We start from the raw sequence: 72,089 nt of genomic DNA on the forward strand, positions 1-72,089 counted from the left end.
TGTGACCGAATACATATTGTAAGCTCTTGTGATCGGTGAATATATCGACATGCACTCCATACAAGTAGTGGCGCCAAATTTTAAGCGCAAACACCACAGCTGCCAGCTCAAGGTCATGAGTTGGGTAATTTCTCTCATGAATCTTAAGCTGTCTTGAAGCATAGGCTATCACCTTCCCCCTTTGCATCAACACACAACCCAAACCAATCCTGGATGCATCACAGTAGACCACAAAGCCCTCTGTTCCATCAGGCAAGGTTAGAACAGGAGCAGTGGTTAGCTTGGCCTTTAGTTTCTGGAAACTCTCCTCACAAGTAGCGGACCATTGGAACTTAGCCTTCTTTTGGGTCAGCTTAGTCAATGGTGATGATATGGATGAGAATCCCTCTACAAACCTTCCATAATAGCCGGCCAAACCCAAGAAGCTCCTTATCTCTATCGGGGATGTAGGTCTGGGCCAATTTTTCAGAGCCTCAATCTTTTGAGCGTCAACCTGAATACCATCTCCAAATACAATGTGACCTAGAAAGGCCACCGATGCAAGCCAAAATTCATATTTGGAGAACTTTGCATACAGTACCTGCTCTCTCAAAGTTTGCAAGATGACTCTAAGATAATAGGCGTGCTCCTCTTCATTCTTGGAGTAGACCAGAATATCATCGATGAATACGATCACAAACATATCAAGATATGGTTTAAACACTCGGTTCATGAGATCCATAAAAGCTGCAGGGGCATTAGTCAACCCAAAGGACATGACCAAAAATTCAAAGTGTCCATAACGAGTCCGAAAAGCGGTCTTCAGAATATCACACTCCCTCACCTTCACCTGATGGTAGCCGGATCTCAAGTCTATCTTTGAGAAACACGTGGCACCCTGAAGTTGATCAAATAAATCATCTATTCTGGGGAGAGGGTATTTGTTCTTTATGGTGACCTTGTTCAGCTGCCTTTAATCAATGCACATCCTAAGGGACCCATCTTTCTTTAGCACAAATAGGACTGGAGCACCCCATGGTGAGACACTTGGCCTAATGAATCCCTTATCTAACAAGTCCTTCAACTGTTCCTTCAACTCCTTCAACTCAGCCAGAGCCATTCTATATGAAGGGATTTAGATAGGTTGGGTATCACGGAGAACACCAATCCCAAAGTCGATCTCTCTATCAAGAGGGACTCCAGGAAGTTCTTCAGGGAAGACTTCAGGAAACTCATTGACGATCGGAACTGACTCAAGGGATGGAGACTCAACATTGTCATCTTTCACTCAGACAAGGTGATAGATACACCCTTTTGAGATTAGCTTCCTGGCCCTAAGGTAAGAAATAAACTTACCCTTAGGCGTGACAGGACTCCCTTTCCACTCTATGACTGCCTCATTCGGGAATTTGAACTTGACAATCCGAGTCCTACAATCAATAGAGGCATGACAGACATAAAGCCAATCCATGCCAAGGATCACATAGTAATCGACCATGTACAATTCAATTAAGTCGGCCAAGGTGTCCCTGTGATGGATTGACACAGTGCAATCTCTATAGACCTTCTCAGCTAGAACAGAATCACTGATAGGAGTAGCTACGCAAAAAGGCTCACGAAGATATTCAAGAACTTTATTGAATTTACTAGCCACATAAGGAGTCACAAAAGATAGGGTGGCACCCGAATCTATCAATACATAACAATCAAGAGAAGAGACTCGTATCATACCCGTTACGATGTTTGGAAAGTTCTCCTGGTCTTGACGACTACCCATGGCATATAGGTGGTTTGTACTTCTACTCGTACCTAAAGTAGTGCCCCTCTGATTACCCCTAGCCGGCGGTGCGGTGGTAGAATGCTGGACTCTGTTTCCCCCTGTTGGACACTCCCTCTGAAAATGGTCTATTTTGCCGCATTTATAACAACCAACTTTTCCCGCTCTGCATTCTCCCAAGTGGAGCCTACCACACTTACCGCATAGTGGCTTCCCCCTCGAACCTTGACTTATACTGGCATGGGATTGAGAATCCTGGGGTCTAAAATTCTGGCGACTCTGTCCCTGCCGATCATACCTGCTCTGCGGCATAGGTGCGCTGGTGGTAGATGAGGCATAATTGGGAGGCCTCTTCTGGAAGAAGGACCTACTGCCCTTAGTTTGCCTCTGTTCATCCTCATGGCCCGCGGATTTTGCCTTTTTGCTCAGATGCTCCTCTCTGTCTTTCCTCTTCTCATCCTCTACCTGTTGAGAATACACCATCAATCTGGAAATATCCATATCCGAGATCAACAATGCTGCTTTGCATTCCTTCTTTACATGCCTCCCTAATCCGGAGATGAACTTCCTCATCTTTGACCTCATATCTGGGATCATTTCTGGAGCATACCTGGACAGTTGGATGAACTTCAGGCCATACTCCTTAACTGTCATACCTTCTTGTTTTAGATTTACAAACTCCTCCACCTTCGCTTCCCTCAATTCTCGGGGAAAGAAGTGGTCAAGAAAAGCTCCTTCAAATTCATCCCACATAGCAGGTTCAGCATCCTCACCTCTACCTTATTCCCATTGGTTGTACCAGATATTTGCCACATCCTTGAGTTGATAAGACACCAGCTCAACCCCCCTCAATTTCCGTAGCATACATGGCTTTCAGAATTTTCCACATCTCATCAATAAAGTTTTAGGGGTCTTCATCAACCTTGGAACCCGTGAACGCAAGCGGATTCATCCTCAAAAAGTCTCTAATTCTAGTGGCAGCAGATGGCTCTTGGGAACTAGAGCTAAGAGTCGGCGAACTCTAGTTACCATTTTGGGCAGCCATTAATTGCATGAGCATTGCAATCGCCCCTCGAAATTCTGCCTCTGATGTGGGTGCAGGCAGAGTAGCAGGCACTTGGGTTGCCTCCGCATACCTCGTTGGTCGACCTCTAGCCCTTTCTGGGTGTACCTCTGATTGGGGCATCTCCGCGTTGTCAACGTTTCTTAGGCTAGCCGTACGTTTAGGAGGCATTATCTGTGACGTACAAACATACGAATTAGAAAGGAGTTTTATAGAGTTTAACTCTATTGCACGAAGTCAGAGTATGAAAGAAGTGAAACAATTCCTAATGTCTTATAGCCTTCTGCTTATAAGTGTGGTGCACAATACACCCATAAGCAAGACTCTACTAGACACGGCTTCATAGACTCCCTAGGACACTTGAACTCTGGGCTCTAATACCATGTTTGTCATGCCCAGGGAGGGTACCCTAGACGTGACCGGCACTTGAAAGCCATTTATGACCTTCAAGCAAACCACCTAACTCAATCATTTCGTCATTCAGTCCTATACGCTCAACGGAAGGCTCAATTATAACATGCTATTTACAATATGGGGGCCGAAGGCCAAACATGTTTAACTCAACAAAATAAGTATAATAGGACTCCCCAAAATAACAGTCCAAACTCCCCACACTCTAGTCTATGAAACCTCTACCAAAGTCTAGAAGGTGTCAATGACAAGCCCATGGCTACCACAATCAAAATAAAGGAGACAACATGAAGCTATACAGGGAGCCAAGATCCTCCTGAAGCTAGGAGGACTCACCACGTAGATGGAAGTGCGTAGATAATCAACGGTGCACTGGTTGATGATCTCTGGTACCTGTCTCTGCATCATGAAACGATGCAGGCCTAATGACGTTAGTATGTGGAATGTACGAGTATGTAAAATGGCTGGATGAAACAATATCAAGAAAACATCAATATCAACTCAGGATCTCAACTCATGCATATATACATGACAACTCACTCAAATGTCCTAAGTCTAACAAGAATAGTTTAGACGGGACAACTCATAAGCCACTTAACTCAACTGACTCAGAGCACTATCAAGACCTAAATGGGAGTTTCTCTTATCCGACAACCATCACCTATGACCCGGTGATAATACATCAATCAGACATTGTTGCCACGTCCGTCCATACCTTGCCAGGGCATGAACGCCTCCCTAATCATGGATACCATCGATTAGTCAAGTCCTATCATTTCAGGAAAAATAAATAGAAAACATCTGACATTAACGGTTCGATCCCATGGGAAGCATCCGACTTTAACGGTTCCATCCCTACCTATGTTGGCGGCGTAGTTTCTAGAATTCGAGTATGGACTATACTCTTACCCTCTTCGGTGCTCGATACTCCTCCCATGACTCCATGCTCATAAGACTCCCTCCAATCATCTCAAACAAGCCCTCACGGCTAGTTTCATGTGGGTCATTGCCAACTCATCAACTCTATTCTTATTTCAACACAATTAAGTCATAATGGAAAGTTCCATTTAGGACCTCGTCCACTCGTCAATTCTATCCTCCAATTAAGTCAATCAAGCCTCATTTAGATAAGCATTTATGACATCTCCTCAAGACTTATCACAACTCTATGACTTTTGCTCAACGATTCAAGTAGGATAATACATTTAAGGAAATTGACTTAAGCAACATAATCACATGGTTAGAGAGATCAACAAAACATAACAACAAGTCATCTCTATCAACTCATACTAACATGAAGGTTTTAGGAACTTCTTAGTTCAACAACATCAACACATATAGCATTAATTAAATAGGGCACAAAACTCATTCAAACATAAACTATACCAAGAAACTCCATTTTCATGGACATCTAACCTCAAAGCAAGAGTAGGGCACATGGGTGGACTCAACCCATGTTTTGGATAGCCTTACATACCTTAGTGAAGACTTGAAGAAAACCTTGATGTTGGGTCTTCAATGGGGAACTCAAATCTTGAAGCTCTTGGAACTCTCCTTGTTGGAAATGGAGAAGAAGAAGAAGAGAGAGAGAGAGGAACTCCTAGGGCTTTTTAGAGAGAGAGTGAGGGATTGAAAATGATCCCAAAATATGCTAAGGCTGATACATATATAATTTAGGGGAATTCCCAAATTACCCCTTCTCAAAAGTTCTGAAAAATAGGCAAAAATGCTCCTAGCGCGATAGTGGCGCATCGCGCCATTGCAGTGCTAGGCAGATTACGCCTAAACACCTGCACATCTCGTAGTGGCGCGCCGCGCCAAAGACCAAACTACTGAGGCACATTCTTGGTGCGATAGTGGCGCGTCGCGCTCTTACAACGCCAAGGCCAATATTTCCTGGGTTCTGAAAATTGGGTTGAAAAACCCTGCACACCTTTTAGTGGCGCGCCGCGCCAGAGACCAAACTACTAAGGCATGTTTCTAGTGCGATAGTGGCGCGTTGCGCCACTGCGGCGCCAAGCCCAGTTTTCCAGCAATTGCAACCCAGGCCTAAAAATCTCTGTTGTGCTAGTTCATCTTAGGATCGTCATATCTTTTGACTCCAAACTCCAAAATGTACATTCTTCGTGGCGTTGGAAAGAAGACTCGACGACCATTAATTTAATAGATCGTGGGCCACCCAGATCGTCATATATCAATAGATAGGGTTGTTAGAAGTCAACCCCTCATGCGAACTCCTCCTCAAACTTAGCCGCAACGAATCTTTTGGATTGATTTGGTCCTAGGGGTCCTTCATGACCCCACATCACCTCTAACACTGCTCTGTTTCTCAGAGACTCACCTTACTCATGCAAATGCCCCACAATACTCGAGTTCGATCCTACCCGAACACAGGAAGGGTCCGAATCTTAGGGAAAAATTTTGAGGGGTGTGACATCCTCCTCCCCACGCCGTTTCAAAAATTGTTCACATATACCTTTTCCATTTTAAGAAAGTGAACAATTTTCTTTTTGATTTTTAATTTTTAAAACAATCATGTGTGGGATATTTTTTTTGAGAAAGTAAAAGAATAATAAATAATATATATACCCATACATGTGAATTATTTTAGGAAAGTTTAGGGGTATATATCATCTTTTTCACGAATGAATTTTTTTTTGACTTATTTAATTATCATTATTTGAGTTTCTAATTCTTATTTTATTTTTATTTTCGTTCTTTGGTGTAAATGTAAGAGAAATAAAAAAAATGTGAATGGAAAAAAGGGAAAAAATAAGAAAAAAAATTTAAACTATTTTTTCCAGCTATATTGTTATTTAAAACTAATTTTTTATTGCTATATTGTAATTTAGTTTTTGTATCTATAAAAAAATTTGGCGCATGTATAATAAATTTTACAATAAAAGTAGTGAGAAAAATAAATTTGGCCATCAAAATAATAAATTCAAATTAGTCGTTAAATTAGAAAATTCAAAAAAATAAATTATGTGTGGGAATGATCAAATATACCCTATATGTAATATTTTTTTAATAAAAAACTTTAAAAATTAATTTAAAATTAATTTTTTCACCTCCGTTACAAGAAAAGGGTATATGTGAGCCATTTGTGTTACAGTAGGAATATATATGAACCACTTTTATAACAAATGATATATCAGTTCTAAATGACAAAGTTAATGGGTATATCATACCCTTTTTCCTTAATAATAATATCACATATTTCGAGTTCACCTTCGCTAATTAGAGAAGAGTGCCTATAGAAACTAATATCAAAATTCACTATTTTAATCTACCTTCATTAATTTAGAAAAAATGATGCAAATATAACTACTCTTTCTGCCCATTTTACTTTTTCACTATATTAAAAAGTATATATTTTACTTATTCAGTTTGTAAAATTAAGAGATAATTTCATTATCATTTTATACTTATTTTACCCTAACTGTTAAGTACTATAATTATTTTCAATTCTTTTGCCAATATATAATAATTAGGGGTGTTATAGTAAAATTATCTTTGTTGTTGCTTAAGGAATATATCAAGTCAAGTATAAACAAGTAAATACAGACTAGACTAGGGAAGTGATATAAATAACTTTGTAACTAGTTTTTGGCCACAAATTTTCAAGTATTTTTGGCAAGTCATCTTTAGATGAAGTTTCGCCATGGTTTGACCATAGATTTTAGGAGAAATATTTGACTTTTAAGAAAATACGATTTATATCCATAAATTATAAAAATTACTAAAATTACCATAAGTTTATATTATCATTTTATAATGAACATGTTCGGTTAAAAAAATAACCTTACAACACAATTGATGACAATTACCAACGATAACAAACAACAATATTGGAAAGATCAGTACAATAATCACATACTCAAACTTGTCACTGATTCAGGATAAATTATAACCCATTAAAAATAAGTTATTCTTTTTAATGGAGTTGGTTGAAGATAGATATTAATTGAGATTAATAGATGATGGGTGTTTTTATAAAATATAAAATTTGGGATAATTTTTAAATTTTTAAATTTTTTTAAATAATAGAATTTGGCTCAAATTATAGTGTTGTGAATGCGCACAAAACTTTAGGGGGTGTTTGGTACTAGGGGTGTGCAAAAATTGAACCGATCCATAATTTGATCAGAAAAAAATATTATTGATTTATTGCTATTGGTTATTGGGCTAACCGTTATTTAACGATTTCATAAAAAATTTAATTGGTTCAATAATAATTTTTTAATATTAGGTTATTGGGTAAACCGATAACTCATTCAGACTATAATAATTTAATATTTTAATATATACTCATACACAAATATCAAACTGTAACGACTTGTCCAAATCGTTAGGAATAGGCCAATAGAGAAGAATTTTGGGCCAGAAAACTTCGGGTAGTAACTTCGAAAAAACTTAACCTAGGCTAAACTTGAACGAGTTCTGACTTAGGTGACGTCTAGGGTGATCATGTGAATGATGGAAGGTTAAACCTCTAATTTGATTGGATAGGATAATAGCCAAGTTGATACAGAATATTTACAGCTTCACGGAATCATATTCGGACGAGTAAAACTCCCGAAATCGAAGTTAGCGTGAAGGATATATTTTAATACGTCTTTGGAAAGGGGTGTGTTGTGAAATGGGGGCTTGGAGCACAAACTCCAAGCTCACTGTTTCTGTAAATCCCGCCAGAGCAAAATTATTTCTGCTAGAGCGGGATGGGTCCCTCTAGAGCGGGACAGTCACGACTTAAATCGTGACAAAGTTCAAAAATGGTCTTTTTCTGTAAAATCAATTTCTTGGACTTTGAGAGGTGACTTAGGGTGAATTGTATCAAGTTTCCACGGGTTTTCACGCTTAAGGTAAGGATTTTACTCTCTAAATTCATACTTTGATTCCTAGAACCTAGAAAGTATGGTGGGTAATCATTGGGGGAGGGTTTGAACTAAAAACATATTGTGGAAAATAGCCCTAGGGTGAGGTCAGTATCATAGGTTTGGCCTAGGATGTGAATTGTGTTATATTTTATGATAGTTAGGCATTGTGTTGGTCCGTTATATGATTTATTATTTTCTAGACCAAGAATGAGAAGAACGAACTCGGAAAGGGAAGACTCTTGCATTGTAAGGTTCTTGAAACGTGAATTTAAGGTAGGTGATGGTCTAGTTTCTCGTATGTGTCTCATATACTTGTTAAATTGATTCATGATATGAATGTGAGTATATAAATAGAGAAACATGCAAGATTATGTGTGAAATGATCACTTGTTGGCCTGTTTTATGATTAACTTGTTCTTGCTGATATAAATGTTGTAAATAGTGAATGTATTTGTGATTGTAGTATCTTTGGATCAGGTGTCACGTTCCGATACATATTTGGATCGAGTGTCATGTTCTGACACATATTTGGATTAGGTGTCACGTTCTGACACTAAGTTGATTGTTTGTAGGTCCCTTGAGAGGATCCTAGTGTAAAGTTATAGCATGTGGAAGACATTGAGTTGTGATATTGATGAATATGGTTGAACTTGAGATTAGTTGTTATTCTGTATATGTATATGTCTATTGTGTTGAATTTACTTCTCTATGAACCGCCTATGGATAACCACGTGATCCTACCAGTACATCATTATTTTTGTGTACTGATACTACTCTTGCTCTGTCTTTTGTTGAGTACAGGGCATATTCAACCGGCTGCGGAGAGATCTTGTCTAGAGGCGTGATTGTGTTTTCGAGTTCAAGGGTGAGTTGTTACTTCAGGCTGTCGTGGACTCTATTGTTATTTCTAGTCCTTTTCTTTTCCAGGACTTAGATGTTCTGACAATGGTGTATTTGTTACTGGTTTCTATTTGGAGTTGTACTCCTTTTCTAGACTTGTTAGTTTAAGAGTTTTTGGTACGATGAGTTTCAGTTTCTAGGGTGTGTTTACTTCCGCATAATTTGGATTGATAACTAGATGGTTTCTGAGTTTATGGGAACTCAATATTTATCTTTGATTTAAACCTGCTTCCGCATCTTTAAGCTTGTGTATGCATTGCGATTATTGTTGTTGGGTTGTTAAAATGGTTCTCCCACCGAAGAGTTAGAGTGGGTGCCAGTCATGACGGGTCGGGATTGTGATACAAACAAAAAATATTCATATAAATATATAATCACTATATCATACTACCAGTGTCTGACGGTAAGGGTTAGGCGACGACTAGTGTTGTGAATTGTAAGATTTTTCTCTTTTTTTATTTCTCTTCTTCTCCCTTTCTCTAATTTTTCCTCCTCTCCGTACCCACTTTCTCAAAATATTTGACTTCCCTAATAAATTCAACTTTGCTAGTAAATAATTAGGAGATTATTTCATCCTAATTGAGATTAAATTTGATGAACATTTGAATATTTTCCTTAAAAAGCCCTTTTTCCTTTTTAGTTATGTTTAAGATTTCCAAAAATTTTGTTGGAGAAGTCGTATGTTTGTTATGAAAGTATTTTCTTATTGGTTAAATTGAAAACCGAACAGTTAAGGATCAAAAATTGATAAATCAAAAATCGATAACAAATATCTTATTGATTTGGTTATCGGTTTAGCGTATTTAAAAATAAAAATTGATAAATCCAACCGATAATATTTAAAATTGAACTTAACCGAATCGACCGATGCACATCCCTATTTGGTACAAGAGATAAAAAAATAAGTTTCATATAACTTTTTTAGTTCCATTTAGTTATTAAAATACAAGTTTTTTTTACTTTTTAGGTTTGCAATTTTGTTCAAGAAATTTTCATTAAATGAATGAAGACTATTTTTATAAGACTTTTTCTATGAGGATAAAATATCAAGATCAATCCTTACGAGAGTTATTTGTGGACCTAAACCCTAGGTACCAATCTCTTAGTGGGCCGGTCTACCGAGGCATATTACTCCATCTGGCCAACACGGGACCAGATCACTACGAAGGTGGTTCTATAACCTGTCTGATCTTACCGGTGCCGATGCCTTAACAGGCTGGTCTTACTTGGTCGATCCGGCCTAGTTGATAGATTTAATTCCACATCCGTAGTTTAAGGAATTAATTAGTTAATTAGTGATTTTTTTATGGTCTTCGATAATTCTGACTTCCCTGATGAATTATCTTTGAGATTAAGTTTAAACACATATTTTTGTCGTCATCATTTCTACATCACATTTTTCGATTTTTTATTATTTGAGTTTCAATTTCGATGCAATTTGATCAATTGGATATATTGAAATATATACATATATTTTGACTTCAGATGAAAGCATTTGCTTCTCTTTTTGTTTTTCCCGAGAATGGTCGGACCAATTGAAATTAGTAGAATACGATATTATTTGAATTTAATCATTTCTAAAAGAAATTTAACGGGATCATTTGATTATCTGGTTTAAAACTGTAGGTTATTTGGATTTAAATAAAATACTAAGGATAAAAGTTTACTTTGAAATAAAATGTTCAAGTAATATTTTACCTATCAAAAAAAGAGGAAAATTTTATAATTTTTTTTGTGGTTTACGATATTGGCTTAGTGCCACTTGCCTACCTTATTTTGATTTTTTTAATAACAATGTCTTTAACTATTTACCATTAATATATATATATATATATATATATATATATATATATATATATATATATATATATATATATATATATATATATATATATATAAAATTATGATATAGATAGTTTTCCCTTACTAGTATAAGAATTTGTTTAATTAATTTTATAAATATTTATTCTAAGATGAATTCAATGAAGAGGAAATGAGTATAAACATCTAGCTATGTGTTTTAGATACTTTCCGAAAGATTTGTTGAGGACTAAATCTTTGATCGGGAAGGAAAGTATTTTTCACGGAAAATAATTTTCTAGAAAATATTTTTATTTATAGTTTAGTGTTTGGTAAGTAAGTGTAAACAACAAATTTTCTAGCCGATGAAAAAAAATAATCAAGAACGGAAAATTGGAGTAACAAAGTGTAATATTTGATTTCAAAATGTAGTGCGTGTTATAATTTCTATGGTAATCCTCTGATTCTTCAAATAATATAAAGTATGTTGAACTTGAATTTGATTTAGAGTCAAGGGCTTGAATAGTTTGATCTTGAATCTTCTTCTTTAAATTTGGATTTGAATTATTCGTCACTAACACTTGTATGGTTATGATGAGTAATAAATATGAACAAGTAACTTGATCTTGAACTTCTTGATATTTTCCTTCGTTCTTGATCTTGAACTTGAGTTTGAATTTGATTACTTGAACTTTGTAGCTTTGTAGAAAATTTGTGGCCTTTGATCCACGAGCTCTCTTCTTGCTTCTTTTTCTTGAAAAAAAAACCTCTGAGAATAATGAGGACCCCTATTTATAGTTGTAAGGAGTGGTATGAGGGTGTGATTTGATTGGTTGATTTGAACTCACCAATCAGATTTCTTTGGTGAAGAGTTTTAATTTGATTGGTCAGAACATGTCACATATACACGTGACATTATTCTAGTGGCTCATTCAATTTGACTTAGATTGCCACATAACTTCGACACATGGCATGATTTTAGTTGCTCATTTAATTTGATTTAGATTGCCACATAATTTTGGCACATGGCATGATTCTATTGGATCATTTAATTTGACTTGGATTGCCATATAACTTTGACACGTGGTGTGATTTTAGTGGCTTATTTAATTTGACTTGGATTGCCACATAACTTTGACACATGGCATGATTCTAATGGCTCATTTAATTTGACTTGGATTGCCATAGAACTTTGACACATGGTGTGATTTTAGTGGCTCATTTAATTTGACTTGGATTGTCACATAACTTTGACACATGGTGTGCTTTTAGTGGATCATTTATTTGATTTGGATTGCCACATCATTTGGACTATTTGTTTGAATTTAATATAGTCCAAATTAATTTATGGATTTAAATTCAATATAATTTTAATGTTTACAAATGCCCCCTACTTCAAGTCTTGTCAAAATATTTTATTTTTTGAAGACTGGACTTGAAGTATTATTTTAATTGAGATCAATATTAAATTATACATTTAAATCTCGCACGCCATAATCGGATAAAGACCAAAAATTGAAGGACCTTATATAAACATGATGATCGAAGTTATAATAATAATAATTATTATATTCTTTAAGCTTGAAACCATAATTCACTTAGAGGGATAGTTAATGTCGGTCAATGACTACAATTAGTAGTCCAATAATTCAAGTCCTTTTAGGAGTATAATTATTTTAAGTGTTTCACATGGAAACAAATACTTCCACATCAACCTTAAGGATCTTTATAAATAGGGATATGTTCTTCATATTTTGCATCAATTGCAGTGTTGCAAGCCACAACGAGGGAGCACAATATAAGGTAATTTCTTTTCCTCCTTTTTTAGGCCATTTTTTTGGCCGATTTTTTTTGGGAGAGAATAAATTTGTACCATTCAACTAGAGTCCTTACTCAAAAAGTAATTATATTTACTTTGGGAGAATGACTTCTTCACCATCACTATTTGCCTATAAATAGATTATCTTCTTTTTTTTTAATCATTGACATTGACAATTTTGATGCTCCTTTTTGCATACACCCTTGAGTTCATCAAGACACGAGGTACATTTTTATTTGTTTGGGCCATTTTTTTTAGCGGAGAGAATAAATTTGTACCATTTCACTAAGAGTCCTAACCCAAAAAGTAATTATAGTTACTTTGGAAGAAGAACTTCTTCACCATCACTATTTGTCTATAAATAGACTCTCTCCTTTTATTTATTTTTACCATTAGCATTGACAATTTTGATGCTCCTTTTTGCATATACTCTGGAGTTCATCAAGATACGAGGTAATTTTTTTCTGTTTAACTCTTTTTTTTTAGTGGAGAAAATAAATTTATACCATTCCACTAGAGTCCTAATGCAAAAAGTAATTATAGTTACTTTGGGAGAAGGACTTGTAACACCCCCCAAAATTCTTCACTAAGATTCAGACCCTTCTTCAAATACGTGTAGGATCAACCCGACTATTGTGAAGTATATGCATGAGTTAGGATGAGTTCCCAAGAAATTGAAGAGTGTTAGAGGTGATGTGGGATCACAAAGGATCCCTAGAACCAAGCTAAGTCCAAAGAATTCGTCTTGGCTAAGTTTTAGAATGAGTCCGTATAAGGGGTCAACTTCTAACGACCATATCTTTTGAAATATGACGATCTGGGTGGCCCATGACCTATTAAATGAAAGTTCTTCGAGTCTTCTTTCCAACGCCGCCAATATTGTAATTTTTGGAGTTTGGAGTCAAAAGTTATAACTATTCTAAGACGGACTAGTACTGGAGGAATTTCAGGCCTGGGTGGCAACTGCTGGAAACCTGGGCTTGGCGCCGCAGTGGCACAACGCGCCACTATCGCGCCAGGAACAAGCCTCAGTAGTTTGATCCCTAGCGCGGTGCTCCACTATGAGATGTGTAGGATTTTCAAGCCTATTTTCCAGAACCCAGAAAATATAGGCTTGGCGCTGTAAGGGCGCGACGCGCCACTATAGCGCCATAAAACAACCTCAGTAGTTTCGTACTTGGCGCGATGCGCCACTATCAGATATGCAGGTTTTAAGCCTATATTTGACTTGGCGCCGCAGTGGCGCAATGCGCCACTATCGAGCCAAGAGTGTTTTAGCCCCTTTTTCCAGATTTTCGAAGAAAGGGCAAATTGGGCATTTCCCAAATTATATATACACACTAGCCTTGGATGTTTTTGGACCATTTTTCAGTTCCACTCTCTCTCTAAAAGTCTTAGAAATTCCCTCTCTTCTCCTTCAAATTTTTCTCCAACAAGGACTGTCTTCAAGAACTTCAAAGATTCAAACCGTCCATTGAAGACCTAACATCACGGTTTCTTCAAAGTCATCACCAAGTATGTAAGGCTACTCAAAGCATGGGTTAAGTCCACCCATGTGCCCTACATCTTCTTTGAGATTTATTGTTCATAAGAATGAAGTTTATTGATAGAGTTAGGTCCAAATAGGTCCTTTTCATCTATTACCCTAATTTCTATTATATTGATGTTGTGGAGTCAAGAAAGTGATGTGCTACATGTTTGTATGAGTTGATTGAGATGAGAGGTCGAACATATATTGTTAATTTCCTAACTATATTGATTATGATAAAGAATGTTAATTTTCTTAAATATGTTTCTTTTCTTGAATTGTTGATTTAAAACCTTGGAGTTGTGATGAGTCCCAAAAGATTTGTTAAATGAATAGAGGGACGATTGGATAGGTTTGTATGTTGTTATAAATGCATATTTAATCTACTCTTGAAAGATATCATTAGGATTGATTGGATAGTATGATTGAAAGAGGTTTGATTGTGATAGAGTTGATGAGTTAACAAAGTTCTAAATGAGAATTGTCGATATGATGTGATTGAGTTGATTGGATGGAGTTTTATGAGCATTGAGTCTTGGGAGGAGTATTGAGCACCAAATTAGGTAAGAGATGCTTCCCCAAAATTATTGTCCTGACATTATAGGACTTGATTGGCTTGGATCCATGATTGGTTGATTCGTTCATACCCTGGCAAAGTATGAACGGATGCGGGAACAACGTCGGTATGTTGTACTGTCACTGGCTCATAAGTGATGGTTGTCGGATAAGAAAAACTCCCATATAGGTCTTGATAGTACTCTGAGTCGGATTGGGTTGAATTGTATGTGAATGGTTCCATCTAAATCATATTCTTGTTTAGACTTAGGACACTTGATTGAGCTGTTCTTCTTTCTGAGTTGAGATTCCGAGTTGGTTTGATTCTTTCTGATGTTGTTTCATTCGGCCATTTTACATACTCGTACATTCCATGTACTGACGCCATTTGGCCTGCATCATTTCATGATGCAGAGACAGGTACTAGAGATCATCAACCGACGCACCGTTGAAGATCTCCCCACTTCTAACTAGTTGGTCAGTCCTCACAGTTTTCGGAGGATACCAAGATTACCTTTATAGCTTTGTTTTGCTTCCTTTATTTTAATTGTTGGTAGCCATATACTTGTCATTGGCACTTCTTGGATTGTTGATAGAGGCTTCATAGACTAGAGCGTGGAAGTGTTAGATTGTTCGTTTTGTCTAGTTTTATTCTATCTAGTTGTTGATTGGGTATTTTTTTGGCCTTTTGCCCTAAAATTATGAATATTATTCTTATAATAGAGTCTTTCGTAGATTGATTGTGAATGAATGAAAGTGTGACTGGACCAAATGGTTCGTTTGAAGGCCAGAAATGACTTTCGAGTGCCGGCCACGTCTAGGGTACTTTCCCGGGGTGTGACAGGACTTCCTCACTATCACTATTTGTCTATAAATAGACTCTCTCATTTTATTTAATTTTTATCATTGGCATTGACAATTTTGATTCTCCTTTTTGCATACATTCTTGAATTCATCAAGATACAAGGTACACATTTTTTAGGCTTTTTTTTTGGAAGTGAAAATATCACTCCATATGCAATAAATTTTTATTCCATTGGAGTCAAAGGTGCTGCATTGTTTGAGCCAATAATTTTTTACATTATTCTTGACAAAGACTTTACATCGTTTGACTCAAAAGTGCCGCATTGTTCGAGCCAAAGTCTTTACACTGTCTAAGATAAATACTTTACATGCTTTGTGGCAAAGACTTTATACCATCTGAGTCAAAGGCATTTCATAGTCTAAGCTAAAGACTTTACATGATTTGTGGTGAAGACTTTACACCGTCTGAGTTAAAGGCATTCCATAGTCCGAGCTAAAGACTTTACACCATCTAAGGAAAAGACTTTACACGATTTGTGGTAAAGACTTTATACCGTCTGAGTCAAAGGCATTCCATAGTCTGAGCTAAAGACTTTTACACCATCTAAGACAAAGACTTTACATAATTTGTGGCAAAGACTTTACACCGTCTGAGTCAAAGGCATTTCATAGTCCGAGCTAAAGATTTTACACCGTCTAAGGCAAAGACTTTACATAATTTGTGGCAAAGACTTTACACCGTCTGAGTCAAAGGCATTCCATAGTTCGAGCTAAAGACTTTACACCATCTAAGGCAAAAACTTTACATAATTTATGGCAAAGACTTTACACTGTCTGAGTCAAAGATATTTCATAGTCCGAGATAAAGACTTTATACCATCTAAGGCAAAGACTTTACATAATTTGTGGCAAAGACTTTACACCATCTGAGTCAAAGGCATTTCATAGTCTGAGCTAAAGACTTTACACCGTCTAAGGCAAAGACTTTATATGATTTGTGGCAAAGAATTTATACTGTTTGAGTCAAAGACATTCCATAGTCCAAGCTAAAAACTATACACCATCTAAGGCAAAGACTTTACATAATTTGTGGCAAATCCTTTACACTGTCTGAGTCAAAGACATTCCATAGTCCAAGCCAAAGACTTTACACCATCTAAGGCAAATACTTTACATGATTTGTAAAGACTTTCCACCATCTAGATCAGGCATAGGTCTTGCTCAAAGAATATATTAATTCATTATTCAGATTCATGACCATAATTGTTGAATTACTAATTTAGGAGCTAACAAAACATATATTTTTTTTAATTTTTTTTTGCAGATTGAATCATGGTTTACTTTAGAGATTTGACTTCTTTTTCTTCTTTAGGGTTGCGATACCTTGTGACATCAGATCATAAAGACAGTGAGGTGGAGACCATACTACTTGTAAGTAAGCCCTTAGCTGGTCAATATACTGCTCCATGGCCATCTTTGGGGGAACTTCGTAGTTTAGATGATTGGAATCTTGAATATAATAGCCGTCCTCCCAAGACGTGGGTACTTTGTACTCCTAATCATAGTATCAAAAATATTGTAACTTCTTTACCATGTTTGGGGTGACGAATCATTAATGGAGAGACTCGATTTATCATAAAACAAACTTCTTAATCTAAAACATATCCAAAATTTATAGTTCAAGTCCCTTAGGATCGTTCTAAACAAACTTCAAAAATGAATTTCACATGCAGAAAAGTTGACAGATTCATATTCGCATAATCTTATTAAAAAAATACTCGTATCTCGGCGTAGAGAAGCCGAAAAGAAGATTCATAGAATTACAATATGTACAATAATCACAGCTAATAGCTTTACGGATTTGTACGAATTTTCTTTGAAGTCAATTCAAATTCTGTTTTGATTAGCCCTCCCTAATTCACACGTTATATATGACAATCTACAAGAATATTGTGATGCTCAAATAATAGTGTGCCCCATTTTTTTTGAACTTATGATACTAAACTTAGGATGCAACTCACAAACTACGGTGAAGAAGGTTAAGAGAGACTATGATTTCTTTGGATACTCATGCCACTGAACTCAGAATGTAATTCCAAGCGCCTACGTACCTCAGTGAAGAGGATCAAGTCATAAGGTAATTTTGAAAGAGTGATTTTTTTGTCCTAACTTTTGCCTAGGCCACCTCTTTCGAGATCTTCAACCTAGCGGATATTGTTGATTTTTTTTTGTTTTTTTTGGTGCCGTGCACAGTTTATACTCTTGTGGGCCAGGAGTAACATGTAGTTTATGCTCGTAACTTAAGAAGCGTGTTTCTTTTCTTCAAGGATAGTATCTCTTTATGAACTTTCCATTAATGGGGCCAATGCGCAATCGTTCTGAGTCAACTAGTTTGTAAGGGCCACTTGAGTATACTTCTTGTACCACATATGGTCCATCCCATTTAGCGGAGAACTTTCTTCCAGACCGATAATAATTAATAATAGGCCTTCTTACAATAAGAACTTGATCACCTACTTAGAAGCATCTCAGACAAACTTTCTTATTAAAAGATCGAGCTAGACGAGCTTGATAACATTCCAGACTTTTTTGGGCCTCTAGTCTTTTTTCATCAAGAGCCTCCAATTCTTCAAAGCATAACTGAGCATTTTCTTCATCAGTGAGTCCTTCTTGAATGGCAAGGCGTAATGAAGGAATTTGACGCTCAAGTGGAAGAACTACTTCAACTCCATAAATAAGAGAATAGGGAGTCGCTTGTGTTGGCGTGCGATATGTAGTCCTATATGCCTAAAAAGTCTCTTCCATTCTTTCATGCCAATATATCTTAGACTTGGAAATAACTTTCTTTAACAAGTTGCAGAGTGTCTTGTTAAATGCTTCAGCGAGACCATTAGCAGTCGCATAATACATAGAGGAATTGCGTTGTTTGAAGCCAAAAAGATCACATATCTTCTTTATTAACTTGTTATCAAATGGCTTGCCATTATTTATCAATATGTATCGAGGAATACCAAAATGGTAGATAATATTGACTCGAATGAAATTAGCGACATTCTCTTTCTTTACTTCTCTAAGAGAAATAGCTTCTGCCCATTTTGAGAAGTAGTCAGTTGCAGCCAGGATGTACAAATGTCCACCCGAGGACTTAGACAATGGTCCAACAACATGCAAACCCAAAACTTCAAATGGCCATAAGTCAATCGTTGGGTGCAATACTTCTAGGGGTTAATGTATAAAATTCACATGGAATTAGCAAGCTTTACATCTTCAGACATAATCCAGACAATCTTTCACCATGGTTTGTCAGTAATATCCCATTCTTTTTATGTGAAAATGAAGTTTTGGCCCAAATTGATGCGCTCCACATACTCCAGAATGTGCTTCTTGCATAACTTGAGTAGATTCATCTACCCCCAAACATTGTAAGAGAACTCTATCAAACGACCGCCTGTAAAGTGTATTTTTATAATAAAGAAAATGAGGGGCTTATCGTCGGATCTCTGTCCTTCTTCGAAGGTTTTTTGGCAATATTCCATAACATAAATAATCTTATTGGTTGTCATCAATCGTCAATTTCAGCCTCCGAAGTGGCGATACTTGTTGAAATTCTTCTTCATGCTCATCTGGAGGCGGAGTTGTCCATCTTTGGTAAACCACAACTTGCATTTCATCAGGCGATACTAATGCAGAGGCTAAAGCTGCCAATGCATCAGCCTTTTTATTTTCCTTTCTTGGGACATGTTGAATAGTCATCTCTCCAAACCATCCTATCATCTTTTAAGCATAATTGTAGTATGGGATTAACTCATGTTTCTTTACTTCATAATTATCCAAGACTTGATTGATCACCAAATTGGAATCCTCAAAAACTTGTAGTTGCAATTGTTTCATATCAATGGCCATTTCAAGCCCAAGTAAGAGTGCTTGATATTCAGCAACATTATTGAAGCAATGTTATGTTAGAGTGAAGGAGTATGGCAAAACTTCTCCATGGGAAGTGACAAATACCACTCCAGTACCGGCTCCTTTATGATATGTAGCACCATCAAAATACCTCTTCCAAGGTGGCTGAATTTTCTCTAGCATTACATCTTCCTCAGGTAATTCATTAGATAATTCCCAATCATTCCGAATTGGATAATTGGCCAAGAAATCTGCTAGCACTTGTCCTTTTACTGCCTTATGAGATATATACACAATTTTAAATTATTGAAATTGGAGGTACCACCTTGCTAGTTGATCACTTAAGACAGGCTTGGACATGAAAAACTTGATAGGATTCGCTTTAGAGACAAGTTGCACAAAATGAGCTTGAAAGTAATGCTTCATCTTCTGAATCGAGAATACGAGTGCCAGACATAACTTCTCAATAGGTGAATACTTGATCTCACTTTGTGTCATCATCCTACTCAAGTAATATAGGGCATTTTCTTTCCTTTTATTATTTGCTTGTGCGAGAAGTGCTCCTACTGACCTTTCTTATGTTGCAATGTATAAAATCAATGGTTTTCCAGGTATAGGAGCTATAAGTACTGGAGGCTTCATCAGATAAGACTTTATGTTCTGGAAAGCATTGGTACAAGCTTGGTCCCATTCAAAAGAAACATCTTTCTTCATAAGGCGACTGAATGGTTGACATCTCCCAGCCAGATTTGAGATAAACCTCCTAAGGTATGCTAATTTTCCTTGTAAGCTTTTTAACTCATGAATATTTTTTTGCTCAGGCATCTTCAAAATAGCATCTATCTTATCTTTGTCAATCTCGATTCCTCGATGTCGAACAATAAAATTGAGAAACTTTCCCGAAGTAACTCCAAAGGCACATTTTAAAGGGTTCATTTTGAGTTGGTATCTTCGAAGTCGTTCGAACACCATTCTCAAATCTTGCAAGTGGTCATCACTCTTCCTTGATTTTACCACTAAGTCATCGACATAAAACTCAATATTTTTATGAAGCATGTCATCAAAATTATTCTGCATGGCTCGTTGATAAGTGGCCCCAACATTTTTTAAACCAAAAGGCATTACTATGTAGTAATATATACCTTTAGGAGTGAGAAATGCAGTAAGTTCTTCATCCCTTGGTGCCATGCGAATTTGATTGTATCCAAATGAACCATCCATGCAAGACATTTTCTCGTATCCATTCGTAGCATCAATCATAAGCTCAGGGATTGGAAGAGGAAATTCATCCTTAGGGCATGCATTATTAAGATCTCTAAAGTCAACACAAACTCGGATTTGTCCATTCTTCTTTCTTATAGGTACAATGCTCAAAATCCATGTAGGATATTTGACTTCACATATGAAACCTGTTTCAATGAGCTTGTTAACTTCAGTTTCGATCAAAGGAACTAGTTCAGGTCTAAAGCGACGTTGAGCTTATTTAACAGGATGAGTCCCTCATTTCATAGTAAGATGATGAACTGTAACTTTAGGGTCTAATCCTAGCATCTCTTTGTAAGTCCAAGCAAATATGTCCCTAAATTCCATAAGTAGCTCAATATATTTTTTCTCTTCATCGTCATCTAGTGAAACACTTACATATGTAGACCTTATATCATTATCAACCCCAAGATTTACTTCTCTCAATGCATCAACAATATTCTTTACCCCTTCCTCGAGTTCAGGTGGCGCATCTTCAGCATCCTCATCTTCTTGAGGGTCACCATCATTAAAAGATATGTGATGGCATGCATGAATATCAACAAACCCATCCTCAATTTTTGCATATAGTGAAGTACTTTCCTTGTCATAAATTGTGATTTGATGATCCCACACTTTATTCATCTTCATATCCCTCCCTAGTGTGAACTATGGTGTGAGTTCTTGCTCTCAGGATATTTCCACATGAAACTCCAAGTTTTGTTTCTCGCCTCATTCTAGAAGGAATCAAACTGGGGCAATTCTTGGGTGAATTATGCTCTTGAGCATGTACCCGTTCTTCCATCATTTTATAATTTCCTTGGCGCTTGTATTTCTTCTTTATTGGTCCTAATCGATCAAACACTGAAGTTTTTGGAGTTGATTCAATAAGCCGATCAAATATAGAAATATTAGGCGTCATACCATTAAGTCGATCAAACACATAAGGCTTCTTGTTGAACATCATAGGTTCTTCCACGGGGGTAATGTAGTTGATGGTCATCCTTTTTATAAAGATTCGAATTGGCGATGGTTGTTTGTAACCCAAGTCTTCATGTGATTGCTTGACAACATACCCTCTCTCTATCATCATTTTTTGAGTTGGATTTAGGCCATGATTTTCCTTTTCAATAACTTCATTTGGAAGTTTCCCTATTTTAAAAGATTTATTAGGATTGTACCTTGCTTTCACCAACAACTTATATGCATTTGGGTCAAAATCCTTATTTGTACGCTTTTTAGAAAGTGATTCATATGAATTATGATTTGATGGTCTGACAAATCCTTCTATTATTTTTGAAGGTGATTTGATTGTATTAATTTGCTTGATAGAAAATGTCAACTTGCTACTCTGCAACTCAGAGGGTGGGATCTTGACCTTGTTTGTCTTTTGAACATAGTGAGAAATAAGAATCGCTCTCTTACTTGAAGATGCCTCACTTGTCTTAGATATTTTACTCATATCTGAAGGTGTTTTATTATTTTCAATCATGACCCTCGCATTATCAGGTGCTACATCAACCTTTTTTGTGATATCAGCCTTTCTAATTGGTGTAGCATTGTCAACTTTGACTTCTTTTGAGATATGATTCTTTAAGTAGAATTTTGCATCGGCAAAGTGTGCTTCTGTCTCGGTGAAAGGTTCATCATCAGCAACTACCTTCTTTTGAACCCCATCTTCAAAGTATTTGAAACAATAATGGTAGGTGGATGGTACCACTTTGTTCTCATGTATCTATGGCCTTTCTAACAAGATATTATACAAGGTTTTTGAGTCAATAGAATGCATCCATGCACTCGAACACATATCTTCCATCGTTATATTTAATTTAACAGCGCCAATAGCTCTCTACCCCCTTATTTAAATTCTTGAATCATTAGACGAGACAGTTCATTTATCGAGATTCCAAGTTCCTTCACAATGCGAATAAGGAGAATATTAACCCCAGATCCATCATCCACCATGATCCTATTTACTTTATGTCCACGCACAAAACCTACCATATATAAAAGATGAGTATGCAATACTTCACCCAATAAAAAATCATCATTAGTGAATGTAAACTTCGCATCACAAGTGTCCACTTCTTCAGAGTGAGACTTGATAGGGCCTTCATGTGATGGAAGTAATGATGGCGATGAGTCTTTTCCCATTGTCTCTTCTTTATCAATGTTACAACACGAGGCCTTGGTGTCACAATGAGAAATCTTTTTACGAAACCAACTTGGCAAGAATTCTTCTAATGTCACCGGAGAATGTTGCTTTTGATAGTAATTCCCCCCAACTTTTGACTTCTTCATATTCTTCTTTACCCTTTTAGTTTTAGGTAGTTTCTTCATTTTTGCTCTTGTCACTTGCTTACTTGGTTCTCTTTTCAAGCTCGTTTTACAACGTCTTCGTTGTGTTACTACAATCCATCCTTCATCATCAATATAAGCATCGCAAGATTGATTTTCCTCTAGAGGTTTATCTTCCCCTATTACTTCATTCATGAAGGGAATGAGCGATGGTGTGTTAACGTCTATCGGCTCGAAGTCACCAAATTTAATCATTTTTATTAGTGATATGGCTAGGACATTGCCATCATCATGTATTTTGATAAAGTTGCACAGAACTATGGGATTGAGTGAACCAAAAGTGATAAAGACTTGATTTGAACTCTCATTCTCGTCTTCAAGCAATATCTTTCCTTTACGGGCCAAGTCCATGATCTTTTCCTTAAAGATAAAATACTTTTCAATCGGATGGCCCATCAAATGATGATATTTGCAGTAATTTAGATCATTAGTCCTCCCAGCTTTCTCTGGATGCTTTATTTCAGGTAGCTCAAAGAGTTTTAATGCCAGAAGCTCTTCAAAAATTGATGGGACATCTAACTCCACGAAATGATACTCTTTCACCTGCATTTCCTTCAAAGTCAGTTTTCTACTAGCGTTATTCTGAAAAGTTATGGTCTTCACCCTTTGATTCTTGCTTAGATTTATAGCCACTTTCAAAGGCACTATATTAACATTCATCGACTCCTTATTTCCAAACTTAGGTGCCGATTTTCCTCCTTTCTTTACCTTGATTTTATCTTTTCCCTTGCGAGGCCCATAAATAAGTGGTCCTTCAATCCCGCTTGCAAACATGCTCAACTCCATATCATGAAACGTGTGGCTAATTCCTTAAATAATTTGGGTTTAATATCCTGTAGGATATAACGAAGTCCCCAACGCATTCCTTGAATACACATTTCTATCTCGGAAGTTTCACTAAGCCTATACTTACAATTGAGGCTTGCATTTTTCCATCGGTTGATAAACTCGATGACAAGTTCATCTTCCCATTGACATGTATTTGTGAGTTCAACCATGCTCACAGTACGCCTTGTGGTATAAAAACGATTGAGAAATTCATGCTCAAGTTATTCCTAAATATCAATAGAGCCAGCCTCAAGATCCGTATACCAGTCAAAGGCATTTCCTTGTAAGGAGCACACAAATTTCTTGACTAGATAATCTCCATATATTCCAGCATTATTGCAAGTTTCAATAAAATGGGCAATGTGTTGCTTTGGATTTCCCTTTCTGTCAAATTGTTGAAATTTTGGAGGTTGATAACCTGCAGGCATCTTTAAAACATTGATTCTTGAAGTGTATGGTTTTGCATACGTAAATGATGACTTTGAAGAAACGTCATACTTATCTTTGATAGTTCCCATAATGAAGTCCTTCAGTTGATGAATGTGAATTCCTCCTTCAGTCGATACTTGCAGCTCATCACCCACATTTATGGGCTTTGTAACTGAATCTCCCTTTTCTTCTATCATCGGACGTTTTCCAGATACATGACTTGAGTCCCCATCCATAACATTTTCAACTCTGTCCATCAACTTGAAGTTTCAATTATCCTGATCTTGCACATATTTTGTTAGACCTTCAATTGCCTTTGTCAAACTCGCCACTGAGCGTGCCAAAATTTGTATACAATAAATTTTTGAGCCAAAAAAATAAATAATCAAGAACGAAAAATTGGAGTAACAAAGTGTAATATTTGATTTCAAAATATAGTGCGTGTTACAATTTCTATGGTAATCCTCTGATTCTTCAAATAATATAAAGTATGTTGAACTTGAATTTGATTTAGAGTCATGGGCTTGAATAGCTTTATCTTCAATCTTCTTCTTCAAATTTGGATTTGAATTATTCATCACTAACACTTGCATGGTTGTGATGAGTAATAAATATGAACAAGTAACTTGATCTTGAATTTCTTGATATTTTCCTTTGTTCTTGATCTTGAACTTGAGTTTGAATTTGATTACTTGAACTTTGTAGCTTTATAGAAAATTTATGGCCTTTGATCCACGAACTCTCTTCTTGCTTCTTGAAAAAAAAAACCTCTGAGAATAATGAGGACCCCTATTTATAGTTGTAAGGAGTGGTATGAGGGTGTGATTTGATTGGTTGGTTTGAACTGACCAATCAGATTTCTTTGGTGAAGAGTTTTAATTTGATTGGTCAAAACATGTCAAATATACACGTGACATTATTCTAGCAGCTCATTCAATTTGACTTATATTGCCACATAACTTCGACACATGGTATGATTTTAGTGGCTCATTTAATTTGACTTAGATTGCCACCTAATTTTGGCACATGGTATGATTCTATTGGCTCATTTAATTTGACTTGGATTGCCATATAACTTTGACACGTGGTGTGATTGTAGTGGCTCATTTAATTTGACTTGGATTGTCACATAACTTTGACACATGACATGATTCTAATGACTCATTTAATTTGACTTGGATTGCCATATAACTTTGACACGTGATGTGATTTTAGTGGCTCATTTAATTTGACTTGGATTGTCACATAACTTTGACACATGGTGTGCTTTTAGTGGATCATTTATTTGACTTGGATTGCCATATCATTTGGACTATTTTCTTGAATTTAATATAGTCCAAATTAATTTATGGATTTAAATCCAATATAATTTTAATGTTTACAGTAAGTAAGAAAAATATTTCTCAAGAGTATTTATATGTCATCTATTGGGTAGGTGATAGGAGACAATAAACTTGAAATATCATTTATACAATTTATTTTTCATATTTGTAGTAGGAAAGTCATTTTTATATTTTTAAGGAACTTTTTCCAAACATAGAAAAATTTAAAAATATTTCCTACATTGCAAAACCATTCTATTTAACTTCTTAATTGTGTTGTTGGTTGATGAGATAATATATGCTTCTTCTGTTCTAATTTATATGATTCATTTAACTTGATACGATATTTAAGAGAAAAAAAACAATGTGGTACTTTTAGATATGGGTGTTGATGGTTCGGTTTGGGTCAGTTATTGATTAAAATCATAACCAAACTAATTTAATTGGTTTTTAAATGTCTAAAACCATAACCAAATCAAGTAAAATAATAACCACCGGTTTAGTTATTGTCGGTTTGGTTTGGTTTTTTGGTTTATGACTAGCCGAGACAATTCAAATATTCTTTCTCTATATTCTTCAAATTTCTTATGAAGCTCTTTTTTCCCACACGGCCCACAAGGGCAAACTTTGCTTCGTATTGAGGAAAAGACATTATGATGGCAAATCAGGTGGACCAAACTTACAACGCAGTTCAGATTTAAAAGAACAAGTCAAACAGAAGTTCTAAAATACAAACAACTTTGTCCATTAAAATAAAAAAAATTACATATTTAAACTAAACTAACTAGAGAATCCATAATATAATCAAAAGTACTTCGACCTTGTTCCTTTGCTTTAGCTCCAAAGTCCAAACTAATCAATGCTCAAAACAGTGCCCGGATAATTTGCAAAACAAATCACGATATTAGGTATTAAATGTCTAAAAATATAAAGGTATAGTAGCTCAATCAACAAATATAGCAAAAACTTTGCCCCAAAACTTAAAGTGCAACTGAAAAAAATTTAACAGCAGCAGCACAACTGAATAATTTAGAGTGTTGTGGTGTTGTGCTGCTGACACTAAAGACCTACAAAACTTTATATTTGGAGTTCTCTCCTTGTTTGCTTCTTTTGTGCAGGTACATCCAGGACCTGCAGTATCCAAAAAGGTGCAGCTGGACTTAAACAGCACCTAACAAGCTGCAACAACTTGTAGCACTGCAACATTTGAGAAGGATCAAACTAGGGAGAGATGCAGCATACATTGCAGACCTGCAACAGATTATCCAATTCATGCAGTGCTTTTAATACAAATATTATCCAAAGATTTTTTCAAGTACTCTAATCAGCATGTACCTGGAAGCTCAAGAAGCTACAATATGACCCCCCATGGTGTTCTCCATCACCACCAAACTTCAAACAACTTGAAGAATCCAAGAACTATAGCTTGGTTCATCCAAGAGCTGCTGAACAAGCTGACCAACACCATCAACAAATTCTAAGATTTCCAATGGACACCGCAGACTTGTAGTGCTGCAGTAGTTGATCCAATTCATAGAGTTTTCCATATCCAAAGGGAGCACTACATGGTGCAAACACCTTGCAGCAACTCTCAACAACCTGTAACATATTGCAGAGCTGCAATATCCACAACAATAGCACCCAACAACCTTCAACACCTTGCAGAGCTGCAACAAGATGCAATATCCAACAATAAATTCTTCAACTACATAGCAACAACTTTAGTATCCAACAACTGTAACATCTTCAGCAACCAATAATTACAATAACTTCAGCATCTAACATTAGTTGAGATACTCTTGGAGTTTTTTAATTTGTAGAAACAACCTCATGAAGCTTCTCAAATAATGCAGAGATGCAGCACCCAGCAACAACAACCTCCAACAACCTTCAACAACATGTACCTCAACTAAACAACCACCTACACAGTTCCAACACAACCATACTTAGAACCTGCAACATTTAACAACTAGCAGCAACCTGCAGATCTGCAACAATGGATCAAATGAAGAAGGAATTTTTTTTCTAAATTCAGCACAGTTCAGCAGTGGCAGCAGCACTGCTGAAACTATGCCAGCATCACAGTTCAGCAGCAGCAACTCAGTTTTGAGCTCTCAATATTAAAGTATAGCAACACATATTAAAGTGGCAACAATCAACTAAAATACCATAGAAAGCTCAAAGTTTCAATAACTATCTTTCTAAGATAGTAATTTACAGCAAGTGAAACAAATATTCATATAGTTAATTATGTAAAATTACCTTTTTCAGTGATCTCAAAATTTTGAATTTCTTCTAAAAGGTCTTCAAGCTAGCATTCTTTAGATGTTGACTGCAACCATTATTGACAACAAACAAGAGCTTCAGCCATCTTTGTAGATAGAGAACTTCAATAACAATCAAGTATCGGATTACCGGTGCTAAAAGCTGATTTCGAGGCAACAATAGATCTAGGAATAGAAAGCACATCTCTTGCAATCCTAGAAACAATAGGATATCTTTCAGATGAAGATTTACACCAAGTCAAGATATTGAAATCCTTAATCTTCTCCAGATCATCCATCAAATACTTTTCAAGATTAGACTTATTATCAACATTATTCTCATTTTCAAGAAATTTCTCCTATTGCGATTGCCACACATCAGAACTATTGATTGCACTAATTTGACTCATCACACTAGTTTGATCTCCACTATTTTCACTGGAAGGCCTAGAAATAGAATTCTTATAATGACTATACAAGCGAGTTAAAGTGTTCACCACTTTAGTAGACTTTTCATTTCCCTCCACAGGATCATAAAAATTATTAAAAAGAAACTTCACATACTTCATTTTGTTGCGAGGATCCAACACAACGACAACAAATAACAACATGTTCATATCCTCAAAATTACCCCATTATTTATCAAACTTAATTTTCATCTTCCTAGCCATATCAGTCAAAATTGAATCTTTACAATTCGAATATTTGACAATTATGCTTTGAAGATTAAAAACTCATGAAAGAAACAATTTGAAGTAACATGCAAAGTACTCAAAAACTTCAAAGTGGTTTTATAGAAAATCTCAAAAAACTTGAGAAAGACTTTCACATTCTTCCAATCTTTCGAAGATGAATGCATTGATGTTCCACTCAATCAAGACAATAGTTAAAGTACTTATGATCATCAATATACATTCATGAAAAGGCTTTTTCAAATTGTACAGCTGTATTTAACATCAAGTATGTAGAGTTCTACCTCGTCTCAACATCCATACACAAAAGGCCTTGGGTGTCTAGTTTTAACTTCTCAACATATGACTTATAGGAAGCAGATCTTGCAGGAGAAGCCTTAACATATTTCACAGCACTTCTTTTTCGAGAAATAGACTCATTTTGTTCACTCAATCCTTCTTTTACAATCAAATTCAAGATATGAGCATTACACCGAACGTGTAAAAAAATTATTTCCCAAGATGACACCATTCCAATCATTAATTCTCCCTTTCAAGTACCTAATTGAAGCATCATTAGCTGATGCATTATCTAGTATCACCGTGAATATGTTCTCGATCTTCCAGTCTAACAAACAAGCTTCAATTTCTTTTGCAATTGTCTCACCCTTATGATCTGGAGTTTGAAAAAATTTAAGTTTTTTTTTTGCAAATTCCACTGATCATCAATTCAGTGAGCAGTAATGACCATATAAGTCAAATTTTGGATTGACGTCCATGTGTTGCTAGTAAGACAAATACGTTGATCTTTAACAAGCCTTTTAAACTTTTGTTTCTCTTCTTCATAATTTTTTAAACATTGTCTAGGAACAGTAATATGAGAAGGTAACTCAAAATTAGGCAAAACAACCGCCATTAGCCTCTTAAAGCCTTCCCCCTCAACGACTCTAAATGGTTTTTCATCTATTATAACAAACTCGGCAATGACCCTTCTAACTTCGACAACATTATAAATAAACTTTTCCAAACCTCCTTGCCCCCCTCTTTTAATAGGTTTAATATTGAGTGTTGTCTACTTCCTATCAATGGTCTTAAAATGGTATTTCTCATACTTGTTAAGCAAATATCCCCAAAGATTAGAAGTCCCATAATTAAAAAGGGAAAGCCAAGTCTTTAGGGCAGTACTTGTATTTTGCCCATAATTCTCCCATTTTATTAGTAAACTGTGTGTAATAATCCCAAATTTCAGATGTTCTTCTACCATTATCCTTAGGGCTAGGGTCTCGACTACAAGGAGTAGTTCTTTTCTGCTTTTTAGGAGGTTTACACACTGAAGAAGTATTAGGAGCATAACCATGTGCTTGAGTTATAGTAGATGTTGGTGTTACTGAACTATCTTTAGGAAGCTCCAAATGGTCAACCTCCAAATCTTCAACCTCTGTAGCTGTCATTTTCATCTGAAAAATATTAGAAGTTTAGGAACCATTCGGACAAGAAAAAATAAAGGTAAAAATTTGAAATAGAAAAGGAAACAACTTAAGTTAAAATCAAGTAGCTAGCAAAGAAAACAACTTAAAATCAACTTAAACATTCGAAACAGAAAAGGAAATAATTGAAACATTCGAAACAAAAAAGGAAACAACTTAAATCAACTTAAAATTCAAAAAATTTCTTACAAACCTTCTCAAAATTTGACAATTTTGTATTGAGGAGTTGAGGTTGCTCTTGAGCCTTTACTGTTACTGTGACTTTGTGCGAACTGAGAAACCAATGTAAGTTTCTGCTTCTTAGGCTGGAACTTGGAAGTAGAACAAAATTGTAAAAGGAAAAGAGAGTAGGGTTGTTAAGTTTTAACTTTTACAGTTTTACCCTTATGCAGCTGCTTAGTGCTTATTAGAATTTAGAATTGGGCTTGAGAGTTGGACTTGGACTGTTGGACATATTCTTTTAAGACATGAGCCTTAAAAATAAGTAGATCAAAATTAAATTAATAATTAAAAGGTATAAAATGTCTTTAATTATTTATCAAAAGTTAATATTATACATATAAATAATTATAAATTTTATGCATATAATTATCAATTTGGTTCGGTTATTTATTCGGTTATTTTTTACTATAACCATAACCAAACGAAATATTATCGATTTTTTAAATTTAAAACCAAACCAAACCAAACCAAATGTCGGTTTTTTTATTCGATTTGATTATATTTTTGGTTTGATTTTGGTTTAAACCAAAATTGTGAACAACCCTACTTTTGTTATAAATTAACTAACTTGACAATTTTATAAAGGAAGAAGAACAAGAGAATATGTATATAGAAAATATTAATAGAGAGAGTAGTAATATAGAGAGAGTAATAGTAATTATCTTCTTTTATGTGTTTTGTGTATTTTTACATTGAAGTTTAAGGCTATATTTATAGCCATATTTACAAGTGGAGGAAAATATTAGTGGGTAATTTACCCACTTAAAAGTAAATGGACTATCCACCATTTTAAGTGGACAACCATTTTACTTGGTTGATAATACTCCCCCTTGGATGTCCACGAGAAATGTGTCTCGTTAAAACTTTACAAAAAATAAAATAATATACATTGTTATTTTGAACATCCATAAATGTTGTGCCTCGTTAAAACCTTATTAGGAAAAATCTAGTGGGAAAAAGCCTAATGAAGGAAAAAGAGTACACACATCTGATAATATGACTTGAGTGCTGCCTCATTAAAAACCTTATCAGGAAAACCCAGTAGGACAAAACCTTGACTAAGGGAAAAAGAGTACACCGCGTATTTTGCTCCCCTGATGAAAATATCACTTAATATCTCGAAGACGGCGCATTCCAATTTTGTATCTCATTTTCTCAAAGGTTGAAATTGGCAATGCTTTGGTGAACATATCCGCCAAATTGTCACTTGAATAAATTTGTTGGACATCTATTTCACCCTTCTTTTGAAGATCATGAGTGAAAAGGAATTTTGGTGAAATATGTTTTGTTCTGTCTCCTTTGATGTATCCTCCCTTCAGTTGAACTATACATGCAGCATTGTCTTCATACAATATTGTTGGAGCGTCTTTTGTCAAAGAAAGACCACATGTTTCTTGAATGTGTTGAGTTATTGATCTTAACCAAACATATTCTCGACTTGCTTCATGAATGGCTATTATCTCTGCATGATTTGAGGAAGTGGCAACCATAGTTTGCTTTGTTGAACGCCATGATATAGCTGTACCATCACATGTAAATAAATAGCCTGTTTGCGACCGACCTTTATGGGGATCAGATAAATATCCCGCATCTGCATAACCGATCAATAGTGACGTGGAATCATTTGAGTAAAACAATCACATATCAATGGTACCTCGAAGGTATCCGAATATATGATTAATTCCATTCCAGTGTCTTCGTATTGGGGAAGAACTAAATCTTGCTAACAAGTTTATCGAGAAAGCTATATCTGGTCTAGAATTGTTGGCAAGATACATTAATGCACCAATTGCACTAAGGTATGGTATTTCAGCACCAATAAGTTCTTCATCATTTTCATAAGGTCGAAATGGATCTGTATTAATATCAAGAGATCTCACAACCATTGGAGTACTCAATGGGTGTACTTTATCCATATAAAATCTCTTTAAAATATTTTCAGTATATGTTGACTGATGGACAAATATACCATTTGTAAAATGTTCAATTTGTAGACCAAGACAAAATTTTGTCTTTCCAAGGTCTTTCATTTCAAACTCCCTTTTCAGACATTTTACTGCCTTTGAAAGTTCTTCTGGAGTTCCAATAATATTCAAATCATCAACATATACTGCTATTATGACAAATTCAGATCCAGACCTTCTCATAAAGACACAAGGGCAAATTTGATCATTTTTATATCCTTATTTTAGCAAATATTCGCTAAGACGATTGTACCACATTCGCCCTGATTGTTTCAACCCGTATAAGGATTTCTGAAGTTTTATTGAGCAATTTTCTCGAGAATCCTTATACGCTTCAGGCACTTTGAACCCTTCGAGAATTTTCATAAAAATGTCGTGGTCCAATAAGCCATATAAATAGGCAGTGACCACGTCCATTAAGTGCATTTCAAGCTTTTCATGAACTGTCAAATTCATTAGATACCTGAAAGTAATTGCATCCACCACAGGAGAATATGTTTCCATATAGTCAATGCCAGGTCTTTGCGAAAAACCTTGGGCTACAAGTCATGCTTTATATCTTACGACTTCACCCTTTTCATTTCGTTTACGCACAAAAACCCATTTGTGCCCTACAATATCATTTTGGTTCCATCGTTTTCCTGTAGAGACATAACTTATTGAGATTTCTTTATTCTCATTATTTTCAGGTACTTGGACCTCGTTGGTAGTATCACCATTTGTTGTGTCTCTGGGCTCTACTTGAGCACTCGCCTCCAAATTATGATCATCTTGATCATTTATTTCTTTCCTTTTTCGAGGATTTTTATCTTTGGAACCAAATGGTCTTCCACGTTTTAAGCGTGGCCTAGACTCATTTCCCTGAACAAGTTGTCCTACCGGAACATCAACTCGAACTTGAGCATTAGCAGCTGGGATATGCTATTTAGTAATCCGTGGAAGGTTAGTAAATGCATCCGACAGTTGATTTGCAATATTCTGCAAATAAATCATCTTTTGAACTTCTTGCTCACATTTATTTGTTCGAGGATCTAAATAAGATAGTGACAATGAATTTCAATCTATCTCACTTTTCAACTGCTTATGTTCTCCCCCTAATGTTGGGTATACTGATTCATCAAAATAACAATTAGCGAATCTTATCGTAAATAAATCTCCAGTCATAGGTTCCAGATATTTTATAATAGAAGGAGATTCATACCCAACATATATTACCAACCTTCTTTGGGGACCCATCTTTGTGCGGTGCGGTGGAGCAATTGGGACATATACCGCACACCCAAATATTCTAATATGGGATATATTTGGCTTCCTTCCAAACGCCAATTGTAATGGGGAAAATTCATGATAATTTGTTGTCCTTATGCGCACAAGTGCTGCTGCATGCAAAATAGCATACCCCCATACTGAAATAGGAAGTTTTGTCCTCATTAGCAATGGTCTAGCTATCAATTGGAGGCGTTTAATCAATGATTCTGCTAGACCATTTTGAGTATGTACATGAGCAACCGGATGCTCAACTTTTATTCCAACCGACATACAATAATCATTAAATGATTGAGATATAAATTCACCATCATTATCAAGACGAATTGTTTTTATTGCATAATCTGGAAATTGTGCTCTTAACCTTATAATTTGAGCTAACAATCTCGCAAAAGCCATGTTGCAAGTTGATAATAAGCACACATGTGACCATCTTGTAGATGCATCTATCAAGACCATATAATATTTAAATGGTCCACATGAAGGGTGAATTGGCCCACATATATCACCCTGTATATGTTTCAGAAACGCTGGGGATTCAATCCCAACCTTAGTTGCTGATGGTTTGATAATCAGTTTTCCTTGGGAACAACCAACACAAGAGAATTCCTTAGATTGAAGAATTTTCTGATTCTTCAATGTGTGTCCATGTGAATTCTCAATAATTCTGCGCATCATATTATAACCAGGATGACCCAACCGGTCATGCCAAATAATAAAATCATTAGAATCAGTAAATCTTTTGTTTACAATGGCATGTGATTCAACAGTACCAATATTTGTATGGTACAACCCAGAAGAAAGTGCAGGTAATTTTTCGTGCACAATTTTCTTCTCCATATTTATTGTAGTAATATAAAGGTATTCAACTTTTCCTTCATTTGCAGTCTCAATATGATAGTCATTTTGGCGAATAACCTTGAAACGTAACAAGTTTCTTTGAGACTTACTACAATATAATGCATTATTAATTACCAATATCGTTCCTCCAGGTAGTAATAAGGCTGCTTTTCCAGAGCCTTCAATCAATTTTGTACTACCAGATATTGTATTGACATAAGCCTTTTTCATAATCAAATGACAGAAATATTTCTTTTTTTTAATATCGTATGAGTTGTGGCACTATCCAAAAGACACATATCTCCATTATTCATCTTGAATCCAATTGAAGACTGATAAATTTATTTATCTTCATAAAATAAAAATGCATTGTAAGAAATAAAATAAGTAACAATTTTGCTAGAAAAACATAAGTCCCCCTTTTTTTTAGTTAAATTATGGTAATTTAGAATTTAAAAAATTATATGATTCAATTATGATGAATGTTACAATAATTTAGTTTATCGAATTATATACTTATTAACCTTAAATAAATATTATACGTAAGTATTAAAAACAAATATAAAATATTATAAAATATTAATATAATATTATTCATCATGTATAGATAATTTGTTTATTGACAAAAATAATACAATCATTATAAATTATTAATGTCTAAAATATCAACAAGAATAAACAATTAGTATAATGACATTAAATAAGGCGAATATTATTTTTAGTAACAATAGGATATTAAGATTAAATAATAGCACACTAATAGAAATTAATTACAACATTGTAAAATAGCATAATGTAATAAACAATATACAATTATCATAAAAATATGGCCCTGATTTTTTTTCTTCAAATACATAAACGTAAAAACACAATAATTGGAAGTACATGACAACATATTAAAAAAACATGAAATTAAACATCAATTAAGATCCTTAAAAAAAATCTCCAACCTCCAAATGAGTAATATCATTGAGGTCATTAAAATCATCATCCCTTAAAACCAAATTTGCTTCAATATTATCATTATTCAAAGGCCTTGCTTCAACATTATTTTTGAACGCCAAGTGTAACTCTATCCGAGCATTAGAAGAAGATGCACCACCTCTATTTGCCTTTCTTTTGAAAGAATTTTGATAAAGTCTTACAAAATGCTCAGGCGTCCGACATTCATTTTTCCAGTGACCTTTCATACCACAACGATGACAGTTACTTCTTGAAGGGCCATTTTGAGAACTGATATTGTTCTCCCTTTTATGTTGACCACCACCTCGACGATTATTAAATCATCTTCTGTCATTGCCACGTCCACGCACATTATTGTGGCCATAATTTTTATTTTGTCTTCTTTCAGACTGGCCATGTGCCTTTACCATATTTACCTCCGATAACGGAGCAGTTTCAGTGGGATGGGCTTCATGATTTTTCATTAAAAGGGCATTATGTTGTTCAGCCACCAGAAGGCATGATATCAATTCAGAGTTATTTTTTAAAACCCTTTTCACGGTATTGTTGCTGTAGTATTACATTAGAGGCATGAAAAGTAGTTAGTGTCTTTTCTAACATGTCCTCATCATTTATAGTTTCCCCGCATAATTTTAATTGAGAAGTTATTCTAAATACAGCAGAATTATACTCAATTACGATTTTAAAATCTTGAAACCGTAAATGCATCCACTCATAACGAGCCCTTGGCAATACCGTTGCCCTGAGGTGGTCATACCTCCCTTTTAAGTCTTTCCACAATTCAAGTGGATCTTTCACTGTCAAGTATTCCATTTTTAGGCTTTCATCTAGATGATGATGAAGGAAAATTATAGCCTTTGCTTTATCCTGACTTGATGTTGTATTTCCTTCAATTATAGCATCACCAAGACCCTTAGCGGTAAGGTGAATTTCAGCATCAAGTACCCATGACAAATAATTTTTACCAAAAATATCAAGTGCCACAAATTCCAATTTTGACATGATGAAAATTAATTTGAAAGTAACAAAGATAACTTAAAAATTAAATTTCTTTAGTAGATAAACTTGATATAAAAGTTAATTTTCTGAAAAATTAGAGCTTCGTGCTGATAACGTGTTATAAATTAACTAACTTGACAATTTTATAAAGGAAGAAGAACAAGAGAATATGTATATAGAAAGTATTAATAGAGAGAGTAGTAATATAGAGAGAGTAATAGTAATTCTCTTCTTTTATGTGTTTTGTGTGTTTTTACATTGAAGTTTAAGGCTATATTTATAGCCATATTTACAAGTGGAGGAAAATCTTAGTGGGCAATTTACCCACTTAAAAGTAAATGGACTATTCACCATTTTAAGTAGACAACCATTTTACTTGGTTGATAATAACTTTTAGATATTCTTGTGGTTATAATCATTTTGGATAAAAGAAAAAAAATTAAAATTAAATTATTTTTAATTATAAAAAAATGATAGTTTTTTAGAATAGATAAATAAAAAGAGTATGACATAAATTGAGACAGAAAAAATATAATTTTTTGTTATGGTGCTCATAGATATAATCCCCATGTATGAAATTTATCATAGAGTATTTAGTATTTTACAATTTGTGACCGTTAAATTCCCTCAAACCATAATAAATTGAATTATTTTTAATTATAGAAAATTAATAATTTTTGAAAGTGAGCTAAAAAGAAAAAGTGTGACATAAATTAGGAGAGATAAAATATAATTTTTTGTTATGGTGCTTAAAGATATAATCACCAGGTAAGAAATTCATCATAGATTATTTAATATTTTACAATTTGTGACCGTTAAATTCCCTTAAACCATATATAATAAATTTATTATAAGAGCAGATTACATGCATAAATAAGCTACCATTGAGGATTTTACACCAACCCATTTACATTAATTTGGGTCTACATAATTAATTTATGCCAAAATTGGTCTCTGTATTTTGACTTTAAAATTGACATATTTACTCAGTGACTCCTCCACCACCTCCACTATAATTAATCAAATAAAAACAATAATAAGAATAATCCCAAAAAGAAAATTGCGTTACTTTCTTAATTACAATAATATGCCTATATATACTCCCTAAGTTTTCCCCACCAAGAAAATATACTCACACAAAGAGCATTTCTTCTAAAATTGTGTGACAACTTATATTTGTTAGAAAACAAAGACATGGAGTTCTTCTATGTCTCTCTTCTTTGCCTATTTGTTTTTTTGGTTTCCCTCTTCCTGCACTTCCTCTTCTACAAGAACAAATCCAACTTGTCCGGTGCTCCCATTCCTCCGGGCAAAACAGGGTGGCCTGTATTTGGAGAGAGCCTCGAGTTTCTCTCCACTGGTTGGAAAGGCCACCCTGAAAAATTCATCTTTGATCGTATGGCTAAGTACTCTTCTATTGTCTTCAAAACTCACCTTCTAGGTGAAAAAGCCGCTGTTTTTTGTGGTGCCTCGGGGAACAAATTCTTGTTTTCGAACGAAAACAAGTTAGTACAAGCATGGTGGCCAAATTCTGTGAACAAAGTCTTTCCATCTTCAACACAAACATCTTCCAAAGAAGAGGCTATTAAAATGAGAAAAATGCTTCCGAATTTCTTCAAACCAGAAGCGTTGCAACGTTACGTTGGGATCATGGACCATATAGCCCAACGTCACTTTGCTTCAGGATGGGAAAATCATGAGCAAGTTGTAGTTTTCCCATTAGCAAAACGTTACACTTTTTGGTTAGCGTGTCGATTGTTTTTGAGCGTGGAAGATCCTAACCATGTAGCTAAATTCGCTGACCCTTTCGATGTTTTGGCTTCTGGATTGATTTCAATCCCTATAGACTTGCCCGGAACGCCATTTAATCGTGCAATTAAGGCTTCAAATTTTATTAGGAAAGAGCTAGTGAGAATTATAAAACAAAGGAAGATTGATTTAGGTGAGGGGAAAGCATCATCAACGCAGGATATACTGTCACACATGCTCTTAACGTGTGATGAAAATGGGAAATTTATGGGGGAGTTGGATATTGCTGATAAAATATTAGGATTGTTGATTGGTGGACATGATACTGCTAGTTCTGCCTGTGCTTTCATAGTTAAGTATCTTGCTGAGCTTCCAGAGATTTATGAAGGAGTTTACAAAGGTAGTTAACTACTACTTAATTACTTTCAATTATAATAAGATTCGTTTATCTTTTTAGTTCTATATTTATATATATATGCCTGTGTATTCATCAATTAATAAATATGGGCATATATGATAAACTGCTCATGGCAATCATTAAATATTTCTTAAAATGCCTGTAAAATCCCAATGAACAAGTAGAAGTAAATCGAGGGAATCGTATCTTTTGAAGAAGACAAACAGAAAGCTAGTTAAGTTAGTAATATATTACCAAATTTACAGAGTAGAATTTTCAAAAAAAATAAAATGATTTTGACTCTAAAATATTACTATAACACTCTCTCTTTGTCCCAATTTATGTGAAGGTATTATTATTTGAAGATGTCAAACAATTTTTTCTTTGACTATAATTTTCCTTAACGTTTAAAAATATTTTGAATCATTAGTCATGTTGACTTGTAGTATGTTTCATGTAGTTTTCCAATATATATATATATATATATATATATATCGGAGTTCATGATCAAAATAAGTGTTTTGACCCTCGTAGTCCGAACACCTTTACATAGATTAAAACAAAGAGAGTACTATATATCCTCCTGGCTCTTTCTATCAACCAAGTAATCTTTTGTTTGATCAAATACCATATTATTATTTGAATGAAAGTGTATTTTTTTTTTCTTCTATGTGTCTTACAATAGTTTTGTTAAAAAAATATATATAGAGCAAATGGAGATAGCGAAATCAAAGGGTCCAGGGGAATTATTGACCTGGGAAGACATTCAGAAGATGAAATATTCATGGAACGTGGCATGTGAAGTTTTAAGACTTGCTCCACCCCTCCAAGGTGCTTTTAGGGAAGCCCTTTCTGATTTCATCTTCAATGGTTTCTCCATTCCTAAAGGATGGAAGGTAAACATATCTTCTTCTTCTTTTCTTCATAAAATATTCATTCATCCAAAATTGAGAGCGCTATTAAAAAAAAGATATTGGATTTACAGTTACATCGATTAATGGCGTAAGTAATTTATACTCTATAAGTCGATGTGATATAACCGACCATATAGCCATATGTCACTTAAAGTGAAAAGTTATAACATGATAGCTAATAAAAGTATATATATATTGTCAAATGTATAGAACTTTTGAGTTCATACTTGTATGTATAGTTGGATAATTAATCTCTAATACTAACATTAATAAAACTTTACTAAACTCTAATTATTTTTTTTGTGGACTAAAAAAATTAATTTATAACTGCAGATATACTGGAGTGCAAATTCAACACACAAGAGTGGAGAATTCTTCCCAGAGCCTGATAGATTTGACCCTTCAAGATTTGAAGGAAGTGGACCAGCTCCATACACATTTGTACCTTTTGGTGGAGGACCAAGAATGTGCCCTGGAAAAGAATATGCTCGTTTAGAAATTCTTGTCTTCATGCACCATCTTGTTAAAAGGTTTAAGTTTGACAAAATTATTCCAGATGAGAAAATCATTGTCAATCCAATGCCAATTCCGGCGAAGGGACTCCCCGTCCGACTCTACGCTCACAACCAGCAGGCATGATCGAGCAAGACTGCATGCAACAAACACTTGTTAACAAATTTAATTTGTAACTATCCATATATCAAACATTATTATATTTTGCATTTATCCCATCCCTTATTTCATGTTTCTTTACAATTTATTTGGTTTGTATCCTTTTATTGTTAAGGCACTTTTAGATGTGTGGCCAATAATTACTGTTCAATATTCTCCACGAATTGTATAATAAGAATGTTATTTCGTTTAATTACTTGCATCCACACATGATATCATCTCCTTCTTTTTAATAGGATTTAAGTTTAAAAAGTTATACGCTATCAAGTTACTTTTACCTATTAAAATTAAAGTTATATATTACAATTTATAGATTATCAATATTTATATTGTTGGTGTATATACTTTTTTTGAAATAGTTGACATAACTAGGGATGACCAATTGCGAACGCTATAGTTCAATGTCATTCTGATTCGAGGTCACGATACAGCAGCCACTAAATTATCCATTTAGGATATGTCGACGCTTCGTTTAGCAGTTACTAATATAGCAGTAAAATTTACAATATCAAATGAGAAAAATGTATTCTATTTCCACATTGACTTAGTTAAATAATGTAAATATATTTGAGTTGCAAGTCAAGTAAAAGCATTATGGTTCTTTACGCGCATATGATTGTGATGTCATCTTTAATGCAAGAAACTAATAATTGCATCAGTAATTTGAACAATTTAATAATATGTAACAACGCATGAATCTTGTTTTGAGATTTCACTATTTCAAAAATGATCTTTAACGACAATAGTTTAATTGTCGCTAAATATGTACTTTTAACAACAATTAGCACTCTTTGTAAATGTCCCTAAAGCCTATAACAACATTGAATCCAACGACAATTAACTAATGCCGATAAAGGCTTTAGCATTCTTTGTTAATGTGTATATGTATTGTCACTAAAAACTATTTTTGTTGTAGTGTTTAACGTACGTCCAACTTGATATTTTGAGAAAGTTATTGTCATCATAAGACTTTGGTTGGTTATGGAGAAAAGGTGTTTGTTGGCATCATACCATTTTTTGGTGTGGAAAAGAGTCCATAGAATGCTATGTCTTGATAGTAACAATGCCAACTAGCAGAGCCAATTTGGGAATCAATGAAATACTGATTTCTCTTATGTTAGAATATCGACCCCTAATTCGTATAAGGAACAAGTATATACTATATGTTCCTTAGTAAATTACTAGCATTGTGTTAATTAAAAAGAAAGTAAAGTACTAATACGATATTTTATCGTGAAAATTTTCGGCTTATAAAGGGTAAATAACCATGACCTATACATCTATAGAAATTTAACCCAACTTCAATAAACTCTAAGCCTCAAAATGATTTTAGATTACACGACTTGCAATTCTAGAAACTCTAATTCATATGAATCAACAATCACCCTTGAATGTTGAACCCGTCTTCAAGTTGCCCCAAACTCAAAGAATAATATAAGCTATGAAAGTAAAAGATTGCAACTTGATATTTAACAATGCAAGAAAACTAGACTCATGAACTAGAAAGCATAAGCCTTCTTCAATCTTGTTTCTCTGTATCAGCTGCACTTGAATCTTCTATCCAAACTCTCTGAGATATGAACTCTCTCTATGTAAGCACATAAGGTTCTTTGTGAAACCCTTACTATATTTATAGATGTGAGACTTCCCCTTCTTTGAGTCGAAATAGGTGTCCTTCCTTGTACAACTTCCCTTTCCTTGTAGAATTTCACTATGAGAGGAAACTTTATGCAAACAGGTCTTTTCTCATAAAAGCGCTTCATCTGCACCTTTAGTTCTTTTTCTTTGCATGATTTATCTTCTCCTAATTTCAATTAGACTATGTCTGATCGGAACATATTGCGATAACCAGTTCCTTGCATCTGGTCCCCTATTTATCAATCATCAAAATTTTTCTTAATCTAACACATTCTCCCCATTTTAAAATACTTTCTAGCCATCAGGCCATTTTATTAATTAATGTCCATTGGGCCAGTTTGAACGGTTGGACCAAAATTGGCCCAATAAAATAAAATAAAGAAATGCAACAAGTTCTATTTCTAAAAGAAGTACAGTGGAAAATAAAGTGACTTTTGGAACTCTGGAGAAACTCCATGGTCAGCCATCTTTGTTGTGAGACTCGTCGAGTTTCTTCCTTGTGAATACCTCATTTCTTTTTTGTTGAGATGCTATCTTCTAAGTTAAATTTTTGCCTCTATGAAGAATCTGTCTTGTGGTTCTTCAAGTGTTTTTTGGTATAGACTCCAACTAGCTAAGTTCTCGCTATCTTTCTTTTTGTATGTTGTGTTTGATAACTTTGATGTTGGGTCTTCATTGGTTTTCTATTATATCGTTCCTCCTTTTATGTTTCTCATTATTTCTTTTCATGTATTTACTATAATTGTGAAGATGGTAGCCACCATTGCCTGAGCTTATGTAATACCTCGGAAGTCAAAAAGGAAATTTGAGAAGAAAAGAGTGTAGAACTGTTCTGGTGCATTAGTTTTTCGACCTTTTTGTACGGACTTTAGAAGATTGTACGGGACGTAGGAGCCAGTCATAGGTTGAGTGGGAAAATTTAGAAAAAGTTTAAGTCACAAATCAGGTCTACGAGTGGGATATATGGACCATACAAGGTCCTACAGTTCGTAGATGGGGTTCGTAGAAGAGGTCCTGAGGTGGAAAATTTTAAAGTTTTACAACATTTACTTCATAAAGACAAGATGATCCATAAATGGACCTATGTCCGGTGGGAGTGGTCGTAGGGTGAGGTCCAAAGAGTTGGAAAGTTGAGAGTTGGTAGGACGAGAAGACCTACGGTCCGTAAGAAGTGGTTCATAGGTGAGGCTCAGACTTGGTGAAATATTTTGAGAAGAAAAGATGCTACGGATGGGACCTACGACCCGTAGAAGGCCCTAGGGAGTGTTCATGGAAGTGATCAGGAAATTGAGCCTCAGAACCTTGACCTACGGACTAATAGGACAGTCCATAGGAAGGCCTACGGCTCGTAGGATCCATCCGACATTTAATTTCTATGACTATTCTCATCATTTTCTATTCTTTTAATACCTAAGTTATGTCGTTTTAAGCCTATTACTAAGACTTATAGATACTTTTACCTTTCAAATCTCCTCCATTGCCTCTCATTTACTCAAAACCTCTAAGGCTCTTAAGAAATTCTCTCTCAAGGTCTTTTTCTCCAATTAAGCTAGGGTTTCAAGCTTCAAGTCTCCTCTTCAAGTTTCAAGGTTAGAATTCCTTGAGGTATGACAGAATTTTATCCATGGATCATTTTCCATCCATGGAGTCCCAAAGATTCTTGAATTACTCTTTATCATTTCTCCCAAAACCTAGGGTTTTTATGATTAAGTATTGAGCTCAATTAGTTATGATTTATTTCATTCTATTTGATCTTATTATGCATGATTTAATCTTAATTGTATGTTTTCAAGGAATTTTACAAGAACCAACGCATTATGCCTATTTTATGATTATGAACTATATTTGAGAATCATGCATGCATCACGAATTGATGAAACTATGATTTTAAGAATGCTTTTAGACAAAATATCAATATAATTTCTATGAAAACAAAGTTGCTTCAAAAGTGAAGTATTCAAATCATGAAAGATTTTCATGATTTTCTATGAATAAGCTTATCATGATTTAGATGCTTAGATAAGTGTCCTTTATGAATAGTTATGAAATCATGATTTGTTAAATGAGCTATATTCATGTCTATGTATGATATTCAGTTTAGAGTTTGTTTAGTACCGAGAGGACTTTTGGAGGAAGTCTGTTTCATTATTAAAGGTTGAGTCTCTAGAAGTAATCTTCTAGTTCCATAACTATGTACCCCCATAGGACTTTGCCTCAATTGACCCTAGTTAGTCGATCCACATATCGCTCATGTTCATAGACCTTACCTGACAAGTAGGAAAACCTCTTTACAGTAAGGAGAAGACACTAGACTCCATGTTACAGCTCACATGGTTTATGTCGGTTAACAATATTTCTCACTATACTATGCTTTGATTATGATTTTCTTACTAGCTTTGCATTGACCATGTTTCATATTTCTAATGATGTTTTAAAGAATTATATCATGTTTTAGCTTGGTGATTGTATTACCATGTCTTATGTCAAGCATTGCACATTCTCCGTACATAGTATATTCTATAATAGTGACCGCATACTTCTTTTACCTATATTGTTTTATAATATAGGTCAAAATACTTCTCATCAGACCCATCGTTAGTACTAAATCCTCTCATCTTTACAGTATTGGCGAGTTCTCATGTTCCAAAGACATTCATATTTGACTTGTTCAAGCTTTATTTCAGTTTTTCTTATGTTAGAGATAGCTAGAGATATGTTCTAGTATCTCGTATATGATAGAGTCTTTTTAGACATTAGATTATTCCGCATATGTTGAGTTGTATCTGATTTTTCCTATTGTGCTATTTCAGACTATGTTGAGACTTATTCTCCACTTATCGATTCATTTGGTGTTCTTGGTTGCTTTAGCGCCATGCTTATGTCATGAGGCTTGTTTGGGGTCCTTTGAGATTTTATTCACCATGTCACGTCTAGGGTGTAGCTTGGATTGTGACAAACTTAGTATCAGAGCATCAAGTTCAAGTGTCTTAGAGTGTTTGACAAGAGGCATTGGGTAGAGTCTTTTTCATCAATATAAAGCATGCCACATCTTTGAATAAGAGGCTATAAGACGTTTAAGAAACTTCACTTCCTTCATCACTCTTAAGTCATGCTATAGATTTGAACTTTATAAGGTTTCCTTATAACTCATATTCTATGCATTTCACAATCTTCCTTCAAGAAGAGTTCTATTGAGAAGGAACGTTAATCAAGATGGAGAGCAACAAACACCTCAAGCTCCAATTGATCCATTCACCGATAAAGTCATACATGCTAAGTTTAGGGATGTTTTTCAAGTTCTTACCCAAGTTATAAAGTCAGATGCCATTAGAGAGGTAGTAGCTCCCGCAAACCCAAATATGGGTACGATGGTGACAAATGTTCGAGACTTCATAAGAATGAATCCTCTGGAATTCTATGGTTCTAAGGTGGATAAGGATCCACGAGAATTTGTTGAAGGAATCCAAAATATTGTGGATATCATGAGTGTAACTCCAGTGGAAAAGAAGGATTTGGCAGCTTATTAATTGAAAGGGGTTGCACAAATATCGTTCTATTAATGGAAGGAAGAGAGGGCGATCGATGCGGATCCTTTGGATTGGGACTAGTTCAAGGGTGCTTTTCTAGACCATTTATTTCCCCTTGAGATGAGGGAGGCTAAGGTGCAAGAGTTCATTAACTTTAAACAAGGAAATATGAGTGTAAAATAACATGCTTTGAAGTTCACTCAATTGTCCAAGTATGCTCCGGCAATGGTAACCGACTCTAGAGCTTGTATGAGCTAGTTTATTTTTGGTATTTCAGAGATGGTAGTCAAAGAGTGTAGAGACACAATGTTGATCAAGGAGATGGACATCTCAATGTTGATGACTCATGCTCAACATATTGAGGAAGAGAAGCTCAAAAAGAGGGCTAGGGAGACCAAGTGGGAAAGGATAAACAGTGGTAACGTTTCACATTCGAGGTTCGAAAATAGTGGTCATTCTCAGTTTCACAAAAGTACTCTGGCCCGACTTCATCTAAAATTCTGACTCTGAAGCTCAACAAGGATAGGGTTTCTAACCTTAATTCTCAAATGAGTTCTTCGAGTGGTCAAACTATCCCCACTGTAGGATGTGTATGAAGAACCATCAGAAAGATTTCTTAGCTGGTTCTGGTGCATGCTATGGTTGGGGTAAGATAGGTCATAAGGTAAGAGATTGTCCTTCGCTTTCTAGCAAGATTAGAGATAGTCGTTAGCAGACTTGGTCTACTTCTTCAGGTCGCCTGGCTCAATAGGTTACTTCATTCAGTTTTAATGGTGGTCAGCATCATAATAGGTTTTATGCTCTTCAGACTCGAAATGATTAGGAGGATTTCCTTGATGTGGTTATTGATATGTTATGAGTCTTCCAGTTTGATGTTTATGCTTTGTTAGATCCTGGAGAGAATATTTCTTTTGTGACTCCGTATGTTGCTATAAAGTTTGATGTCGATCCCAAAATCTTGTTAGAACCTTTATCGGTCTCTACTCTTGTCAATGATTCAGTCTTAGCTAAATGGGTCAATAGAAATTATCTGGTCTCAGATTTTTAGAAAATTACCTAAGTTGATCTAGTAGAGTTAGATATGACTGTATAGATTGGCTTCATGCTTGTTATGCCTCTTTTGAATGTAGAACCCGAGTAGTTAAGTTTTAGTTTCCTAATGAACCAGTCATAGAGAGAAAGGGTAGTAATTCAGCGTTTAAGGGTCAATTTATTTGGTGCCTTAAAGATCGAAAGATGATTTTCAAAGTTTGTGTCTATCATCTAGTACGGGTTAGGGATACAAATTCTGAAATCTTTACTCATAAGTTAGCTCGTATTGTGAATGAGCTTTCAGAAGTATTTCCCAATGATCTTCCTAGTATTCCTCCCAAAAAGAAGATCAATTTTTGAATTGATCTTCTTTTAGAAACCCAACCTATCTCAATTCCTCCTTAATGGAATGGCTCCCCCCAAAACTTAAGAAGTTGAAAGATCAGCTAAAGGACCTTTTAGATAAGGGTTTCATTAGATCGAGTATCTCTCCATGGGGTGCTCTAGTTTTCTTTGTTCACAAGAAATATGGTTCTCTCCGTATGTCTATTGATTATCATCAATTGAACAAGGTCACAATCAAGAATAAGTATCATATTCCAAGAATTGATGACTTGTTTGATCAGTTTCAAGGTGCTGATTATTTCTCAAAGATTGATCTTCGATCAGGTTATCATCAACTTAGAGTGAGAGACTTTGAAATTCAGAAGATGGCTTTTTGAACTCAGTATGGTAACTATGAATTTTTAGTTATGTCTTTTGGACTAATGAACGCTCTTGCAACTTTTATGGATTTGATGAACTGAGTGTTCAAGCAATATTTAGATATGTTCATCATTGTGTTTATCGATAATATTTTGATCTATTTTTGTAGTGAGGGTGAGCATGCCAATCATTTGAGGATTGTATTTCAAATTCTCAAGGATCGTTATTTGTTTGCTAATTTTAGCAAATGTGAGTTTTGACTGAGGTCGGTTGCATTTCTTGGCCATATTATTTTTGGTGATGTTATTAGAGTTAATCCCAATAAGACCTAGGCAATCAAGAATTGGTCTCAACCTCTTTCTCCATCAAATAATTGGAATTTCTTTGGTTTAGCCGGTTGCTATAGATGATTTTTGGAAGGATTTTTCTCTATTGCTTCGCCTTTGACTACTTTGACTCAAAAAAGGTGAAATTCCAATTGTCCGAAGCATGGAAGAAGAATTTCTAAGAGTTGAAGAATTGACTTACTTTAGCCCAGTTTTGACTTTACTGGAACGATCTGGTGCTTTTGTTGTGTATTGTGATGCCTCAAGGATTGGTCATGGTTTCGTGTTGATGCAAAATGGTAAGGTGATAGCCTATGCTTCTAGAAAACTTAAGGTTCATGAGAAGAATTACCCGACTCCTGATTTGGAGTTAGCAGCAGCGGTAATTTCTTTAAAGATTTGTAGACACTCTCTTTATGGTGTTCATGTGGATGTGTTCACCGATCATAAAAGTTTCTAATATGTATTTAAGCAAAAGGATTTGAATCTTCTCCAAAAGAGGTGGCTTGAGTTGTTGAAGGATTATGACATGAGTCTTCTCTATCATCCGGGAAAGGCAATATGGTTGCCGATACTCTTAGTAGATTGTCCTTGAATATTATTTCCCATATTGAAGATGAGAAAAAGGAGTTGGTTAGTTATGTGCATAGACTATCTCATTTGGGTATTCATTTGGTTGATTTTAAGAATGGTGGTGTTATTGTGCAAAATAGCTCAGGATCATATCTTGTGTCGGATGTGTAGGCAAAACAAGAAAGTGATCCAAATTTGGCTGTTTTGAAGAAAGTGGTTTCAGAAAATGCTATTGAGGCTTTCTCCTAGGGGAGATGGTGTGCTTCATTATCAAGATCACATATGTCTTCAGATGTTGATGGTTTGAGGCAACATATATTATCAGAAGCTCACAGTTCTTGGTATTCTATTCACCTGAATCCACTAAGATGTATGATAATTTGAGAGAAGTCTACTGGTGGAATTAAAAAGGTATGGTAAAATTTGTGGCTAAGTGTGCGAATCACCAACAAGTGAAAGTTCATCATGAAAAAAGAGAGGTTTTGTTCAAGATATTAGCATTCATACTTGGAAGTAGGAGGATTTGAATATGGACTACATTATGAATTTACCATGAATGCATTGTCAGCATGATTTGATTTGGATTATTATAGACCGAATGACTAAGTTGGCGCATTTCTTCCAGTTAAGATTTCTTATTCAGCCGAGGATTATGCTTGGCTTTACATTCGAGAGTTGGTTAAGTTGCATGGTTGTTGTCATGAGCTGAACTAGGGCCTAGTCGTAACACGGTGATCAAAACCCCAAAGAGCTCCAACCAAGCCTCTTATCATATCATAAATCATACATAAGGTAAAATAAATGTGAAAACATCATAAAATAGTCTAAACTATAAATCATAAATGAGAATGTAACTTGACAACATAGATTCAAAACTTTTTGTCCAACTAGATGCCTCTACTCATGAATACGGGCGGGGGCTAAAACATGTCCCTAGCTCACCCTCATAGTAAATAAATAAATTTCTTTTGGAAGTAAGAAAACAACAACTCTAAACTAGTCCTTGATAGATGAGGACTCACCACAACTCCTTTGATAAGAAAGCTCAACTAGCCACATGGATGGACACAATTCTCAATCTCAACCCCTATATTATGAGATAATATAGGAAATACTATGCGTTAGTATGTTTGAATATACTAAGTATGTGGGCAAGACATGCAATATAAATCATACGATGCAATGATCAAGAATATACATAATAGAGAGGATAAGTAAAACCACGAGAAAATCATAATGGTCAAAGTATTTAGGGAACGTAGTTGAAGATCATAAAATAACATAATACTCATATACATATGTGGAATAGGAACCATAACCGATAATAAAACCATGCGAGCTATAACATAGAATCCCGTTGTCTCCCCATAGAATGAAGAAAATGGGAATCTACTTGTCAAGGTAGACTCTACCCCTCTAGGAGGTTCATGTACATACGCTATATGTGGATCCACTAACTAAGCCATGAAGTTAACCTACGGGGACACATAGTTTAAGAGACATGAGGATGCTACTAAGGCTTTTGGTGTGGCCACCACCTCAAGTCCACTCGGTACTAAGTAAAATCCCACGGAATACATAACATAGGTAAGTATACTTAGAATATATCATAATTTATTCATAAATTTCATAATTCATAGAATAACTCATTTCATAACATAGTTGTAATGTGAGAATTGTCCTTTCATCATTACAAATCATACTTGCATAATTCGTGTCATAAGGTCCTAGGTCACTACATAGGGCCCTAAGTCACCTTTCTTCATACTTGCATGAAGATCATAACTTGAACATACTTGTCATTTCATGATCGTAATTCATACTTGAAATTAGAGTAAAACTCAAATATAATCAATTTGATTGAAAACCATAAGGATACCTTGAAAACATTGAACTCCATGAACATAAAGCATATAATTCATCATGGGAAATAGATCAATGCATAGAATTTCATAATTTAACTTTAAATCATGTAATTTACATAAACAATACTCATAATGATCATAAATATGATTTAAAACAAAATTGAAGCAGCCCAACACAATTCATCAAAATTGAAGTTCAAAAGTAATGGGATTTCATGAGATTTTGAGATAAACCTTGGACTCCATGAGTGGAAGGAACTTATGAATCAATCCACACATACCTTGATTGAATTTAGACCTGAATTTGATAAAGGAGACTTGATCTGGAAGAAACCCTAATCAAAGCTTGTGGACTCTTGAGAAACCTTGGGAGAGAAGTCTAAAATTTTGTTTGGGAATTAATGGGGAAATAGAAGAGTTTTAGGAGTATTTAATATACCAATTTCTAATGATCTAGTCCTTAAAAAAGTCCACATACATTATTAGAATGTAGGGAATAAACCAAGCTACCCCTCATTTAATTTTGGATCGGGCACCTCTACGACTTATTCCTATAGTCCATAGAAGCATTGATGAGTCATCATTATGAATCATCCTACAGGTCCTGAAAAAGGTTTGAAAAACAAGTCTCAGAACTTTTCTTACGAGTTGTGTTTACGGCTCGTTGTCCTCTTTACGGGTCATCGAAATGGCTCGTCTTGTAGGTCTAGAAAACTGCAAGTTTGATAGTCTCTAAAGTTTTATCACGACTTATTTTTACAAGTCGTGAACTTCTTTATGACTCATCCTGCTAAGTCGTAGATGAATTCCTAAGGGTGACACCTGAAAGTCATCCTACCTTGCCTTAACGACTCATTTCTTTGAGTCATCATTTCCTCTACGAGGCATCCAAGAACTCGTCAACCCTTCTTTTTCCTTAGCCAAATTTCCAATTCTGAACTCATGTTTATGACCCTGTTCTATGACCCATACAAGTTCCTACAAGTCGTAGATCAACTCGTAGACTTGGGGTTAGTGGGATTTTCTCAATTTTTTTTTGTTCATCTTTTCATCTCATGGGGTCTTACAACTAGTTGGAAAGTAAAAAAAATGGAGCTTAAAGGAAAAATATCAGAAAATTTATACCTTTTGAACTTTCACAAGGCCCTTCATGGGCTGTACAACACACTATGGCCTGTGGAAAGGGTTTGTGAAAGCCATCTGGGACATGGCAATATTATCTTGAGTTATACAAACCCTTCAATGGATTATGAGAGAAATCACATCCCATAAAGGTGTCGCGTGTATATGGCTAAGCAAAGGGTAAATTAGATTGAAGTTCATGAATGGGTTTATGACCCATGAACCTTTCCATGGACTGTGGAGTGGTTCGTGGAAGCCTAGCCTTCAGAACCTTGCTAGTATCTATCTTCATGGGGCTTTCCACGGCCTATAGAGACCTTCATAATCCATGAAGGAGCCCGTGGAAACAATCTCTTCCAAGCCCAGCTCATGAACCTTACCACGACCCATGATGAGCTTCACAGGCCATGGAGACCCTCCGTTCAGTGACCTATTTAGGGAATATTTTAAGGGTGTTTTGGTCTATTTTTCTATTATTACATTTAATGTATTTGGATGGTATTTGTATACAAATTCTATTCTATTAACAACCTCAAACCCTCCAAACTATTCACTTCGTAACACAAAAATCACAAAATCCTCTCTAAAGCTCTCTCTCAGAGGTATTCTTCTTACTCAAGCAAAACTCAAGGGTTTCAAGTTCAAGTCTCCAATTCAAGTACATTTAGGGCTCTAATTGACTAACATATGTGTAAATTCATCCATGGATCCTTCCGTCCATGGAGTCCCAATGTTGTTAGATTAAGGGAAATTATATTATCCAAAGCTCATAGTTCATGGTATTCTATTCATCCGAATTCCACAAAGACCTATAGAGATTTGAGGGAAGTACATTGGTCGAATAGCATGAAGAAGGATATTACGGAGTTTGTGGCCAAATGTCCAAATTATCAATAAGTTAAGGTTGATCATAAAAAAATGGGAATTTTAACTAAATATATTGAGTTCCTACTTGGAAGAGGAAAGACTTGAATATGGACTTCATTAAATGTTTTCCTCGTACCTGTAGGCAACACGACTTGATTTTAGTGGTTATTGATCGAATGACTAAGTCAGCTCATTTTTTTCTTGTTAAGACTTCCTATTCAGCTGAGGATTATGTTAGGCTTTATATTCATGATTTGGTTAAGATTCATGGTATTCCATTATGTATCATTTCAGACCGAGGTACTCAATCCACATTTTAGTTTTGGAGGTCTTTATAAAAGAGTCCTAACATAACTTTTCACCCTCAGGCTGATTGTCAAGCTGAGTCTACCATTCAGACCTTAGAAGACATGGAGAGAGCTTTTATGATTGACTTTAAAGGTAGTTGAGATGATCATTTTCCATTTATTGAGTTTTTCCTTAATAATAATTACCATTCTAGCATTCAAATGAATTCATTTGAGGCCTTATATGGTAGGAGGTATAGGTCTCCTGTTAGTTGATTTGAAGTTGGTGAAGTTGCCTTGATAGGACCTGAGTTGGTACATGAGGCTATGGAGAAAGTTAGACAGATTAGAGAAATATTAAAGACTGCCTAGAGTTGACAGAAGTCTTATTCTGATGTGAGGAGAAGAAAACTTGAATTTGAGGAAAATAATTTGGTTTACTTGAAAATCTCACGAATGAAGGGTGTGATGTATTTTGTCAAGAAAGGGAAGCTTAGTCCTTGCCATAGGCTCAAGGTGGCATATGAGTTAGATTTGCCTTTTGAGTTGGCATCGGTGCATCCAGTGTTCCATGTGTCCTTATTGAGGAAGTTTGTTGGTGATCCTGGCTCCATTGTGACTTTGTAAAACATTGGCATGATAAAGAGTCTATCCTATGAGGAGGTTCCGGTTAAGATTCTAGACCAGCAAGTGAGAAGGATGAGGAACAAGAAAATAGCTTTTGTTAAGGTGTTATGAAGGAACCAAAAGGTTGAAAGTTCTACATGGGAGGCTGAAGTAGATATGATGTCGCGCTATCCTTATCTCTTTCCTTCTATTCCTAGTTGAGGTACTAAGTTCCTTGATAATCTAATCCATTGAATCTATGCATTTTAGTTATTCTCATGTTTTCATATGAAGCATGTTCACGAAATGAGTTTTAAAGTCATATTTTAGCTTGGGATTGAATATTCCATATATTTTTACATTTTCGATATATTTTGCATTCATATTGGGATGATATGTCTCTTTTCGAATTCATTCATGTTAGTTTGAGTCCAATTCGTGGACGAATATGCTCTAGAAGGAGATATTATAAGACCCTAGAAGTTGAAAAGTCATAAAATGGAGCTTAAAGGATAAATCTCAGAAATTTTGGACTGATGAACTTTCACAAGGCCCCTCATGGGCCGTACAACACACCACGACCCTTGGAAAGGGGTCGTGGAAGCCACCTAGGACAAGGAAATATTGTACTTGGGTTACACGGACCCTTGAATGGATTATGAAAGGAACCACAGCCGATGAAGGTTTCCCGTGGATATGACCAGACAAAGGGTAAATTGGATTAAGTTCATGAATGGATCTACGACCCGTGAACCTTTCCATGGACCGTGGAAACCTTTCCTTCAGAACCTTGCTAGGATCTATCTTGAAGAGACACTCCACTAACATGGAGACCTTCACGAACCATGAAGGAGTCTGAGGAAACAAACTCTTCTAAGCCTATCTCACTCTCCATTTCACGACCCGTGATAAGCTTCATGGGCCATGGTGGAAAAGTTTTAAAGGTATTTTTTTCTTTTCTCTATTATTTTACTAATGTATTTTGATGGTTTTTGGGTACAAATTCTATTCTATTAACTACCCTAAACCCTCCAAATTCCCTCATTCACTCCCTAACACCCAAATCACAAAATCTTCTTTCTAAATCTCTCTCTCAAAGGTCTTCTTCTTGCTCAAGAAAAATTCAAGGATTTCAAGTTCAAGTCTCTAATTCAAGTGCATTTAAGGTTCTAATTGTCTAATGTATGTGGGAATTCATCCATGGATCCTTCAATCCATGATGTCCCAAGGTTTTCTCTCAAATTCTTCATCTATGGATATTTTCTAGCCCTAATTGTCATCAAATTATATTAAGTCAATTCAATTATGGTTTATTTCATTATTATTAATTTAATTATACATGAATTAATTCACATTGCATGATTTTAAGTTTATTTTTATGGACCCATGCTATATGCTATTTTCAAGTATGTTTTAAGGATTTATGATCATGGTTTATAAAGGATTTCTATGAATTATTTATGAATGATTATCAAGGCTTATGAATGACTCATGAAAGTAATGAATGATAATAAACTATGATATCAATAATGTTTCAACCAAAGCATAAAGGTTGTGATGAGTTTTTCTCACATACTCATATTAAAGATGGTGAATGATTCTCACCAATTCATGGATTCTTATGAATCAATCATGTTAATAAGCTATTCGTATCATTATTTCATAATGAGGATTGATATCTATTAGTGTATTTTCTAATGATGTTAATGACTATATTTTCATGAATTCCATTAGAATAATGAGTAAGCATCAAGAGGACTTTTGTTATACCCTGTACTTTTGCACGTTGGAAGGTTCCTAAGTTACGTAAGCTTCTTAAGATCTTAAGTTTTTTGAAAGTCTCTTAAGCTTCTTAGAAGTCACCATGTGAGACGGATAATCCATGATGTCATCAAATAACTCTAAGGAAGGGAGAATGAGATACCCTATAACAGAGAAGATTGGAAATGGGATTGTAAGAATTTGGAAGAAGTTGGAGACCAAATAATGTCGTAGGACTCGACTTACTTACGTAAGATACCAACTTGGAAATCTTACATACTTAAGCTACTTGAGTACATACTAAGCTTACGTAGCAAGAATTACATAGGTTCGTAAAGTAAGAAAAAATTACGAATCCACAAGGGGGAAAAGAAGGTGACACGTGGAAGCATGGGAGAGTGACATATGTCAGAATGGGATAGTGACACATGGAAGCAGCTGTAGCAAGTGGGTGGGACCCCACATGCCACATGGCAGCTCATGGTTGGAGGAGGTGGTGCGTTGGCCCAATGAGGGCTTGATATGTGTCACCACTTAGGGGTTGACACATGTCACCTCCTAAGGTGGACTATATATATATATATGTTTTATGACTCATTCTTATCAAAAAGTCATTCTTATCTCCAAAGTTCAATAAAATTCTAGAGAAAAATAGAAGAGGAGAAACCCTAGAGCTAGAGAGAAAATAGTGGCAGCCAAGAGAGGAAAAGAGGTAAGTTTTCTGATTTTTTTCCATGAATTAATTATCTAGGTTATACCATGATGGTATTAAGGTGTTATTAATATAAATTTATTATTTTGAGAAGCACCAAAAGGTTAACAAACAGCCACGAAGTTTTACCCATACTAAAAGAACTTTCGAGGCGAGTTTGGCGAGTTTCAGGCAAGGTAAGGTTTTTCATTTAAAATTGGAGCTTATGATAATAAATATCTTAAATAAGGTTGGAAGTGTAAAAATTACATAAGGATGCTTGACGTTAGAAACAAACTAAATTGAAGTCGTTATAGTTAAATCAGAGTCGAGTAGTGTGTTGTGATTGTGGTGCTGCGGCTGAAGCTGGGTTGATTGTCTTTTGCAGGGATGTAAAGTATTCTAAAAGGGGTGTGGATACTGTTGGTTTTAGCAACATGACCCTCCATTTCGTATTGTTAAAGGTTTTATGAAATAAAGGATAAAAACTCTATTTTGGTATCGTAGTTTTGAGCTAGTTGCTTGGAGTTGTATTGAGTAATGTTGAGGTGATTTGATTGTATACATAGCTGCTGTTTGTTGTTGATAATATGTCTGCTAAGATTAGAAGTTGTATAGGACAAGTTATAGGGGAGATGCTTCCTGATATTTTGTAACTTCGAAACTAGTAATAAACTAGTCGAGGGAAAGGGATAAGTGAATGATTTCTATGAATACTTGGGTGTAGAGTTGGAAATTGGAAAATGAAAGGTTATTAATCTTAGTATTACTTTCATGTTAAATGGGTTAAGAAGATATCGAGGCAAACTAGGTTACAATTAATCCCTAAAGAGGTATGTGAAGCTACCTTCTTTCTCTTAGCATGTCTTTGACATAAGTATGTAAAGCTCCCTTCTTTATTTTGGCATGTCTTAGAATTAAGTAAGGATTAATATGATCTTTGGGGGTAATTCCATTCATAAGTCTCGAGGGTGATTCATAATTCCTGTTCTTAGAGATTCTCTGATAGTTAATGTCCTTGGCTTTTATAAGTTACTTTGTATCGTCTTGATTCATGCCTACGATTTCTAAGGCTCTTTTGATATGATCAATGGTGATATTTGAGGGGTGATTGATGTGACTATCATTTTGAATTTCAAAAGACAATTTGTCTTTATTACTTCATTGAGTCTTTGCCAATATTTTAAATTGCATTTAGTTTCTCACTACTCCACTCGTGGATACCTTAATACTTCTTCCACTGAGCGCGGTCTAGGATATGTTATCAAGCGTACTTCTCTACATTGTTTGCCATGCCCAGACGTGAGGGGGCAGGTATGACATGTACATGGGTTGTGGTGTATGTTGTGCCATGTACACATATGCTGATGTCTGATGATATGATATGATATGGCTATGTAATATGATATGATCTGTTACGGAGATATTCCCTACTCTAGAGTATGTTGTGCTATGGCGCCAGTGATGGGAGGGCGACCATGTTTTGTTCACCAAATCCCCTAATGGGGCCGAATATGACATATGTTTTTTTGCATTCATTATCTGTGTTTGTGATAAGCATTTTGACATTCTGGATATTTTGCTTATTTTCTACATATTCTGTTCTAGTTATGACTTTATTTATTATAATCCATGCTTTACATACTCTGTACATTTTCCGTACTGACCTCCTGTCTTCGGGGGCTGCGTTACATGCCTGCAGGTACAGACGCTCGATTTGCCGATCTATTTGCCTAGGTCATTCACTCTGCTGTTTGACAGTGCTCCTTTATCTGGAGACCCTATATTAGTACTAATTTTTCTGTTGCATATTTGTACGCGTTGGTCAGGGGTATGAAGGGGCCCTATTCCGTCATATGATTAGGCTATCATTCTGTAGAGGTTTGTACACTTGTATTATGGGTTCTATATATGTGTTTTGGGATTTGGTGTTTTGTGACGGCCTTAACGGCCTTTCTGCACTACATCTACTTTCGTGTGCTATCTAGGGATCTTATTTTGTCTCTACATTTATTCATTCTTCTACTATGCTAATTGGGGCTAAGGGGACGTATGGGTGTCCAACTCAGGCATGAGTCGCGACCTACGGGATTGAGTTGTGACAAAAGTGGTATCAGAGCAGTTTGGTCCTTGAAATGTCTATAGACCGTGTCTAGTAGAGTCTTGTTTATCGGTGTGTGGTGCACCACATCTATAAACAAGAGGCTATAAGACATTTAGGATGTTACCTTTCTTTCTTGTCTTAGATCGTGCGATAGAGATGTTTATCAGGATGATTTCTCCCTAACAAAATGAATTGTTATGTTTCCAGTGATGCCTTTGAAGGAAGCAACGGCTGCCCAAAAGGGAAAATCAGCAGCGTCTGGTGAGGCTAGTCAGGCCCACAGAGTTACCAGGGCCCGACCTCAACCTGAGTTGGAGACTGTGCCCCCGGCGGCCAATTCTGCGACACCGCCAGTATCAGAGAGGATTAGGAAAACCTCAGTTGCAGATCAGAGGGAGACTTCACTGCCAATTTTTTGAGACCCAGCACCCGAGCTTCTAGCTCCACACCTAGGAGCTGAGGATAGGTCTATACAGGATGCGGTCTAGCTGTTGACCAGATTGGTGGCAGTCCAGGAGCATAGACGTGGTTCAGGCGGAGATCAGGTACATACGTCAGATAGTTCAAGAGCTCGTGAGTTTATAACCTATAATCTAAGATTTTATGTGTATGCCCCTATTTTATTATTGAGAGTCAAGTACCTTTTCCTGAGGATTTGATTTTGAGAGTCAAGTACCTTTTCCTGCACCTCCCCTACCTCTGATATACATTTATTTCTTGCATTGTCTGATTCTTAGTTATGGTAGCAATAATTTATCACTGGTCACTACTCTCCTATCTTGAGATTCTAATTCTTGAAAGCAATTCACTTGAACAATCCCCTTTTCTAGTGCTAGGTTAGCTAGGTAGTTGGCTAGTTTTTCCATTCTTTGCAAATATATGTTATAACCATTGTTTTTCTTTGTATAAGTTTTTATATTTCTTCTAGAGTCTTCATTACCTTTCATGGTACTTTTCATTCTATTTCAACAAAGTTTTTAAGTAATAAATAATCAATTTGTATCATCACCTTGTCTATTTATGCTGATTCTATGTACTTTAAAGCATGTAAGAGTGCCATTGCTTTTGCCTGATTATTAGTATTTGCAGGTTCTTCCATCTCTTTATTTTGAGCCCATGAGCTTCTTATTGAATTTCCTTTAATGCTTCATCAATATTGATTTTAACCTAACCTGTGTGTTGTGGTCTCCAAATAACTTTAGTTACCTTTATTGATGGGTTGTAGTTGTGCATAGCCTCTACCACTGTTGCCTATTTGTATGGGATATAAATGTAGTTTTTCCTTCTATTTTTTATGAATAAAATTAATATATGCATAATTTGATACATCACCCTGTTACTGTACATTTTATTTCTATGTCTTAGTGTGTTTCTCCTTTTTCACAATTCTCACACTATAATAAAAGGAATACCCTGAAATATATAATTAACCTGAAGATGTGCATTTATCTCCAACATAAATTAATAACTTGGGATAGTTGCAAATTCTTTATGTTGATTCCCACTAGCCCACAAAAGTGCTTCCTTAACATTCGGGCTATTGGGGAATGTAGGAATGCATGAGAAATATCTTCTACATTCAGATTCTCACAACAACAATGTTTTGAAGGGAATTGCATTTTGCATTTCTTCAAAATATCATGTAGGGGTAGCTTGGATTTCCACAATTGACCCAAGCAATGCTCAAAAGTCCCATGCCTTTTTCACATGAAAAAATAAATTTTAATAGGCATAACTTTGATCCACATGAATTTGTATACCTTGTTAATTTTCTATTTTTTTTACTTTCTGGAAGACAGTTCTTACTGTAAAATTTCCCCTAGGTTCCAATTTCCAATAGGGACTATCAATCTCGTTAGTGTGTTTGGGTGGATTGATTTTTTGTATAATGTATCTACCAAGTCTGGAGGGAGTAATTCTTTTAGAGTTTTCTCATCCCACTTTCCTTCTTATGCCACTTGTTTTTGACTAAAATAACTATTTGGTCATACTCAAATTCTAAAGGAATAGTTTTATATAGAGCTCCCAAAAGTGTTTAGTTATCTAGCCAAAAATAAGAATTCTCTTGCTTGATTAATCACCAAATCTTAGATTATGTTTTTCTCTGCATTTGATTATTTTCTTCCAGATTTATGTGCATGTCCTAGATTGTAGTACCATTTCATGATGTTTCTTCAAGTATTTGTTACTCATATAACTTCTCCACAATGATTCTTTAGTTCTCATATTCCACGATAGCTTTGTAACTAACGCCTTAGATATATCTTGAAGACTCCTGAAACCTACTTCTCCTTCTTCATATGGGTGACATAATAGAGTTTCCAATTGAATTAATTTAGAAAAAATTAACAAATATTTTGTGTAGTTGGGCTATAACTCTGGTTGGTGGGTCACATGTTGATTATAAATGAATATGTATACTCTGCAGGAAAGATTCTATCAAAGTTATCCTTCGTCTTATAGATAAGAGTACCACGAACTCAATATGTTTTGGAATTTATCAAAAAAAATTATAAAAGATATTTTACGTCCTACTATAATATATTGGCACTCCAAATAGGTGAAAGAAAAATCCTTTCTTATAATTTTAGTTAAAGAATATACCTGATCTTCTAGTCCTTGAGTGGCCATGCATGAAAACACTTTTTTCTTTGTTGATTTGTTGACCACTTGCCGTTTCATACTCTACCAAGGTGCTCATTATCAACTCTAGAGATAATTTATTTATTGAGGTGAATACGATAATATCATCATAAGCTAAATGGTTCACATAGGGACTCTACTTAGTCATTCCATATTCCTTGTATCATTTCCTATAATAAAGTCCATTGAGAGCTTTGAACAAACATTCAATGGCTACAATAAATAGAGTTGGACCAAATACTACATTCTATAGAAGAAGGATTTCATGACTTGTTTCATATCTTTTGAATTATGTTCCAGCAAGCCTGATAAAATTTACCTATGTAACCATCCAGTCTTCCAACACTCTCTGTATTTGGACCAATACTACATTCTTGACCTCCTTCTTCTCTAATAGCTCATTAATTATAATATTCTATTCATCTAATGTCATCTTATGTATATGCTCTAGTATGTCAAAGTTACTGAGGAGTCTTTCCTCTGTAAATTATTTATTGTAGAATTTAATTATCTCTTGTGCTATGTCTTCTGCTATGTCTAACCAATTACCTCTATCATCTTAGATTCTTTTTATTTGCAATCTTCTACTTTTTTAATTGACATAGACATGGAAAAATTGTACGTTTTTTCCTCATCTACAAACTATTGTATTTATCCCTTCTGTTTCCAAAACTTTACCTCTATTGCATATAAATTGATTAAATTAACTTGTACCTTTTGTAGTCTTTCTCTATTAGTGTTGGTAGGCTAATTCTCAAAATATTTCTCCTGTATATGTACCACTTCTGTCAGAGTATCTATCTGTCTAAATATATCTTCATATGTGTACTTACTCCATTTAGATAGTGCCTTACTTACCTTTTTTTTAAATTTATTGTGAAAGTCAAGAAAGGGTCAGTGTTGTGATCTTCTTGCCATTTCTTTGCTATAACATTCTAAAAAGCTTCATGTTTCGCCTAAATGTTAAGATATTAAATACTTTTTTGATTATTTCTATTTTTGCTCCTCTTGTTATAACTGACATTCTCCCTTTTTGATGATGACAAACCATGGCTTCTTGTGTGCATAACTTCAACATGATACACGTCATTTCTTAACACACAACAATCAAAGCACCACGTTAGAGGATTAAGTTAAACATATTACACAAGTATGTATTTCCCCTTTTTGGCATCTTAAAACACCATGAGTACAGATAACACACTAGTCGAAGAAATTTAAACACTCATATCCCTTAGGGATATCACCTATACAAAGACTTTAAAGTAAGAACTCAGACAACACTGGAAAAGAAATTGCACAATTATAGGAGATAGACAGTAACCAAAAACTAAAATCCAAAATTAGCATTAATCAAAACATGTACATCACAAATGAAAATAAAAATAAAAAGATAAAAGAAAGTATTTATGATTACAAAAGAGATTGGGAAGGATAGAATGATTAGGCCGGAGGAAGAGGAGAAAAATGAGACAAAGATGGTGGAGTTTGTTAAGCAGATCAAAGAGACTCTTCAGATTGGCAGAATTAGTTGATCTCTTAGTTTCAAGGAGAGACGAATTTGGGCAAGGTCAGCCTTAAGTCTAGCATTTTTATATAGTAATATAGTATGTTCAAGTCCATAGGTGACATATATCTGATCCATGGAATCCCAATGATGCAATTTCCGTATCTTTGGCAGCCAGTTGTTCCCTCAACCTTTGAAGTGATGCTTTTATCTCCTATAAGGAGCAAGTACTATAGCCTGGTTCACCATCCTTAGAACATCCTTGGTGGTCTGATGCTGCCAACTCTTGACAGGAACTCTAAAATATTTAAAAATAAACTCGAATGAGAACCCATAACCAAGTACATGGTTTATTTTGTCCTGCTTACAGATTTGATGCATGTGGCACAAGATGAATTTGGACAATTGTTTGGGTTTTTGAGAAAGCAGCAACTCCATATGGGTGAGATCCATATAGTTCACCTTGGTACACTTCTACTCCCTTGGAAGTACCATTTTGTGCACAACATCAAAGAGCAGTTTGTGCAAGGGAAGTATAGCACTGTTGTCAACCCAAGTATGAGCCTCTAATAGGGGGTCATTGTCAAACCTTCACAAGATATCCAGTGTTGAAGGCAACCCTTCAGTTGAGGCCAATCATGCTTCATATAGTGTCACCAACTAATGTTCGAAACACCTAATATTTAAGCAATGATATCAGGAGTAAGAGTAAATGAAAAATTCTTTACCACACTGGAAATAGAGAAGGAAGAGCCCATCACATTAATATAGAATTGACGAGTCTCTTCTCTTCTCATTTTAGTCTCATATCACCTTGAAGGAAGAAGTTTGACTTACTCTGTTCCCCTAGAAGAATAAGAGTTCACCCATCTCATCCCCTCTCTCCCAAAACCAGTAATCACTCTACCCTGAAGCATAATACATTTTCCAAAGTTCACAATTCTAGTTTAACGAACATATAGAGTATCTTATATGTAATCACCCATGTCCTCATCCTTGGTATCACCCGAAAGATCCTTATTATTAGTATCAAAATCTCCAAGGGACTCAGAGTATGGCAAGTAACTATCATCCTTATGACTTTTAATGGACTCGTGAACCAACTTGTATTTTATAAAACACTTGGGAGGATTTGGTTTCCTACCCTATTTTTGTGTGTGACCAGACAAAGCCACACCCTTTCTCTTTCTCTTCCTTTCAACCTCATCAACCTCAACTGTGATTTCAATATGATCATAAGAAGGAACAAACTTACCCTTGGTAGATTTTGGATTTTTGCCTGGTAGGGCAAGAAGACCTTCATCAAGAGCACTTTTCATAACCTTGGTCATATGGATAGGGACAACCACAAAGGGTTTAGTAGTTGAATTACCTATAGGTTCATTAGATGGAACAACTACAGGTCTTCTTGAGTCCTTGCATAGATAATTCCTAAGTTTTTTAGGGATCAAATTTGTTATAGGGAATTATCTTCCACATTAATTCCCAGTTTCCAACCTGTTCCCTAGATGTGGTACTATCAGATGGCATACCTATCATGGCAACCATGTATGGCATCCCTAGTTCCCACTCATTAAATGTACCTAAGTTGAACCTATCAGGTGAACCAAGTTTGGATGTAGGGTCTCAGTGTGTTCCCTCTCATGAGGTGCATCCTCCAAAACTTCCTCAGTAACCCCCAACTCACCTATGTAAGGTTTCTCCAAAAACATAGCCACTCCCGTAGGGAGATCTTCCAAATAAGAAACACCAAGAGCATTAATAAAAATAATACATGGTAAAAGAACTGTGCCAATTTGTTCTTTGAACAATATGAGTACTAGTTCTTATTGAAAAGAAGGAGGAGGAAGAGAAAAAGGTATAGGGACTGGATGGGAGGGTGGGGTTTGTGATTGTATTGGAAAGGTAGATAAGGAGGAGACATCCATTATCTACAAAAGAATTAGAGGGTGTTTTGTTCTTTGGAGATTCTAAAGGAAGAGGGTTTGGAGATTTTGGAAGAGAAGAGTTAAAATAGGGTGGATTTTTGAAGTAAGAGTGATTTAATTGGCTAACCATTGGAGAGTCTTTCAAGATGAAGAGTTTTATTTGGTATAGAAGTGTGATTTTATAGGATAACAAATTTTGATGGGTTTTCTTCCTTTTCTTTTTGAGATAATGGCGGCAATTAGCTTTGTAGTTTAGGTATGATTATTTTTGTAGGATGCTGTCACGATCCAATTTCTCAAAGTCATGATAGCACCTGCTAATACCCATCAGCAGGTAAGCCTAACCCTTAACCCTTAGCCCAAAACCAGAAACAACGTGCTACCATGCAGAAGATGAATAAGTAAAGAAGAAGGTAAACAATAATGATAAAAAAGAACAACCTAAAAAAACAGCAGGAACCAACCCAAGACTTGACATCAGTCGGTAATCGCGCATCTAAATTAAAATAAGAGTACAAAGATTTTACAGATACAAATATAAGTACAAAAAAACTTAGGAAAAAAGGAAAGACTGGTCCTAATTCGACATAGATGGAAATCGACAATTCTAGATGCCAGAAGCTCACCAAATCTCCGAATCAAGCTAGTTTGTACCAATCCAAATCAACGGCGATAACCAATCCAAATCAACTACACTTCTAAACGGGGAAGATGTGTAGTATGAGTACCAAATAAATGGTACTCAGTAGGCATAGGCCGACTGAGCTTTACAGATAAAACAAATATAAATCGCAGGTAATCAGGTAAATATAGCACAAGTAAGCAAATAAGATCTAATACAAGATAAGAATGAAAATGATAGTAAAGAACAGGAATATATATATATATATATATATATATATATATATATATATATAAAGGAGAAAGAGCCAAAGAGCGCACTTGTACGCAAAAGACACAACCTATTTACAGTAAAAAGGCACTAAATGAGTCAATAAATCAAGGACAAAAGCACTGACTGCTACTACTAAATCACAAATCCACCTAAGGACTAAACCAACTGAATCTAGCAAGAAATTACCAACAACAACCCAAGGGTAAGACATCCTGCAACCCAACTACAAATACGACAAAAGATAAGTACAGGTATAATCAAATAATAATCGATTAGACGTCTGTATCCCCGAAAGGTACAAATAATGACAAACATACCCCCAACCCCTATAAAACCGGGGGACCACACCATACAACTATACTGGTGATAGGCAATGCTAATGAATGCAAGTTTGTCCTAAAAACCAGCATCAACATTAGTGGCTTTGAGAAATCAACAACAAGTGTATAGACTCATCTCGACCCTCAGCCTGCCAGGTGGGACCCATGTGGCTCCCTTATCTAGTTCAAGGGTGCACTGGCCAGAGGGGCCCATAAGGGATGCGGGAAGTTCGTATATAATTCTTAGGCCCGAACTAGGTCTTACATAGACATATAATATCCTTGTAGTAGTAACGTAGAGTGAGTGGCCAAACTGATGTAGAAAAGGCAATGCCGCGGCGGATATTAGTAAGCCAGTAACCTCAAACTATGAGCACCCTAAAAAAGGGATGCCCAGTATACCAGTAAACTCCTAGGGGCATCAATCTAGCTAGCAAGAGTAAACTCGAGGGCATCAGTAAGTTAAGAAAGGGCATCAATGCGCCAAATAGCAAGTAAAACTGAGTATATCCTAGGTGACTCTAATACTTCAAGTAGAAAAATGAGTACATCCCCGACACTTCATAAGTTTCAAAATCAGTGACCAAGTAATCCAAGTGGTATGACTCTCGTTAAAACCAGTTTAAAAGTAGTAAAAGTGTGAGAAAGTCTTCTAAAAAATAATAGTGAAAATTCCAATGTCAATACTAGGATCGTACCACAAAACAAGTGAATATGCTCAATCAAATGCAAGCATACCATCACCAATATCCAAATAAGGTACACACTCATTAAGAAATTACCAAGACTTAGCACACCAACAAGTAAAAGGGACTAATATGGGATCTAATTACTCATCAGATACGGCTGCGGGCCCAATAATGGATAACAAGTAAGGTGGAATCATAAGCCTAAAGCTAACTAAAAGCAAGACAATCGAAACATGGCTTAGAATCTGCTAGGGGGAGATACTATCTCTAGGATTGATGCCTTACCCCAACATATGGCATCTCATCTCCCTATGAGCATAGATAAGAAAAACCAATGGCTGCGATAAGCCACAGAGGTCCCAGGTACTAGCATAAAGTCACACCAACCGTAACTGGCCCTACGGGAAGCTACACCTAACTATAACGGCAATGATCACCTGATAAAGCACCTAAGGCTCAAACCTAACCTAAATCTATCCATATAAATCCTAAAAAGTATAATAACTGTAAGTCAACACCACAAATGAGGCTTACAGCCTAAGCTAAGGGTTCAGGGGTCCATTCTAGTTTAAACTCCAACCGAGAATCAGGAAATTATAATAATAAGAGAAGAACTCTAATATCAGCAAATATCCATCTAAGTCACATATGTAATATACTAAACTATATCTAATAAATTCCATTCAAAAGGAGGAGATTGTAGCCAACCTCAATGCTGAACGCGAGTGTTCTGAATCCCCCAAAATTATTCTCCCGACCTCTAAAATCACTCCAATTGTCGCCATGCTAACAAAATATTGATAACTTCATCAATATAAATATTCTGACACTAAAATTGCATTTTTTAGAGACAGACCCAAAATTAGGTCTAAAATGGAATCGTGGGACCCGCACTGAGAATCCTAAAATCAACTTTGTTAAAATGTTCATTTGAGCTTACTGAACTTGTATTCCAAAATGGTAAGAATTCATACATCAAAAAGCTACAACACTGTAATATCCCTCAAAATGCTCATAAGTACCTTAAGAATGCCTATGGAATAGGCCGCTCATGTAATGTATTATCCTTAATCCTTTTGGAAAATCTGAGTTCGGAATATCGATCAGGGGGTCAAAACATGTGGAAAATAGTCTTGATGGATTTTTAGGACTCGTAGATCAAAAGATAGATTTCTCAAAGAAACCGTGTAAATCAGTAAGGTGAGAGGCAAGTCCGCGTATCCTATGACTTTAAATTATACTTTTTAAATGCTTTGGTCAATATGATTTTCTCATGTCTTCACTTACCTCATCTTATCATGTGATTTACATGACCTGTGCATTCCATGATTTACGTTGCATGTCACGCCCTCATACTTAATAATGCATACTTTTTGCCTACTTTGTCTCATAATGTAGGGGTTGAGGTTGAAGATCATACTCATCTACGTGGCTAGTTAAGCATTCCTATCCAGCGGTGGTTGTAGTGAGTCCTCATTTATCGGGGACTAGTAATTGAGCTAGTTATTGTTTTTCAAAGACTTTTGCTATGCTTCATATTGAGGGTGAGCTAGGGACATGTCTTAGCCCCCGCCCATAATTCATGAGTAGAGGCATCTAGTTGGATAAATATTTTGATTTTATGTTGTCATGTGACGTTATTAAATTTCTATTTATGGTTTAGACTCTCTTATGATGTTTCCGCTTTTGATTTACCTTATGTATGCTTATGATATGTACAAGAGGCTTGGTTGGAGCCCCCCGGGATTTCAATCACCATGTTATGACTAGGACCTAGGTCGGGTCGTGACAAAAACCAATATGCACCATAATTGACAACTTAGCTCAAGAACAACTAAGATCGCAATGAAAAAGGGAAAATTACCTCAAATGAAGCCTTTACTCTAATTCTGAACAAACCGCTGGATTTCCCTTGAAAATTCATGCAACATATCCTTTTGAATTGCCCAAATTCCCCAAATATTGAGAGAGATATTGAGTCTTAAAGATAGATCACTTAACTGAATTTTTGAACATTAAAATGATCCCAAGTGTCGTTTAAGAAGACCCCCAATGGTCGCTTAAGCGAGTACCCCAAAGAGGCAGGCCTCACTTAAGTGAGGACCCTGACTCTTTAGTGAGGAATCGCTTTTGCAACCCCCTGACCTCCTTAGCGACCAGGAGTCGCTTTAGAGATGGTACAAGACTCCGTTGGTGCAAAATGGAATTTGGCATATCCAATTCTTTGACGGAGTGCTTAGTATTCGTTCAGAATGACGTTCGTGAAAAGAAAATAGGCTACCCCACTAAATTCAACATTTGCAACTCAATAATGCATTTGAAATTACCATACGAGGTTATTTTAATAAAAAGTGGATGCCACACCTTAGTGTCATTTTGAGCCAAATTCCCGAATGGCCTCGGGATTAGATTATAAGCCTCGAGAAGTGAACGAAGGGTTGTTCTAGACTAAACTCGATATTCTGGAGCTAACCTTACTAACAAAATTCCAATTCAAGCATGTTTTCCAATAATGTTGACCAAAGTTAACCTTAAGACAAATTTCAAGGGTTCAAGCCCCAAATGGCCTCAAACTCGCACCGATTTTCTCAATACTCATGCCGATCATGTTAATAGCCTAATTTGGACATTTTGGACCTGATGAACTATCAAAATCCTATTCCGAGGATATTTTACTAAGGTTTTGACTGAAGTCAACTATTCAAACTCCAAGATCTCCAAAATAAGGAAACAGGCATAAAATCCAAATAAATGATAAATTGACTGAGCTGTCTGTGCCAATAAGTGATAAATGAATTGGGGTGTCTATAGGGAATATATAAATGTCGAAAAGGTCAGAAGATAAAAGAAATGAACTGGAGTGTCATTATAACATCCACTACTAAAAGAACTTTCATCTGCGAAAGTAAAACTACAGTCACAACCTGGACGCATATAAGGATGAAGGTATCGAGCCCACATGCTCTGTTAGACCCCCAAACAACCCCTTAGGTCGAACAAAACCATCTCTAAACTCAGGCTAAGAGAAAATTCCTCAAATTCACATCCAACTCGAAAAGCTCCTCTGAATCCCTTTTTAGGCTCCAATCTCGCTCGCTTAGCCCGAACTTGACCAAAATCACCAGATTCATCTGAGGAAGGACAAATACACCAAAACTACTAAACACGAGCAATGCAAGACCATGAAAGATGCTAATCAACTCAAAATTCCTAATACTGGACTTAAGCTCCAAATCCATTTTCTTCTTGCCACAAAGGGCGTTCTTCCGTCCCTTAGCTATCCCGTAAGCCTTCAATGCCATGCGAAACTTGCTTACCAAATCACACTACATAACCTTAGAAAAGTCACATATCTCAACTGAACCTTAAGGAATGACAACAACCCATAACAGGGAAACCAACTCGGGGAAAGCCTAAAATTCCAATCTCAACCTCAAAACCCAAGTACCCAAACTGAAATTCACCTTCTAAAACTCAACACTCTACCAAAGGACCAATTTACCCTGTGAATGACAATACCAAACTGAGTCCAACTCCATTGACTTACTCCTACCATAGGAATTCCTGAAACATCTGTACTATGTGCCCATAAACTACTCTGCTAGCTCAAATCTGAGCCAATTATCCCAGTCCAAGGGAAACCATATTGGTAGATGATATGTAAACACAGACAACCGATTGTTAATGGTATAAAAGCACTAGATTTGACTCTCTCGTACCACAATCTACCGGACACTACCAAAGAAAACCTTCCCTCCTGAATAAATTCAAATCACAGACTCCACGAATTAACTTGGCCCCATCCTGTAGATGAACTTTCTAACAAACTTCCCATCCACCAGCTTAGGCCTTATCTTAAGCCAACCATGGACACCACTGCTCCAACTCTAATAAACAACCCAAACCTCAAGAGCTACTAACACCATCATAGAGAACTAATAACAGTAGTAACAAGGCACAATGAGAGATGACACTTCTTAAATTCTCAACAAGCCATAGCCGGTACTAAAAACTTTAAAAGAGACAGCTTCAAAAAGATTGAACAAATGGAACATAACTTTTCAATTGAGAATAAGACTAAGGCAAACGAGAAGACACAGCCAACGAGGATTACCACAAAGAATCCAACATGGTAGGCTAACAAAGAAAACCATAACCCACAACCTTGAACTGAACCAAACAATACCCAATAATAAAGACAATCGTCTAAGACAAGAAACTAAGATGGCCGGAGAGAAATACTAGTCAAGGGAACTATATCTATGCATAAGGATATGAGGAACCATTTAGCCACTAACAGAATGGGACAACACATAACTAAGGCAACCCTCTAAACCAACAAGATCCTCCAGTATCACAACTCTTAAAGCTACCTCAGCAGTCTAGCTACCTATCTAACAAGAGTCGGCACCACAGCAAAATCAATAGTAAGTGAGACAAAAAGGGTAACAACTAATTATACCGGTCGCAAGCTCATCATAAACCACCAAGGTAAAGGCATGAGGTGTTGCTTAAGCGCCACTATACAAAATAAAAACTTGACCTAGTTGATCCACAACGAAAAGAAATCAACCATAGAGCCAAAACACATACCCATCCGCCCAGATAAAGCAGTCACAATGGTCAGGAGGTATCTAACAAGCCAAATAGACACGTATGGTTTGAAAACCTCAAAACCACACACAATGAGAAATATAGGAAAGAATAAGGAAATCAAGCAAATACCACTGGTACCTAGATCCTCGGCCTCAGGTTTATTCGTAGAAGTATGGAATGGATTATGAATGACATCAGTCTGAGTAAATTAAATATCACCAGCAACCCTCTAATCTCTACCTATAACTTGGGGCAACATAAAGCCCTGATAGTGACATGGCTGAGCAAACTACACACGAGTCCCACGCTAGGGACAATCTCTAGATGGATGGCCAAGCTCTCTGATGTGTCCAAAACATGACATTTACAATGCTAAAAAATGGAATTATTGTAAGTTCTCAAGTGCGTTTTGTTAGTTTGATATGTGTTTTTGGTAAATTTTTAGGGAAATTAAAGTACACTTGGGTTGATGATCTTTGTCTTAGTTTATGTGAAGATTTGATTGATCTTGGAGTAAGTTGGAAGCTTGGGGTTGAGGATAGATCACAAGGAAAACATAATATGAAAAAGTGATAAAGTGACTTGATCTTGGAAAGGTTTTGCAACAACTTGAAAGGAGAACTCAAAGAATGAAAATTATCGTGCATTGAAGGACCTTGGCTTTGATGTTTGGAGACTAAACCTGATTATTTTGATCAAGAGTGCACACCATGAGAACCTTTAAGGGTCGTGGTGCACAACACTACTCGTGAAGACAACTGTCTAGAGCATTCAGGAGATGCAGCCATCAAAATGTCCAAGGCACACACCAAGGGCCTCACCATGAGCTGTGGTGCACACCACTGGCCGTTGTTGGTGCTGTGGTGGGGTAGCCTACCAGAAAATACTAAGGAAAACACCAAGGAATACCACCACGAGCCATGGTGGTGCCCTTCCAATGCCATCCGAGTCCAAAACTGGTTTTCTAGTTCGTTTAGGATTAGCTTTAGGTTTCTATAAATATCTTTTTTTGTTATATTTTAAGGGTACACTTTTAGACATTGTTTACAGGTTTTTGGTCATTCTTTAGAGAATGCAAAAACAACTTAAACTCTATTTTGAGTTTGATTCGTTGTTCAATCACCACTGGACAAATTTGGGACAAGAACATAAACTTGACTTCTTCGAGTTCGAGTGTTGGTGGTTTGAATCTAAGTTTCATTTTTCAATTGTGAGTTTATTTTATTGTTATTTGTAAGACTTCTAATACATGTTTCATTAATTTTTTATTGAGTTATTCATCATAATTATGCAAGGCTAAAATGATAACTAGGGTTGTGGGAACCATGATGACTAACTAGAATAGGAAAAAGTAGGAATGATAATTGTGATTTGTTGTTGCATGTATTATGATTTCTTCATTCAAAAGTCTTTCTTAGTGAGTGCACACATTAAGAACTTTCATGTATTCGATTCTTTCCTGAGAGAGAGGTAGTGATTAGAAAAAGACTTCAGAACAGAAATTCGGAGAGTCTGCCTTCAAAAGAAAGGATATACTCTATCTAAGTCACTTGAGACTGGAAGGAGATAGTACTCTAGGATCTAGGGCGAGGGTTAGTAAAGTATATATTCTGATACCGGGATGAGATGAATGAGATACATCTAAGAAGGACTGGGAGGTTAATTAGATGTTACCCAACTCGCTAGATTTTGCATGCAATACATTGAATGATATCATGAATATGATTAGTCTATTAACTTAAAAGTCACGGGGAACACAATCCTAGTCTAGTATTTATATTTTTACAACTTTAATCTTTTTACTTGTCACCGAATTGTTACTTTCTCTTAAATTACAACCAAACCCCTCACTTTTACTTTATGCAAGTTTATTTTCGAGAAGTAGCAACTACAACTGGATAGTAATAGCTAATAGAATTGTTTCAATCTATTCCCTGTGGGTTCGACCCCGACTCTTAGTTGAGTAAAATATACTGCTAATGATCATCTATATCTCTTTCAAGAGGTATATTTGAGCATTATCACTCTCTACAGATCCGATAAGATTCATCAAATCTAGTTCGGGAGTAGAAAAAGTCATAAGCAGGATCAAACCTCACCCGGGGAAATCTCTGGACCACTGATCAAAATCTCCACAATCATAGCAACCTCTATAGACCGAAGCTCGGCATAAAGAATGCGGAGAAATCCTCTGGTGGCCCTTAAGAAATTGTGAACCATTTTCAACCCTCTGAAAGGAACTATATAGAATAGGATGAGCTCCAACAATGGAAGGCCTATTGTGGTCACCCTGAGAATTCTGACCTGAACTATATCCGCTATAAGCTCCATAAGCTATCTCAAAACCTCTTGGGACATGAGTTGCTACCGCTGTGGGCCTGATAGGTCAAGAAAGAAGATG

At 35.7% G+C, this 72,089-nt stretch overlaps 1 protein-coding gene across 1 annotated transcript; it reads left to right on the forward strand.

Moving 5' to 3' along the window:
* Positions 1-37,407: 37,407 nt before the first annotated feature.
* On the forward strand, positions 37,408-40,199 carry LOC129880602 (beta-amyrin 28-monooxygenase). The gene is made up of 3 exons (XM_055954693.1): positions 37,408-38,423; positions 39,129-39,316; positions 39,668-40,199. The coding sequence occupies exons 1-3, from the start codon at positions 37,469-37,471 to the stop codon at positions 39,971-39,973; spliced, it is 1,449 nt and encodes a 482-aa protein (XP_055810668.1). The 5' UTR covers positions 37,408-37,468; the 3' UTR covers positions 39,974-40,199.
* Positions 40,200-72,089: the final 31,890 nt, after the last annotated feature.

The sequence above is a fragment of the Solanum dulcamara genome, chromosome 2, assembly GCF_947179165.1.
Source record: "Solanum dulcamara chromosome 2, daSolDulc1.2, whole genome shotgun sequence".
NCBI lineage: Eukaryota > Viridiplantae > Streptophyta > Magnoliopsida > Solanales > Solanaceae > Solanum > Solanum dulcamara.

Coding starts and splice junctions, on each gene's coding strand:
- LOC129880602 (XM_055954693.1), top strand. CDS start 37,469: ATGGAGTTCTTCTATGTCTCTCTTCTTTGCCTATTTGTTTTTTTGGTT. Junction 38,424..39,128: donor TTATGAAGGAGTTTACAAAG/GTAGTTAACTAC, acceptor AAATATATATAG/AGCAAATGGAGATAGCGAAA. Junction 39,317..39,667: donor CCATTCCTAAAGGATGGAAG/GTAAACATATCT, acceptor TTATAACTGCAG/ATATACTGGAGTGCAAATTC.